The sequence below is a fragment of the Amblyomma mixtum genome, chromosome 9 (genome assembly GCF_055824585.1).
Source record: "Amblyomma mixtum isolate Tamu chromosome 9, ASM5582458v1, whole genome shotgun sequence".
In the NCBI taxonomy this organism is placed as follows: domain Eukaryota; kingdom Metazoa; phylum Arthropoda; class Arachnida; order Ixodida; family Ixodidae; genus Amblyomma; species Amblyomma mixtum.
In genome coordinates, this window is record NC_143020.1 from 58,659,576 (window position 1) to 58,731,664 (window position 72,089).

The window sequence follows — 72,089 nt, forward strand, 5'->3', positions numbered from 1 at the left end:
TCCAGATACTGACAGGCACTTGTGATAACACCTAACCCCTATGACCAGTGTAGGAAGCGGCCCTGTGAATTCATTTGTCTATGAAGCTCAACGTAGTGGAAGGTTATAGATTAATTTCGATCACCTCGGGTTTTTTAATGACCACTGCTGCTTGATGTCAGCGTGCATCAAAGAACTCATTCGTCGAAATTAAGCTACAGCCATCCACTACAATGCTTATCGTAGTCCACGTGCCACTTCTTGACATTAAATCCCAAACATAAGGTGACATCATATACCCTGGCATCTATAACTAATGCATGTTGATTCCACATGAGTTGGCTTACTGTACTGCTGTTCTCTGCTTGCTTACTTTGGCAAAGACTGAAATTATTAAGATTGCAATTATTAGGCAGATTGCTTTTCCAATGACATTTCAGTGCACTCGGAAATAGTCTAAGCAGCAATTCTTCTTGATCTAGGGTTCAAGAAATGGCCGAGAAATATGCAGTTCCTCAAATTGTAATGAAAAATAAATTGCGCTATTCATGTAAGGCTAACCACGTAACGTATGATAAGTGTACCGTTAAGAGATCGGAAGCGGGCGGAGTGGGTGAGGGAACAAACGCGGGTTAAGGACATCCTAGTAAATATCAAGAGTAAGAAATGGGCTTGAGCAGGGCAAGTAATGCGAAGGCAAGATAACCGCTGGTCCTTAAGGGTAACGGAGTGGATTCCAGGAGAAAGCAAGCGAAGCAGGGGGCGGCAGAAAGTTAGGTTGGCGGATGAGATTAACATATTAGCGGGAATACGGTGGCCGCAACTGGCGAAGGACAGGGTTAATTGGAGAGACATGGGAGAGGCTGTTGCCCTGCAGTGGGCATAGTCAGGCTGATGATGACGATGATGATGAACCTCGTTATAACATGGGATGGGCTTCTGCATGGTCAGCTCATCTTCTCTGCAATTGGTTTCCAGCCCTAGCAAAATTCTTGCACATGCCAATCTCGGTATGTACAAACCTTGGGTTTATTGGCGAAGGTCAGAAGATTACATCAGGCGTTGCTCTAAGAAACACGCTTCTAGGGCCCCCTACGTTAGTGCAAGCAGTTCCGGGGGTCTCACGTGCACACATAAGTTACACGAGGGAAGTGTTCCAAAAGTCACACAAAGTATGCGGCCAACTGCGCCATCTTATCCTTGGGCTTGCCCCTGCGTCGACCACGGCCCCGGCCCCTACCGCCGCCACCCGCTCCAGCAGGCCGGCGGTAATTGTTCTTGGGCTTCAGCGCCTGATGTCGCTCCACGAGGCCCGACAGTGTCGGGTCGCAGAAGATGCAGCCGACGGCTTCCGTCTGCGCTCCTGGCAGCTTCGTTTTCTCCTGCGCACATACAAGCAATGATGTGAAGCCAACGGGTGCTGTGCAGACTTGAAAATTACTGCACTGCCTGTACTGCACATAACATGCTGCATCAAAACAGAGGCCCTCTAAAATCCAGCAACACTTGACCGCAAAAGCGTTTGGCGGCTTCAAGTGCATCTCATTTTGCAGTTGAACGCGCAGTGCAATCCCACAATGCACTGCACCCGACCCGCACTGGCTGCATCAATTACAAGCGATACCTCATCGTCTCTCCTTTCCTTCTATATCCGAGAAGCTTTAATTGTACGATGTCAGTGCACATTAAAGAACCCCAGGTGGACGAAATTTCTGGAGCCCTTCGCTACGGCGTCCCTCACAGCCTCTGACGCTTTGGGACGTTAAACCCCCGTAAACCAGCTTTGTAATGTTTGTTTTTTAGTGCCCCTAGTTCAAAGCCGTCGTCAGACATCCTTATTACTTTCTGCGTCGCAAAAGAGGCAACCAGATATCTCTGAAATGACTGCGACCGCACGCAAATGTTTCTACGACATTTCTGACTGTTGTAGGTATACACAGGTGCCTAATCTCGAAGGTTTGTCGTCACTTTAAGTTCAGCACGATCAAGAGTAATGACCATTCAGATCGTCGACAGCCATGTGCCCTTGCTGCCATTGCTGCCGCTGAGTTGTTTTAGGTCTGTGAGCACACTTTTGCCCACTGAACAGTTTCAGCTCAGTGCCATTCTGATCGTCTTTCTACTGCCACATCTGCCACCACATCTACGCGATACTATCATTAAGGACGAAGAAGACAGGACAGGCCCCACCAATACCATAGCTTGAGACCACTGCCAGCTATGGAATTTAGTTGCTACGGCAGGAGCGGCTGCAGAGCCCCCTGGTGGTAGCTTCGAAGAGAACGAAAGAGGGGGTCGTAAAAAGGTGATGTGAGCCTGCCCAGGGTAGTAGCACTGCAGTTCTGGAAGCTATCCTATCCGGACACTCTCACCAACAGCTAGAAACACTGTTACAGTTGCTGTGGAGGAGTAGTTGAACATTTGGCTTCACAAGAAATGACGTCACAGCCTCTCGTACCCCTTTTTCATGTCTTCTATCAACAGCAGACAAAGAGTTTCCACAAGGCGTTTTAGACGTAATGGCAGAACGTTTAGGACTTTCTGCACATGCACCTTGGGAAACCAAAGATTGGTTTGGTTTATGGGGTTTAACGTCCCAAAGCGACTAAGGCTACGAGAGACGCCGTAGTGAAGGGCTCCGGAAATTTCGACCACCTGGGGTTCTTTAACATGCACTGACATCGCACAGTACACGGGCCTCTAGAATTTCTCCTCCAAAGAAATTCCAGCCGCCGCGGCCGGGATCGAACCCGTGTCTTTTGGGACAGCAGCCGAGCACCATAGCCACTGAGCCACAGCGGCGGCGGAAACCAAAGAGTCAAGTTGGCTGGCTTCTAGAGGGAGCTAAGGTTCAGTAGGTGCGGTGCTGTCAACCTGATGTGTCAAACCTTGGCAATTGCTCTCCTGCAAGCTGAGAACTTTGCAGTACGCATGCGTCTCAACAGATGCTTACATTCAAAAGCTGCGGTCAAGCTGTCAATATGCATGGGGAAGTGCTAAAGGTTAAATTAAAACCAGTTCTGAATCTTCAATATGCATCAAGGCGCCATTATCCGAGTACCCTCGCGTTCTACTTCCACCGCAATGCAGGTGAGTCAGCTGGAAATAAAACTTATAAAACTGCAGTACATAACAGCCTGCGGTCGTTATTGCACTGCTACGTACCGCACTGCAAAAATTATTAAAAATCGAATTTACAGCCAGAACTCTGTCTTTCTCATACTTGATAAAGGACAGGCTCCAACTAAAAAGTGATCTTTTATTAAATGCTTCTGGAAGAGGCATAATTAGCAACGAGAAGAACGAGAGAACGCTAGCAACGAGAAGAAAAGACCTGCGCTTGTCGCTATTTTACAATATTCTTAACACTAGAACAGGTATTGATAAAGATAAATATCTAAAAAAACCAACTTATGTATCTGCACGAACGGACCATTCCCGAAAAGTGCGTGAATATGCTTGTCGAATAAACTTATTTAAGAACAGCTTCTTCCCTAAAACAGTACACGAGTGGAATGGTTTGCCTGTCGAGATTGTTTCCGGGACCCCTTCGTCTTTTAACCAGGATCTCAAAAATATTCTTTTTAATGGGTTTCAGCATTTCTTTTAACTCCTCATACCTGTGTTTCCATTACCACAATACAGTGTGATTAAGGGATGCAAATAGTGATGTTTCATGCTTTTCAATTTGCTACTGAATTATATCATCTGTGCACTTATATTCTTTTTTCTTTCCCCCCTACACTAATGCCCGCAAGGGCGCTGTAGGTATGTAAACAAACAAATAAACAAATAAATAAAACTTTCTTGCATAACTATGGTATAGTGTGGTAACTATGCTATATGCAGTGCCGTACTCCGGGACCTCTTGCTCTATTACATTTTTTTTTCATTAAATTTTTGTATTACGTTTCTTTTAATGAATAAAATGAAATGAAAATCTATACATAGACCAAAAATATGAGAGATAAAGATCTATCTTAACAGCATGTTGAACTCGCAGCCCTGCTGCTGCTTCTTTCTGAGTACGAATTGTTGAAACCGGGAGTGCAAGACTTCAGGACCGTGAGAGCACCGATTTTTCACGAGGTGCGGGGAGGGCGACTCACCAGCTTGTACTCCACGCTGACCAGCTGACTGCCGCATTCCTCACACTGCTCGTCTTCGACGCACACCTTGCGGGCGTCTTCACAGAGCTGCACTATCACATCACACCTGATGGCGCCAGAGAAGAGAACGGGAAGGGCGAGAGGTGTAAATAAATGTTAACAAAGAAACATTCACGCAATGTTATTCATTCACACCACGCAAGATGAACGTGCTTACCTGCTACATGTTAGAGGGCAAAACGTCTTAAAGGGACAGTGAGAAGAGCTCTATTAATATTTTTTTTAAAAGCGAAATCCGATAGTTCGGCATTTCATAGCTTTGTTGCCACTTGGCCGGCAGCGAAAGATGCATTTATTTCTAAGAAATTTAGATTTGAAGTTGAAAAAGTTTTTCCCGCCGCTCTGATTCAAACTTGGAACTCTCTTATGACGACACAGGACTAAGTGACGTGAAACATGACGTGCATGACGTAATGCAGACTCCGTGATTTCTGGCAGCCAGCAGTGCGGCCTAGCAGCAGCCGAAAAGAAAGCTACATCTGGTCGCACATTGAAGGCATCTATCGGCTATTGCGGCCATCGCTACCGTCGCTTCATTTATGTTTGCACTGGCGTTTTGCCAGCGTTACGGTAGATCCCGTTCTTGAAGTCGTCAACGAAGTTCTCGCAAATAGACACCTTTAGCATACCGTGTACCCTGTTACCGTTAGCGAAATACCGGGAGCCCGCCTACCGCCGGTGAGCAGGCGCTGATTGGTCCCGATGCTGCAGGCACGCGCGTAGCTGCCGGGCACGTGGCACCATCTGGCAACGTCAAGGAGATTTGCGCATGCACGGGCTGCGCCTCAGTGATTCGTGTCTTCTCATGTCCTAGTGTTGCTAGAACCAACACTGTTTCGTCCTATGACGTCATCACGCTTGTACTTGCGAGTTTGGCCTGTGGCGGCGATACCTGTATTTTGGTTCTTGCTCTTTTCTAAGTTACAAGAGCTTTGTTGTCAGTATGAGTGGCGTTTTTGTAATCAGGAGCTGGTATTCTGTCGATACAAGCCAACTTCAATTTCTCCTCAGTGTCCCTTTAAAGGCGCAATAAAGAGGAATCTGAACTCGACTATTTATTGCGGGAACTAAATCTAGCACCCTTAGAAACTTCGAATTGTTGTTCTGTGCGGCCGATTTCCCTAATTTAAATCCCATTAGAAGTCCCGGCTCCCTCCTTTTTTTAACTCACCGTTCATGGTAGGAGGAGTCAACCAACCTTTCAGCTAGTCCCGTGGCAGCTTGCCGCTCTGCCATCGGCGGAGTGATACATAGCGACCGGCAAAAGCAAAGAATCCATTTGCATTTTTACTTCCATGGGCCTAATTTACAGCTATGTTGTCTCTGATTAGATCAATTTATTCATGAAAACCTAAAAAACAAAATAAAAGCAAAATAAAAGCAAAAGCGAAGCTGCCACGCAACTGCCTGAAAAGCACTCCACTCACGGGTGCCTGAAAGGCACTCGTGAAAGGCAGTGATGTTCTCGTTTAGTTCACTACAACAGGGGTTCTCAAAACTTTTTTGCCCCAAAGAACCCAAACAGACTTCAACTCGAGCCAAGGAACCCCCTCTCTGCAATATTAGGTCATCATAAGCATCACAATCGGTCGGTGTTGCTTGTGAATGGACCCTTCGTGCTTTCTTTCACTGTTTCACTAACTTTTGTATGCATCTGTTTTTCTTACCTTCAGCAATCAGTTTATTCTTCAATGCCCATCTCTCACTCATGCTTGGACCTCTTGCTCCAAGACAAGAACGCACAAAAACTACGTCACAAGACAACGTTCCCCCGCATTCGCGCACCCAACTGGCTGGGTTTACACGTTTACATGCACAACCATGTGCTGCCTAGTCCAGCTTTCATTCACTACTTATCTGCCCGCTCCCCGCTTTGGCACTAGCGCGGCATTGGTGTCTCTTTTCGAATTTTGACCGATACTGGCTTTCCGGTGCGAATGGGCTGGCCGGCTTCAAAACCTCGTACCAGCGCCGCCAGCGCCATCTGGTTGGCTCGGCAGTGCGGCCCACACTACCAGTCGCCACGCGCACGATTGCGCATGATTAATATGTGTCGCCTTGTGTGCCATACCTTCTCCACACCACTTTGCCGATGTTCTACACATACATGAACTGGCACAGCGGTGTCTTAGCATGCTGCATGGTTCTCTGGGTGAGCCATTTCCGCTGGAACTCCCATCAAAACATCAACATGCGGAGTCGTTACTGGTGTGCTTCCAATTATCCCCTGTCGTGGTGCTCGGCTCTCCAAAGTGGATGGCTTTAGAAAGGAGCCTGCGCCTTCAAATCCCGACACTCTGAGCTTAAACAGGCACTCCTAAAGCAAAGAGGCCATAAGTGGACTTTACCGCATGAGGCGGATTTATCTTGTTTGATGGCGGAATGAATCACTGGATCATCAATGTAACGGCTCAGTCCGAGACCCTTTTCCCAAGCATTTCACCCCAGAAGAGCAGAGTACCAGGCCAGGGGAGATCTTGTGCTCGTTGGAAAACCGGTCGGGTTCGAGCCTAGAGGGATCAAACCCAGCACCTCTCAAATGTGAGGCAGATGCTCTGCCACAAGGACACCACTTCAGGGGGGACACTGGTCTTAGACCTATTTTCATTATTTTTACCTGAATCCTAATGAAACTGTACCACCTTGCTCAGTTTTTTATACTGATTTCAACGATGGAGTTACCCTTCTCATAAATTAGCCGATTCCCAAGAAAATTAAATTTAATTAGTCCTTCATTAGTACTGCGGTGAAAAAAAAACTGCTCAATAAAAAATCATTTTTAATCCATGGCTACATAGTATGGTGAGTAAAGAGTGCAATAATCAAAACCATTTTTTCATTTTACCCTCATTAGTAATTCTACAGCACTTCGAATATGAATATTTAAGGTGTGAATGTAATGCATCGATAAACTTCGCGAAATTATAAATTCTTGAAGTGCAATTGAACAAATCTGCTTTGATTATTGCACACATTGTGCCTCCAGTTTCCTTTAGCAAACAATATGACATCTCTATCTGTCCTAGACGTTGAGATATCGACATGCTGAGACAGCCAGATATCCAAAATTTTCATGACATTAAATTGTCCGCTCCTGCATAAAATTAAGCCACACAATGATCTGAATTTAATATTATGGTCAAAATGCTGATTTTTGAAGGAAAAAATTGGTACAGTTGGAAAATAATGGCTGTAGATTCTACAAATGCCACTTTCTGAAAATCAATTTTTTGGTCATTTTTTGGTCTCAAAGACCAGTGTCCCCCCTTCAGTTGCCCCTCTGATAACCGACCGTTGGTGCGACTCCTCCAGACAGGAGATATCCTCATGGCTGCCTTATAATTGCCATGTTCCATGACAGCCTTCAGTAAGATTCTTGGTCGTGAGCTTTAAGGGGACTCTTAGGTCCATTCCATGCAATTGTTGTTCCGAGCAAAACTTGCGAATTGATTCTCTCGCTATTTCTCGGAATGTTGACATTTGTCCTGCAGCAAAAAGATGCACTTATTGCTGTGCAAACTGGGATTTAAAAATTTCCCCGATGGCCGATTTAAGCTCGTGACATCCTTACCGAAAAGGATGACAACAGCCACACGCCGAACGCAACAGCACATTAATCAAGCCGCCAATGCACATGCACGATCCATGTAGCGCGTCGAAAAACCAACCATGAAATTTCTGGAAACAGGCGGCGGCGTTGAGTAAGGGAGTAGGCGTCTCAGCTCGAGTTAAGCTGCGTCTACCTCCCCTCGAGTTCTTCAGAGGGCTCGAACCATAGGTCCACTGCACTGCTTTCCCAGGTTGCAGGGAAACGAGTACCAGGGACATGCTAGAGGGAGTCCGAACTTTCTAGCGCGCTCCGGCACAATCTTTTCCTAATTTTCTTTTTCTGCTGCAGGTCGGCGCCGCATGACCTGCCTTCACGCTGCCGCTTTCTTCCTCGCGCTCTCTTCCCTACCGTCTTTCGTCCGCCCTTGCGCTCTGCGTTCACTCCCTTTTATCCTCTGATGTCTTCATTCACTCAGTCACGCTGAGGCCAGCACTAAGGCACGCTGCTCAATGCAGGAACAGGTGTCTAAGAGCTGCGCTCTAGAGCACCCTAGTTCTCTAGGCCACGATACAACACTGCATTGTCCATGTAGCACACAGCAACTAGAATCCAGCATGTATCCGCTGCAAACACTGAAGTAAAACTATGCATTGCAATGCTGTAGTGCTCACTGCATTATTGTGCATTGCCTCACACTGAGCCACCCAGTAGTGATACCAGCACATGGAACATGCACATCCCTCATACTTGTAGGCATTTCAGATAGTCGGCTATTGTCACTGCATCGCAATAAATTTTCTTTTCCCGCACATTGTCGCAATGTAAGCTTCTTCATGCTGACGGCACCACAGTCCAAGAATCCGACGAGATGTTACAGAGAGATCTCGTTAACTTGCCTATTTCAAAATTCTATTCTTATTCAAAGGAATGACCTTCACCAATGTCACGTCATGCTCGTACTGCAGGAGGTAATTCACGTTCAATGAATGAAGCTGGGTTAATACGTACGCAGCAGGCCACATTCCAGCAGCGCAGAGCATTATTAGGGACAGCTGCATTACGCATGCCTCTTGAGAGGTATGTGCTAATTCAGTATCTACCGAATTAGCACATACCTTTCAAGAGGCATAAGTAATGCAGCTGTGCCTAATTTAATTCAACTTTTGCATAAGTTAAACAAATTTATAGCCCGCTGTGACTTTAAACGCTGATTCGGTACCACACCAGAGGAAACAACAGGATTCAACTTCTCCTCAAATCGTCACAGTAAACAGTGCGTTGCCAGTACCAAAGGAATGACCTTCACCAATGTCGCGTCATGTTCGTACTGCAGGAAGTAATTCACGTTCAATGAATGAAGCTGGGTTAATAAGTATGTAGCAGGCCACATACCAGTAGCGCAGAGCGTTATTAGGGACAGCTGCATTACATATGCCTCTTGAGAGGTATGTGCTAATTCAGTATCTACCGAATTAGCACATACCTTTCAAGAGGCATAAGTAATGCAGCTGTGCCTAATCTAATTGAACTTTTGCATAATTTAAACAAATTTTTAGCCAACTGTGGCTTCAAACTTTGATTTTAATGTACCTGCTTAACGCATCTGAATGTACTATCAGCAACGAATGAAACGCGAACAAGAAAACTGGGATGGCAACATAAAAACACCAGCGTATTAGCTCCTGGTGAGCAAATACAACTGAGGTTGATTAACACTTCTAAACAAGAGTGTTCACACTTTCGAAGTGAAATTGGCATCCGCTAGTATACAGCTTCCCCTGGCTGAGAACTTCTTAGTTTGCTGTTCTTGCCTCGCTTGTCTCTGTTCGCATTTCATTTCTTGCTGATAGTACCTGCTTTACGCACCTGCTTTCATCAAGACTAGGCTCTCGTGGTCCAACACGAAAGAAAACAATTAACAGGACTCAGCTTTTCCTAGAACCGTCGCAGTAAACGGTGCGTAGCCAGTAGCGCCAAGGGAACCCACCTGTTGCACCCAATCTTCCACTTGGGTGAGGAGGCCGGGTCGAGCACCAGCACCCCGGAGGTGCACTCGGGGCAGACCGAGATGCCGTTAGACATCATGGAGTGTGGGCAGGTGGGGTGCGTGCAGGAGTTGCAGCCAATCTGGCGACCAGTGTCTCGGAAGGGCGGGTGGTTGTAGCAGTAGGGGCAGAAGATGAAGCTCTGAAGGGGGGGGGGGGGGGGGGGGGGGGGGACAGAGACAGAAGAGCAGAAGCTGCAGCTCAGGCTAGGCAAGCAAGAGGCGGCAAGTTATGTGCAGTCAAGCGCCTGTTTAAAACACTGTTTCATGCGGCGTGCACAACCTCCATCGAAAGTAAGGAGCCCAAGGGGTTGGCTTTGGGGACTTGCCGTATGGCTTGTCATACATCATCATCATCAGCCTGACTACACCCACTGCAGGGCAAAGGCCTCTCCCATGTCTCTCTAGTTAACCCTATCCTTTGTCAGTTGCCGCCACTGTATCCCCGCAAACTTGTCAGCGATGGGTATGCAGCGATGGCGTAGAGGTAGAGCATCCGCCTCGCATGCAAGAGGACCGGGGTTCGAATCCCGGTGCCACGCAATTCTCCACCGGATTAAAAAAAAAAAAATCCGCGTGTCGATGGAATTGCATAACCAGGCTTGGAGTGCGGCCTGATTTCGGTGACCAGAACTGACAACGCACTTCCTCACCAGAAGAGGATTTGGCCACCCTGGTGTAGTATTTGGCCACAACCTTCTATGAACAAACCAATTAACCCTCGGCCCTCAGTCCCCAGCGGCTGCGGAGCAACTGACCAAGGCGGCGGTCAGATCTGTGACGCAGCGGAGGGTGCTAAGAATCTCTGCCATACATCACAAGAGTTTAAATTTCTCGAACATGCCTCTCTAGAAGATTAAACTTGCGGAAGGTCAAACTTCCAGAAGATCGAACTTCTGGAAGATTGAAGACCAAACTTCCGAAAAACCAAACTTTGAAAGCTCAAACTTCCCCAAATGCTACAAGAGCCAAGTTAATGGATTAGAGCCAAACCCCATGGACTCTTTACTCATGACCAAGGCTGTACACAACTGTGTACATAGCGAATTCCGCACTTTTTCTGAGACTATGCTACAGCTAGCAGCGATTTCTCAGTTTCGGGCAAATCTACTACAACCTCTGATATTACAAAGGCAGTGCTTTTAATCAACAAGCCATGTTTGCGCGGAATCACCGTGGTCCTCCCAAAACAAATTCCAACTGCTAGCCTCCACGGGCTACTCGACCAACCCTGTCAAAGTGAAGCTAGAGGAAGTGCCAGAGGCCAATAGACCGTCTAAAATTGCAAGCATAAACTCTAAAATCATTCTACATCCTTCTTTGCTACAAAACAAAACCCTTCTTTGCTTATAACCCCTTCAGTCATGGTGTCTACAAGTGTGCAAGTAACTTGTTCAGTATCAGTTTCGTCACTGCTGGGATGTGCACTGCCTTAATGGCTCGAGCTTATATTCGAAAAACTCTCTCGCTATGAGAAGCCACACTGAACCATATCCTAGGCATGCAAAATGAAAGCCGAAAGTTGTTTTCATGACGGACACATTCACATTTTACAGTAGCTCTGCTACAGCTCCAGTCAGTGCGCATTTTCTTTTCTAGTTTTGCAAAGCATAGGCAGTTGTAAGGGGCCACAAAAGAGTACTGATTTGTTTACATAATAGCTTTTTTTTGATAAGAATGATCCAAGAGAAGTGTAAATAAGACCCTGAAAGAGGCTTTAGGCCATAATGCGGTACTATGAAGGCCTAACATAACAAATTGCATAATTAGTCTTATCAGATGATATATAATATATATATATATATATATATATATATATATACATTAAGCGGACAAGTGAAGGGGATATGAGGGGCTCGTGATACATTTTTAAGAGAAGCCAACAGCCACAGAAACCAAAGAACACTGGGGATTTCATTTATATTTATTTATGTGTGGTGCTGATCAATGGAGAATTTTACTGAACATGTTATCGCTTAAAGATAATTGATTAGAGAAGCAGAAGAAAAAACAACCACATGCCGCCGGTGGGAACCGAACCCACGGCCTCCGAATTACGCATCCGGTGCTCTACCTCTGAGCTATGGCGACGGCTGTCAGATCTTCTGCTTTCGGGGGTATTTATGTTTACAAGTAACCTAACCTTGAGAGTGTTCATCAGCGCCACCCACGTTTGTAAGCGGCGGACGTAGTACGTCCTGAGTTACCGCTGGTGGGACGTGGAATTTTTTCCTTTCTGAGCAACCTTCGTACACGTTCTCCACAAAAGTTTGAAAATTTTCTCAAAATTGATAACAGCCTCTGACTGGAGGGGTCAAAGCAAAACTATAAAATCAAGTACCAGAGGTGACGAAACAAGCTTAAAGGGACACTGAGGAGAGCACTATTAATATTTTTATTATAGTAAAATCCGATAGTTCGGCATCTCATGGCTTTGTTGCCACTTGGCGGGCAGCGAAAGATGCATTTATTTCTAAGAAATTTGGATTCGAAGTTGAAAAAGTTTTTCCCGCCGCTCTGATTCAAACTTGGGATTCTCCCATGACGACACAGGACTAAGTGACGTGAAACATGACGTGCGCATGACGTACCGCAGACTCCGTGATTTCTGGCAGACAGCAGTGCGGCCTAGCAGCAGCCGAAAAGAAAGCGACATCTGGCTGCACGTTGAAGGCATCTATCGGCTATTGCGGCCGTCGCTACAGTCGCTTCGATTACGTTTGCACTGGCGTTTTGCCAGCGTTACGATGGATCTCGTTCTTGAAGTCGTCAACGAAGTTCTCGCGAATAGACACCTTTAGCATACCATGTACCTTGTTACCGTTAGCGGAATACCGGGAGCCCGCCTTCCGTCGGTGAGCAGGCGCTTATTGGTCCCGATGCTTCAGGAGCGCGCATAGCTGCCGGGCACGTGGCGCCATCTGGCGACGTCCAGGAGATTTGCGCATGCATTGGCTGCGCCTCAGTGATTCGTGGCTTCTCGGTTCCTGGTGTTGCTAGAACCATTCGTTCAAGCAACACTGTTTTGTCCTATGACCTCACAACGCTTGTACTTGCGAGTTTGGCCTGTGGCGGCGATACCTGTATTTTGGTTCTTGCTCTTTTCTATGTTACAAGAGCTTTGTTGTCAGTATGAGTGGTGTTTTTGTAATCAGGAGCTGGTATTCTGTCGATACAAGCCAACTTCAATTTCTCCTCAGTGTCCCTTTAAGGAACATTTCAGGGAACTCAAGGGAATAGCCCTGCATGCTAACAAGGACAAGGAAACCCCACCAACCTTTCCTTTAGTGCCGCCGTACCACTGCAGGAGCTCGAAATCATCGAGGGGGCACTTGAGTTCGCGGAACGTGCGGACGCTACCGTTCTGAGGTATGCTGTGGGTGTCATTGCACTGCACGCAATGCAGTCGGCTGGGCTTACTCGCCACCAGCTTTAAGTACCGCCGGCACTTGCCACATCTACGGTGAAACAGGAGGAGGAAATTATGCACTCTGGTGCTCTCTGCCCGGTCCCAAACTATACCTTCCCTACTGGTGAAGAAAGTGCCGAACGGAGCGTTACCGGCCATTTAAGACCACCTACACAGCTGCCTTCTCTGTGAGGACTGCCCGCTCATTTTTGATCACATTACAAACAGATGGGGCAGTTCGTAACAGGACCTTTCAGCTAAACGAGTAAATGAGTGCTTGAAAATAGAATCAGAATTTGCCACTCTAATAAGTAACCACTAGGAAACCTTACAATTGCATTAAGATTCCAGTTTGTTCAAAGAGCCTTTGGTACTGCTACAGCAAACAGTTACAGCACAGATCAACACATTATCAAGAACAAACATGCCACAGTCTATGGCGGCATGAGGTTTAACAGTATTTCAGAGCATAGCTAACACTGTGTCATGTGCTATCAGGTAGGTCAGATGCCTGCCACCTTCCAGATCCGTTCTTCTAAAAGCTGTTTCCCCCTCTATGCAACAGATGCCACTACCGCTCTGTGCCCAATAAAATTGTATGCTTGCATTGATGCCTAGTTATGGACATAGCTCTACTTATGTTAGAAAAAGTACACTAACGACCTCACTAATCATATTCCTAGGCACTAACAACCCCAAAATTGCACATCTGTGCGAAGTATAAGCATACGCTATCTGGTTTTAAAGTCAAGAGAAGCACTTGTGCCCGTTTTGAATAGAGACGCAACACCCTGTATAAAAGCAACTGATAAAATATGCAATGCTCTAAGACTCCCTGAGGAACAAAAGTGCTGTGTTCACCGTAATGTGCTTGAAGAGATGATGACAACAGTGGGGGCAGCGACAAGACGTTAAGTATAGTCGAACTTCGACATAACAAACTTCAGACAAATGAAACTCACAAAGTAATACATTTTTTTCTTTCCGAATCTCTGTTTTGATGACAGCAATACATTTTTTTTTCACGATTTAACTAAGTAAATTTATACTGCAGTTTCGATTTAACGAGGTCCTTGTGCACCCTATGTACAGGGTCGGTCAAAGGGTCCCAGGCCACAGGGCCTACTTTTGAGCAGTATAGTCGGGCGGTTACGACATCCCCGAAGACATTTAACAGATTTTCAACTGCAAGTATGACTTTGTTACATCGAGGTTTGACTGTGCAAGAAACACAAAAGCAGACATGTTAAGAGTAGTTAGAGATTGCATTCACTGCACCAGAGATCTAGGAGCAAACACAGCACAAGCCGTCTATGCTTTCAAACACAACCATGCAAAAAAGTGTGCTACAAAGCGGGGAACGTGACGGCAGTAAGTGAAGGAAAAAACAGGAGGTCAAAAGTCCCCGAACACCCAGGAGTCATGAATCCGGGTTACAGAGGTGCGCTGCTCTTGTGCGGTGCAATTTCCCGCACTAAAGTCGGCCTCTGTTGACACGGTCCTGTGTTCTAACCACAAAGGAACTACTCTCGCCAAAAACAGGGCTGTTATAAGCTAAAAAAGACCAAAAAACAAAATACAGGTGTCGCCACTCTCAGCCGATTCTGCGAGTAAAATGCGTGAGTTGACACCGATTTTTTGGACACGGATTCGAGAGGCTACACAACAAAGTCATTTGCTTTAAATGGTGCCACCGCAGCCAATTGGTAAGGATGTCAAAAGTTTGAATAGACTGGCAGGAAGATTTTTAAATCCGATTTTTGTGGCAGTAAATGTGTCTTTTTGCTGTAGCACAAACGCGAACATGTACCGAGAAACTAGCAATGAATCAATATTTCTGAAAGGACTAATTGCACAAAGTTGTGTCCAGTGTTCCTATAAAATTTCTAGCTTTCTTGATGCACTTACATGAACTTTATGGAGTACATTAGAAACAATTTTATGACTACTTTAAGAAAATTTCACTGTTATATATCCAGAACATTTTTTTCTAATATATATATTTCTTCTCTGAATCTTGTGAAAAAGCTGCAGAGTCCCTAGCCCGACCAGTCTTCGCATACGCATTTCCTTTCACTACGGACCCAAACCTTGCGAGTCCTTCAGCATGCTACAGTATCCTAGGTGGCTTGCTTGACATCAGGTGGAGGCGGTGCAGTGTCATCTGATTTCACCCGGCGTGCTTGCCAAAAAGACGGCAACCAAAACTGCGATGGAGCAGTTCCAGTGGAGTTCTCCACAACCCGAGAACTTTTGTGCGTTCCTTAGCGGGTGTCCTCTTTAGTGCATCAGAATTCAAGGGTTTTTAAATGATCCCACAAAAATTCCCCGACTCTCAAGGCCCTTGGAAACACTTCTGTATAAAAAAATTTTCGAGGTTTTAGAGGACCCGCACAAACCCTGCTAATCTTAACACTTGGCTTTTGCATCACGAAGAAAAGGGAAAAAAAAAAACCAAGTGGGAGAAAAATTTCGATGTCTTCACTTACACAGACAATTATCAAAATTAGGGGGACGCTTGAGCTTCACTTTAAGTGTTGATGCGACAGCATCTTCCCTCTTTTTATTCTTTTTCTTTATCTTTTCTCACCAAGTGCCAATCTGCAATCACATTACCGATCAAGGTCATCAGTTACAATGACAATCAATGCTGATTAACTATCACCAATCACCATCTACGTTACACTGCATGATATACCATGCCTCTACATACTCATACACACCATTTGTTTCAGTACAATGCACCCCCATAACACTGCCTTTTCATTCCTCACAATTTCTGACGCCAAGTTAGCAGCATGTTAATATTTGGTTTTATGTTTTCTAGTCCCCACAACACATTTACAAGTGCCCGTCTAACATTCTTGACAGAACCACCCTTTGTGGCTTATGCGTTGCGGCAAGCAGAGGGCCTAGGTTTGAACCCCAGTGACAGCTATTTCATTTTTTTAAATACATTAAAGCGGAAGCCTTTAATGCCTCATCGTTGTAAGCAGCAGTTGTCGACAGAAAATGTCACGCTTTTCAATTGGTCGAAATGGTCGTGACGTCACAGTGCGCAAATTTCAAACGGGGCCAATTGTACTTTAGCTAGTAACCACGCAATCAATTAAAGGGATGGTAAACTGATGCTCCAAGTTGAATAAATAAATAAAACCAAGTAGGAAATTGGTCGAGCTGGAGAATCGAACCAGGGTCTCAGGAGTGCGAGACGAGCACGCTAACCACTACGCCATGCCAGCTCGATGGTTCTGAATGACCAAAGGCACGTCTAGTGAATACGGTGTCTTTGTTCACTCCCATCATTCTCCTTAAAAGCCAATTTACCGACGAGCAAGATGTAGTGCCGAACAGGCGATGGTATTCTCTGGACTCCCTGGCAGCGTTGCAAGACGCTGTCGTGTTACACTCTTAGAAGCGAAGCTTAACAACATCTTAACAGCACACCAGTGACACAAGCAGCAACACCGCGCTTAAGGCTTTCGCCTCACCGCACTTTAGGTCAGCAAAGTGCCCCCCCTCCACTTTTCCGATTTCAGGGATTCTGGGATCTTGTATGACTGACGAAGGACGGCGGACGACGACACCGGGTATTCAGCAGACTAAGCTTCTTACACTATTGCGTAAAAATCTAAAAAACACAAATAACAAAAGCAAGCGAGAAGGAGGAGCCAGGAGCGCTGACCTGGAGAGGGGCTTGCCGCTGTCCGAGAGCGGTGTGAAGGTGACCTCGAAGAGCTCGTCCATCTGCAGGATGCTGGTGACAAAGTAGCAGAACTTCAGCTGGAACACGGTCAGGGTGTGGTTGAGCACCGCGTCATAGTCCTGCTTGCCCAGGGCAATCAGGTTCAGCTGCTGCTCGACAGCTGCTCGCATCGTTGGCAGGATCAGATCCTGGTCAATCTGGGCGGGAAGGATAAAGGTCAGTGCTAGGGTTTTGCGAATATTCGAGCGCTTCGAATATTAGGGCGAAAGCTTTTAATGGCTCATACTGGCAGCCATGAATCTGTCCGTCCGTCCGTTACATCTGAAGTGAGTCATAGCTAGTGATTACTAGTCACAAGCCATGACTAACTAGTCGTTAATTAACAAGTCATCAACTAATTAGTCAAGTCTAACTAGTCATTAACAAGTCAATTAACAATGACTAACACGTAATCAATTAATTAGTCATAACTAATTAGCCATGACTAGTTAATCATTAACCAATCATGACTAGTTGGCCACATGCATGGCTGAGTCATGATTGGTTATTCACTAACTAGTTGTAACTAATTAGCTGATGACCTGTTAATTAATGGCTAGTTAGTCATGGCTTGTGACTAGTAATGACTTTCACTTCAGATGTTACGGACAAATGGAGCCATGGCTGCGAGTATGAGCCATTAAAGGCTTTTCCTTCAATATTAATTCAATTAGTCATGTCTCAATTAATTTGCCGTGACTAACTAGTCATCAACTAATTATTCACGACTAGTTAGTCATTAACCAATCATGACTAGTTAGTCATGGGTCATGAGTAATTAGTCATGACTAGCCAATCCAAGTTGCCTTGTAGCCGCCTCGGTGTGCCTATGGCAGTCGCCTCGTTAGTGGCAAGGCTTTCGCCTCGCGTGCTTTAGATCATCAAAGTGCCCCCTAAATTTTTGAAGCAATAATGCGGTATTGGAGTCGAGCTTCGAAGCGAATAGCACTATATGAAAAACTTGAACATTCTCGAAGTATTCTGTAGCTCGACAATTCAGGAATGTAACTTGACGAAAGATAGCAGTTGATGGTCGAGTGAATACACAGTGGCTGTGTCTACAAACTCCGTCTTCAACGGCTGCCCCATTCGGCACGCCGCTGAGGACAGCACGTGATGGGATTACCATCAGATGCGAAAGTGAACAGGCCGCAGAGTAAGTTGAGCTCTGCCCACAGCAGAGAGGGCTTGAAAGACTTAAGATGGCAAAAAGAATGCAGAACAACTAACGTGACTGAGGTGAGCACTTCATCGGCGTTGGCTTTCGTAGCTACAGCATTGCCGGAAACCAACTTTGAAGCCAACAATACCTTATATTATACTTGAGTAAGGTGTTATACTTATATTTCCCGTAAAAAAAAAATTCTCACTACATTCACGTAAATACGGGTATGCCAATCAGATAAAGTGAAAGCAAGCAAGAATTGCGAGAAAAACCTTCTGGTATCCGTGGACAAGAACGATGCCCAAGTTGGTCGGGATGAGTCGCCTTCCCGAACCAACGGTGACGTAGTTTCGCTGACAGATGTTGTTAATGTGCACTGGAATGGAGGCGTCCGTTCCAATTCCGTGCTTGTCCATCAGCGAGATCAGCTCCGACTCAGTCAAGTAGTCTGGCGGGTTTGTCTTCTGCTCGGCGAGTTTTGTCTGAAATAAATAAAGGGTCGCAAATAAATGAGAGCTTTGGGAATCCTTCCCTGTACATCGCCACAGTGAGCAGTGCTGTCAGCACTCGTCGCACGGGGCCCATGACAATGCTACTTCGTTGTCATGGAAGCACAGGACCATTCTCACTCATGCCCATGCTTTATATTCTGGGCTGAGCTTCAACTGCTTTCACAGATTTATGACCTTTTCCATAAATGATACATTCCCTTGTTAATTCTTTTTATTTAATTTTCATACTCATGGCTTCAATGAAGGCTCAGTATGCAATAAATAAATTTTCAATTAAAAAAAAATTAGGGGTGATGAATTGGACCGATGACAAGGAAATGTGACGGCATTTTTCTTTTGTTCACCAATTAATTCTGATTCCAATTCTCATCCTATTCTCAACACATTTGCAATCGCAATCCCTTCTTCTATTGAATACTTTTGCTGAGTCATTCTTTGTCCAGCCTCTCCCTCCTCTCCCCTACAGGTGGAGAGGGGCACCTACCAGCTGTGGCCGGTGAGGAGAAAGAAATTCTACCCATCACCACCTGCCAGCTATCGTCGGCGTCTGTGAGAAACCTTCACCTGCCAGGTACGGCAGGTCAAGGTTTCTCACAGACGCTGACGGTGGACAGTTTTGCCTCCTTCCTAATACTATCGCGTTATAATAAGGTACATAGTACCGTGTAAACCGAATGCAGGTCGAGTGGGAATACAGATCGAACCTCTTTCCTTGAAGTGAAAAAAAAGAGAAAGCCCTGCCGCAAAGTCCTGCCACATTTCGTTCCGAAATCACCATTTCTGGGTTTTGTAAGTGCGAAATATATAGATGCTTTAGTAGTTGGAGGTCAAATTAAGACCTTGAAACTTTTTAGGCAGGAACTTTAGAGTGTATTTATCCTGAATCTACCATTACTATGATACAGAAATTTTCGCGTTTTTTTCATAATTTCAAGACCTGTGTCTACCCTTGAGCCATACGCTTTGTTGCGTCACAACATGCAGAAGGCATAGGTTTGAACCGCAGTGATGGCTATTTTATTTTTCTGAAAATACCGTATTTACTCGCATAATAGGCGCACTTTTTTTCCAGAAAATCCGGCTCAAAGTTCGGGGTGCGCCTATTATGCGGGGTAAAATTTCCGGAAATTTTTCGACTCGCAAAATTGAACACACCGCGTAAACGCACTCGTGTACGGGCCGCTCCCCGTTTTCGCGAAGAAAATGTTAAAAAAAAAAGGTCCGTGTATCGGCCGCACCGAAACTTTCGGAATGCACGCGCCGAGGCCTCCGCGATCGGCTCCAGCTGCGCGCAACGGGCGCTTGATCGCGGAGGCCACACACGCGCACAGGAGCTTCCAGACGCCGCCCACGGAGGACGCCCAAGGCCACGGTCATCATCATCATCATCGTTTTCCTCCGCCGCGAGCTTTCGCTATCTATATCGCCATCAGCATCTCCAGCTCGTTTTTTTTAGTTGTTGTTGTTGCTGTCAAGTGCCGGGATTTGCGGTAGCGCGATAGTTATCGTGGTTTATGGCTTTGCCGCGGAGCTTTGATGTTTTAGCTCGACGGGCAAGCACCTTAACAGCTACACGGCTGGGAGTTTGCTCTCCAACGCGGCAAGCGTGCGGCAGGTCGGAAAATACGACGTGGCCGAGAAGTGCGGCAGTTGCGACTGCGGTGTCCCTAAATTTTCGTACACGACTCCAAGCGCCGAGGTTTTCGCGGGCCTAAGTCGGGAACGTTTCCGGCTGGAGATGAAGCTTTCCAAACAGACGTTTAAAGTGAGCATCCCTGAAAACTGTGCGCGGCTGTTCTACGCGATGTCGTTGTACGTGCTGTGGGTCCGCAGCAGCTGCTGCTAAATAAAGATTGGGAAGCGGGGGGTGGTGAGGCGTCGGCTTGCAATCGTGTAAATACAGTATTGATCACAGTGCCAAGTTCGGGGTGCGCCTATTATGCGCAGAAATAAAAAAATCTGATTTTTCGCGCCCTAACTAGGGGTGCGCCTATTATGCGAGTGCGCCTATTACGCGAGTAAATACGGTATTCTGATTTCAGGGATTCCGGGATTTTTTTCTGACTGACGCAGGATGACGACACCAGGTTTTCAGCAGAATGAGCTCCTTATGCTACCTTATGCTACCGCATACAGGTTAAGTGGGAATACACATAGACCCCCCTGCGTTGAAGTGAAAAAAAAAAGAGAAAGCCCTGCCATGAAGTACCGCCACATTTCGCTCTGGAATCCCCATTCGTAGGCTTCGTAGGTGGGAAATATATAGATATATTTTAGTAGTTGGAGGTCATATTCATACCTTGAAATTTTTGAGGCAGGAACTTCAGAGTGTCTTGATCACAAATATACCATTTTTGCGAGAAAGAAAATTTCGCGTCTTTTCATCATTTCAAGATCCGCGTCTCCCCTTCAGTCATAAACCGTATCATTTCTATCAGCTCGGCGATCTTCTTTTTTGACCTACCTGCACGATGGGACAGGTAGTGCCAGCTCTCAGCTGTGGCAGGGCCTCCTCCGGAGCAACTGCGTGCCACGACATGAACTTCGTGAATCCCGGACTGATGACACTCTTGCCCGTGAGGCTGAAGAGCTCCTCGCCGACCGTGAAGGACGCCGTGGTCTGGAGGTACTTCATGTCCTCGCTCACCTGAGGACGGCGTAGGCAAAAAATTCAGGGGAGCACTTTGTTGGCCTAACATGTGGTGAGGCGAAAGCCTTTAGCGGAGTTGCGCTGCTTGTGTCACTGATATGTCATTAAGATGTTAACTAAGTACACAATTGTTTGTGAATCTTAAATGCCGGAGACACTGGAGGGCGTTTGGGAGGCATCCGTCTGATTCGATGCCTTTCTGAAAACACTCTCCAGCGTCCTAGACAAGGAGAACCACACATGTGTTGGCAGGAAGTAGCGTAGCATTAGCACACTCGGCCACGGAACGGAAGGATGGGGGTTCGAATCTCATCGTGCACAAAGATTTTTTTTTTCTGGGCTGACTAGAAAAGCTTGACACCCCTGCTGACAGCCTTCTGTCCACAACGATAAAGCATTAAAGGCTTTCGCCTTAAAACCAGCGCAATCATGTCAGCTAAAGCAATGTACCACTACTGTACTCAGTAAACTGCTTGGAGATTGTCCACAAATGGAGAAGGATTAGAGTTAAAGGTGAGCCCAACCACTAACTCTCACACAAAAGCTCTTATAATGTGCCAAAAAAAAAAATGCCCTATAAAAGCCTTTCTTTGCTACACTGTCAGTGTGCATGTGCATGAAAAAACATTTATTTAGAAAGAGAAGAAAAGAAAAACATTCTGCAGCACAGGTGCCCTAACAAAGTGACTGCTGCATATTCACTGCCATTTTGTAGCCTAGTGTTTTACACTAGGCCAGCAGAAGCGCATTTCGCGGAGCCTGGCACAGGCCACTACTGCGCATGTGCCGTTACCATGGCAACCATGCGCCGCTCAGACAGTCAATCATAAGAAAAGAAAAGAAAGTTGGGGTCTAGGTGGGTATCGAACCCGGGCCACCGGCGTGCGAGATGAGGACGCTGCCGTTCTGTCACGACACTTAGACGTTTGAAACTGAATAAAGGCGCGTCTAGTGAATGCACAGTTCTGAAAAACATATCTTCGAGATATGCATTAAGGCCTGCATGAGTAATTATGAGCATGTTAATTACAGATGTCGTTGCAATCAAGCAGTACCAATTTTCTTGCATTTCTGGTAAATTCCCTCCATGCTTGGCGTGTAGTAGAAGCACCATCATGCGGCACCCACTGAAAACCCCTCTCGCAATGTACGGCGCTGGCCCAGCAGATGGCGCAGATGGCAGACCTCGCACAGCTTCCACGCCGCATGAAAACGAGGTGAGAAAGGCTAAGGGGCGGTTGAGACGCCCGACGAACGAGAGGAACGTCTCGCAAAGAGACGCCGCCAAGCTACTGAACGACAACGAAGGCCTGCTGCTACTGAAATGCCAGCAGACGAAACTGCTTACACTACGTACATCCTGCCCTAGCTGAGCTAAGCCACTGCAAATTTTTGCATGCAGCAAGCTTCAGCATTCTAGCTGCAATCAAAGCATAAATGCTCTTCCTAGATCAACCAATGGCTTTACTCCCAAACTCAAATTTACCGCAGAAGGTGAACATGGTTGTGAGTTTTGTTTCTCACAACATTTAGCAGGGGCGGTGCTTGCCCATGTCAGCCAGCATCGATCAAAAGCACATGCTTGCTGCAGCAATACCGGCCCAAAGAAAAAATTTCCTAGAGTGGCTGGAGCAGTGACATCATGTGTCAATATGAGACAGAAATGATGTCTCGTACAGCATGGAATAAGTTTTCCACATAAGTCAACAGATGGTGCATGTTCTACAGCCACTGTGGAGGATTATCACTCTGATCCCAAACTGCTGTACGCAACAAGCTCACCTTGCCTAAGAGAGGCAAGCGTGTCTTCCAAACATAGCGATAAACAAACTGCACCATCCAATTACACCTCCGTGTAGAACCTGACCACAAAGAGCCAGCAAATGCATCCACACCAGTCCTCCTGTCTAATGTACCAGTCAGCACTTACACTGCGTGCTTAGTATCTTTCAGAAAGCACACTGTGTTCTGTTCACATACCGTACTTACCCAATTCCAACGCGCCCCCGATTCCAATGCGCACCCAATTTACGGCACCAAAAAAAAATTTCAAGCCCCGATTCTAACACGCGCCCGATATTGGTAATGAAAAAAAAAACTACAAGCCCCGCTTCTAACGTGCATGTGACTTCCACGAATGAAAATAATTTGCAACCGTTTTTATATTTTAAGGAGAGATGCAGGTGAAAAAACCGCTATATTTTTCGATAAAGTCGATTTTGTATTTTCTTGCGTTTTGTATTCTCCCAAGCCTCTTCTTTTATGTATAAAAAAATCATAGCCGATAATCAATGGGAAGTTAGTAAAAAATGCAATTAAAGCACTCGCGGTGGCTCGCGAAAGTGCGAATTTGACCGAATTTCAGGAACGCGGCATTTCGCTCCATGGCGTCGCCTGCTCTTGAATTTTCGCGGGGAAGTAGGCCTACCCATCTTCTACCAGAAGCCACTTCGGCAGCGGCGCATTCTTGATAAAAATACAAAAAAAAGATCGTTTCCCGCCCAAGTCGAGCGTCACGACTGGCCCTTCAAATCACATGGTACGATCGGAGCCCTTCCATTGGCTACGAGCATTCCACCGCACGGTCGGACACAGACGCTCTTTCTTCGTTCTGCCACCACTGAGACGTGAACCAACGCTTCTGCCCGGGTTTTTCTCCTTTCTCCGCTATGGATGTGACTGAGAAACGAGATTTTCATTCACGCAAGTTCCTGACAAAGCATCAGTATAAAGGAAGACGCCCCAAGCGCAAGCGGGGAGCTCCGGTGACGGGAGGTTCGTCTGCTGCTAGGCGTAACTGCGGCAACGGCGATGCACCATTTGGATCCTTCAAGCTTCTTGCGGAGCATCCATGACTTCGTCAGTGCATCTCAGCGAAAGATAGAGATCTTCGACGGCCAAGACAAGTGCAAAAACGAGCGCGGAAGCGCTGTTATCTGTGCGATCGGCATGATGCACGACCTCGTCAGTGGCGTGGCGTGCCCCGCCTTCGGACGATGTAATCTCTGTCAGAGAATCAGCCGCAAAACAGAAAGGACTCTCATCGTTTTTGGAGACGCGTTTCCGACAACCGTTGTTTCATCAACATATTCTTCGAGCCGTGTATCTCGATCGTGCAACGGCAGTGATGAGGCGTCCGCCCGCGGCAGTGCATGGGATATCGTCGCCGTGAACGTGGTCCGTGGTCGCTGAGCACGCGACCAATGACAAGCGCCACACCGGTTGAAAACGGCTCCTGCGACGCAGAAAACGATGAGAAAACGTGCTCCCACGTTTGCCAGCAGTTAGTGAGCTCCCACATCGTATAATGGCGATGACGATGGGCAGCTATGGGGCAGTTTCAGTTTGCACTCGAATCCAACGCGCATGCGATTTTGAGACGTATTTTCCCTGAAAAAAGGTGCGCGTTGGAATTGGGCAAATACGGTACATACTACAGTAAAAGCTCGTTAATTCGAAATCGCTTAATTCGAACTGATGCCCGGGTCCCTGCAAAGCCCTATGTATATCAATGGGCCAGAACGCCCGATAATTCGAACGTACCAGTACTCACGTCGGTTAATTCGAACTAGGAGCCGGCAGCCGACATTGCTTCTCGTAAATAGAAGTCGCCTCGTAACGAGTACAATGCATTGAAATGTTTTTGTTTTTTTTAATATGAACAGCGATGAGAATAAATAAGCCAGCGCGCATTTTTGCACGCACGAGGCGAGCCGCCAATTTCCTTGCTGGAGCCTCCGGCGTTGTTGTTGTTGCGACTGAGGGAAGGATGAAAAGCAAAGTGCACGGGCCTGCCGATTGGCTCAGGCCGAGCGATCACCGCTGCCGCGTGCAGATAGAGGAGAGTTCAAAGATAAGAGGAAAGAAAGAAAAGAAAAGATGCACGTACGCCGCAGCGGACGCTGGCTGAAAAAACAGATAAGCGGCCGAAGCCGCGCTTGCTCATCGCTTGCGGCACACCACTCTCCGGCGCATGCCATAGCAGGTTTTTTTTGACGCGCGGGCGCTGCCGCCGCCGATGCTCCGGAGCAAGCCGTTTCAGGTTTTCGTTGCGCTGCGGCGGCTGCAATCGGTGAAATGCACGAGTAGTCTTTTCTTGTCGCATTTTGCATGAGCTTGCTCGTTTGTGTGGTGTCTCGCCGCTGACGTCTCATCGACTGTGCCGATCATGGCGAGCCGTGGAAAGTACTCGGCAAAGGATTTAAAGACCAAATTTGAAATATTGCAGGCGGTCAAACGTGGTCTCTTAACGAAGACAGCGATTGCCGAGAAGTATGGCATCAAAAAAAGCACGTTGTCTACCTACATCAAGAACAAGGACTCTATCATCGATGCTTACCAAAAGGAGATTGAGCCCTCGCGGAAAAGACTACGGACGTCGGCTCACCTCGAGATGGAGACTGCTGTCATTACGTGGATAAAGGATGTTCGCAGCAGGAATATTCCATTAAGTGGACCCATAATTGCTGCGAAGGCAGCGGACTTCGCCGACCAAATGGGCATCAGCGACTTCAATGCATCGGAAGGCTGGCCGTCTCGTTTTAAGGCCCGCCACGGGCTGACGTTTAAGAACGTCTGCGGAGAGGCAGCCGCAGTCGACAAAGAAACCTGCGAAAATTGGGTCTCAGGTGAATTGAAGGAGTACCTTGCCGATTACCCGCTCAGCGATGTTTTCAATGCTGATGAAACCGCACTTTATTTTAAGTTGCTCCCAAACAAGACTGTGAGCTATAAAGGTGATACGTGCTCGGGCGGAAAGCGAAGCAAGGAAAGAGTTACCATGCTAGTGTGCGTGAATGTGACGGGCACGGAACGGTGCCGCTTGCTCGTGATAGGCAAAGCAGCGAAGCCTCGTTGCTTTAAAGGCGTGAAGACTCTCCCTGTTGAGTACACTTCGAACAAGAAGTCGTGGATGACGCGAGCAATATTCACGGACTGGTTGCGCACACTAGACAGAAAGTTCGCGGCACAGAATAGAAATATTCTTTTGTTCGTCGACAACTGTTCGGCGCATTGTGACATCAATGGACTAAAGGCGATTCATCTGGCATTTTTGCCAAAAAACACTACTGCTGTGCTGCAGCCTATGGACCTCGGGATTATTAAAAATCTAAAGACTCTGTACAGGCGCCACCTCCTAGAGCGGATTCTTGTATGCATGGAAAGCGGGAAGCCGTATGATGTCAACCTGCTCGGAGCTTGCCACATGCTGGCAACATCGTGGAACGCCGTCAAGGCAGACACTATCGCTAACTGTTTCCGCAAGTGTGGCTTCAGTGAAACCACAGAAGCCTGCTGTGTCACAGCCAACTTGGATGTTCAAGTGAATCAAGGTGATGGCTCCATCGTGCTGGACCCTGCCTACTCTGTTTTATCGGAGGGTGTGGACTTCGAGAGCTTTGTCGACGTAGACAACGGCGTGGAGACAACGGGGCCTTTAACTGACGCCGAGATTATCGAGGCTGCGTCCAGTCAGCAGCACGACTCACGCGCGGCGAGCACGCCTGACAGCGACGACGAGTCCGACAAAGAGGACGATCCGTTGTCTCCTCCGAGCGCATGTGAAGCAGCATCGGGACTCGATCTGGCTGCGCGCTATTTCTCCACCGATGAGAATTCGGATGCTGCGCTGGAGATGTTGGGCAAGTTGCAGACAATGCTTCTCGAGTCGCGGCGAAGAAAGCGCAAACAAATGCAAATCACCGATTATTTTTCATGTTGATATGCTTCGATCATTATTCTTTTGTTAATAAACATGTTTTTGAAGCATAAATAGTGTCATATTTCATCATTAAGCCTGACGCTCACGTGGGTACATTTATCATTAGTTCCAGGCGCATAAATTGATTGGATATCTTTATTTCCTTTGGTGTTTGGACTCGCATGATTTTAATACCCGCAATCGCCGACCTCAAAGAGTAGTAGTGCGTATTCCTCGATAACGATCCCAGATATGGCTATTTTGGCTTCGGCCCTAGCAGCCAAATGCAATGGCCATTTTTTTTTTTGCCGCCCGCTCGTTAATTCAAACTCCGCTTAATTCGAACAATTTTTCAGTCCCCCACGAGTTCGAATTAACGAGCTTTTACTGTACATTGTACAAAACAGTTGTTTCTTGTACAACCCACTCCCATTAGCATATTAAACATAACACTGGCAGCGCTGAATAGATGAATCAATAATTATTAAATGAAGCTATTTAACAATAAACACAATTACATTCTCATCATATATATAAAAAAAAAGGGACGAGAAAGCAAGAAGGGAACCAATTGGGAAACAACTCTCTATAAACACATCTTCAATATGCAAAGAAAGAAAGAAACAAATGAACAAACAAACGTCACTGACCGTGGCCACAAAGTGCCTGGCAATGTAGTCGTACAGCTTCCAAGCATCGCCATCCAGCTCGCTCCTGGACGCGTCTCTGGTGGGCGTGATGGGAGGGTGGTCGCCAGCGTCATGACCCTTCCTGTGCCACACACGTGGGCAGAGTGAGCAAACATGCAACTCAAAAATTAAAAAGACAAGAGAGAGCTCAAGAACTGCAAAGGCGACATGAAATTAATGCCAGCACGAAAGTAATTAGAAACATTAAATACACCAATCACTTTTCTACCTCCGAATGTAAAACAGGAAGTTATAAAAACTCTTTTTTCAAACTACACGTTAAGATAACAAAGTAATGAAAGTCCCCATCAGCTCCACCACCATTCTTTTATCCGCGTACATACAAGCCATAGCTTCTGAAACTGAAGGCAGTATATTCTAACGTGAACTGTTGTAGCAAACTTATGTGAACAGGATTCACTTTGGGCTGCTTTCAAGCTGTGCACGAACTACGCTGGCACTGGAAACCAACAAATGAAAGCAAAATTTTATAGCAAATTCACTGGTGCTATTCAGGAAGATGAGAGATTATCTCTTCGTGAAAACAAGCATGAAGGAGACACAGCAATCAGTGCCTGCTCATTGATAAGATGTCTAAACGTAAGCAACGTTTCTAGATAAAGACAGTTGGGAAACTTCGCCGGCGAGCCATGGAGCAGAGCGGCCCCACGCGATCGCCGTCTAGGCGGTGGCGCTGCGGTCGCTTTAGGATGAGCGCGTCGTCTGCTACTCCCAGTTCAACGTTTTTAGATAATATAATCAACATAAACTACGAGGAGGCAATCGGTACGTCATGTTTCTCTAAACCGCGGAAAGAAGGGCTTCCAATTTTTTCCGATATTTACAGCCAAAAGCTCAACCTCGAGCATCCTTACCTCACGTACCCCAGACGTAGAGCGCAATGGGCGCAATGCAATGAGCCAATGGGCGCCGCGGCGGTGAAGAGAAATCGTGGCCTCTGAGATCAAGCGCGATGTTAAAGTACCGATGCTTGAGGTGGTCACGGAGGCCATGGAAAACAAACGCGGTACTCCCACCACCCAAGAGATGGCGCTCGCATCTCTTTGAGATGAAATCGGCGACAGAAAGGGGCCGCATACCCGGACAGAGTTTTCCAACTGTCTTTATCTAGAAACGTTGACGTAAGTACAAAGAGAAACCTTTTGCTCACCCAGTAGAGAGGCCATTACTTCACAGTATATACCACTGAAACGTGGAGGCTAACAAAGAGGGTTCAGCTTAAGTTAAGAACAACGCAGTGAGCTATGGAAATAAAAATGATAGGTGTAGCATTAAGAGATCAGAAGCGGGCAGAGTGGGTGAGGGAACAAACGCGGGTTAATGACATCCTAGTCGAAATCAAGAGGAAGGGATGGGCTGGGACAGGGCATGTAATGCGAAGCCAAGACAACCGCTGGTCCTTAACTCTTTCGCTACCGCAGAAAAATGGACGATTTGGAGTGTACGGAAAGAAAAATTTTTTTCACAAGAACTAATACACCCCGCACATATTGCAATGCATGAAATTGTAGCTTATTAGTTACACTTCTGAATGAAACAAACAGAACAGTTGTGTGTGCAAAAGTAAATGAACATTTTTTTGTGAAATTTGCTAAAAACACAAAAAGCATATAGCAAAAACAAAAATTACCGGCTACACTAAGCCAGAACTTGATTAGAGGAAAACTGGAATATACAAACTGTTGCACATGTTTATAGCTGTCATTATTCACAGTTTCAGCTATGAGAAAAATTTACTGCACTTTCCATGGCCTGTCAAGTCAGGGGTCATGACTGTGGTGCCACTGTAAAGAGCAATCAGGGGTGAAGATGTGAAGCAGAGGTAGACTGACAGGTGCTTCACATAAGGTTTTATCTTTGTTCCTCCCTTGTTCTCTGATAGCCGAGCTTGCAGTTTCTTCTTTTTTTAATTTTTTTCGGTTGGTGTTGAATGTATTCTATGGGAGGATTGGGGGCGTGGACTTCATTTCCCTCATCATACCCGAAGATTTCTTGAATGAGCTGCTCCCTGAAAGCCAGCTGATAAAATTTGGCATTTTAGGCAAGCTATAAAACAGAATCAATGAAATAAGTTTTAATGAAATAAGTTTTAGCGATGTGGTTCGAAAGCCAGGACACTTTCCAAGTCTTGCCAATAGATGCTGCCGCCACTGAATAATCCGGGTCCGTTACGTGCAAAAAAACAAACAAAAAAAGCAAAAACCAATTTTGAGAAATGATTTTTGATGGCAGAGGGCCAGAATATATTATTCTGGTATTTCAGTAGAAATAAAGTCGCGGCAGGTCAACCATTCCGATGTATATGATGATTCCAATGAACATCAGCATCTCCAACAGATTCACGTCTTCCCATGAGCCGTCATGCCGAACTTGCTGAAAATCTTCATCCATGCATACTTATTAGTGTTTCCGCACACAGTCTTCATCATTTCCGCCGTGAAGAGCATCAAAAACAAGTCGTGAAGTCGAGCTAATCTCCGAGCGCCGCTCCGCAGCGATGTGCCGATATGGACACCTAGCTGTCGTCTTGGTTGAAAAACGCGACGCGACCTTGAGCATTTGGCAAACTGCCTTCGCCATAGGTTGTCAAGACCCTGAAGCACAAAAATAAACCACTCTCATCAATTACAAACCGTATGAACCGCAGAAAACCCACAGCGAACGAAAACAGACCTTACATGCAAGTACGTGCTGACGTTCCAGGCTCCCGAGACGAAGTCTCGCTGCCGAAACCAAAATCGAACGTTTGTACATTGTTGCCCGACTAATAACCGCTGCTTTCGTCGCAAAAAACGAAACCGAAACCGGCCGACGTGTTCAGTGTCAGCTTTCGTTTTCGAGGAGCGTGCGGCGACGCGGACGCCATTTTCTCCGGCTGACGCCGCTGCGGACGTTCAAAGTTTTATTTTTCACGGCGCCCCCTCCTGTCAAAACACTGAAACCAAGGCTGCAATCGAAAGAGCAGTTGTTGAGCTCGCTAGCTAGATGGCGGAGCACGTACACGACTCTCCAAAATGAGCTTTTTTGCGCGGGCGATTTAAATCGATCATATGCGATCGATAGCCTATGGCGCGGTAGCGAAAGAGTTAAGGGTAACGCAGTGGATTCCAAGAGAAGGCAAGCGTAGCTGGGGGCGGCAGAAAGTTAGGTGGGCGGATGAGATCAAGAAATCTGCGGGGATACGGTGGCCGCAACCGGCGAAGGACAGGGTTAATTGGAGAGATATGGGGGAGGCTTTTGCCCTGCAGTGGGCATATTCAGGCTGATGATGATGATGACAATGAACTCTGAACACCCGAGTTTACTCCCTAATTAATCATGAAGTCCTGTTTGAATAGACCTTGGATCTACAGTAGAACCCCGCTGTTACGTTCCTCACTGCTGCGTTTTCCCGGCTGTTACGTCGTTTTCTTCGGGTCCCGGCATAGCTTCCATAGGATCCAATGTATTGGGAACCCCGCTGTTACGTCGTAGCCGAGGAAACGATCCCGCACGATACGTCGCAACCGGGCTCCCCGAACCCGCCCGGGCAATGCGCGCCAACCGGCATTTTGATTTTTGACGAGTCTTGGCCAGGCTTGGCTACGGAACTGGCTGCAAGAAGCCGCACGCGAGTTGGAGAGGCCGCCACTAGATGGCTATCTGCCTCGCACGCCGAACGCCGCGATCTTTATCGTGGGAGGTGGTGAGGAGGAGGCGCACGGCTGCGGTCGCTTATCAGCGCGTCTTTTCTTTTACTCTTTCTTTTTATCTTTTAACTCTCCTCTATCTGCAAGTGACAGCGGTGGTGGCTCGGCTGGAGCCAGTCGGCAGGGCTGGTGCAATTTCCTTTTCATCCTTCTCAGTCGCAACAACATCTTTATTGTGCTTTGATGGCATGATAGCGTTGAGTAAGCGGAAGGGGCTTTCCCTTGAGGAAAAGCTGGACGTACTAAACGCAGTCGACAGGCAGCCAGGGCGGCTTACGCGGAGCAGCGCGCGAGCAGCCTACGAACATTTCAGTGCTTGACGCTGTGCACAACGTCGCTTCAGCGTGGACTGCAGTGAGCGCGTGAACTGCACAGCACTGCTGCGTGCGTGCGGTGTGGCCGCACCGCAAAGTGACGCTGACAGCAATGCGGCCTTTGCTATTGAGAAACGCGTTGTTCTTTCCAGCGAGCGAAAGAAACTGCAATCCACCACTCTCGATTTTTTAAAGTCCTAGGGTCAATTTGCGGAAATAAATTGTTTCAAGTCAAAGCTGCACTGTTTTCATTAATTTTCGGTGCTTTCCTCACTGTTGCGTTTTCCCGGCTGTTACGTTTTTTTTCCCCGGTCCGGTGAAAAACGTATGAACGGGGTTCTACTGTATTCAGTAAAGGCCCAACATGAATCTGTGCCCACGAAAGGACTGCTCACTTTGGCTTGTTGATCCCCTTGGAGAGGAGGTCCTGGACGTCAGCACTCAGGTCGGGAACCCTCTGGAGCTGGTGGAGAGTCCCCCTGATTGCAGAAAAAAATATAAACAACACATGAAACGCCTTGCATTTCTAGAACGCAATGTTTGCACTTCAAATCTGACACCGTAACAGGTCACTGAGTCCTGCCTTTGCAAGGAGTACATTAAGGACCTTTAACGGTCTGATTCTTACACTGCACTGGGTGAAAGGCACTCCACGCGTTAGTCGACTCCACCCACCATACGGGGAGAATTAAAAGAAAGGCGGGAGCCAGACGTTAATTCGATTTAATTAGGGAAATCGGCCACACAGGGCAATAAATCGAAGTTTCTAAGAATGCTCGGAACGTGTAGATTGAGTTCTCGCGGCAAAAAGACGAGTTCAGATTCCTCTTCACTGCACCTTTAAGGGTAACGGAGTGGATTCCAAGAGAAGGCAACCGTAGCAGGGGGCGACAGAAAGGTAGGTGGGCGGATGAGATGAAGAAGTTTGTGGGGACCGCAACTGGCAAAGGGCAGGTTTCATTGGAGAGACATAGAAGAGGTCTCTGTCCTGCAGTGGGCGTAGTCAGGCTGATGATGGAAAGCGCTCCTTCTTACCTGAGGTCGAAGTTCTCGGGGTACTGGGTGGTCTCCGTTCGTGGGTAGCTAATGTAGCCCTGTGTGTAGAGGCGCTCCGCAATCTGCATGGCATGGTGGGGGCCCATGCCGAGACCCGAACTGGCGATGCGCATGAGCTCCACCGTGTTGAGCGCGACTGGCCGGGGCTTGCTCTTCTCCTTCTGACTCACATCCGTTATGCTTTACGAGGAAAAAGAAGAAAAAAGAAGACGAGTAGGTTAAGGTATGCTAAACATAAAGTGAAAGCACAGCCAGCAACATGAACTGGAGCAGGTTAGCTAGGTCCCATTTCGCTTCGTTTAAAACACAGCTACTGCGGCCTTGTGTGGCACGCTGGTGGAGTGCACGACTAGAAAGTATTGTGCGCGACGAGAGATGCACGCCTGATTTACAGCGTTGTTTGGCCTTGACTGCCCCTTTCAATCCTTGCTTCCAGCACAGATCAATGCCCACTTGCGCGAAGAAAATTAGCCAGCCTAGTTGCCAGTACAGCCTTATTCGCAGTATACCACGGTGCTAGAAGTGGTCCAGACCCTCCACTAAATTGGAAGAAAGGAAAGGAACATGGTAAAAGAGTTTTTGGGCAAGTTGGTGACTTTCTTTTGACATAACTGCAGCGTGAAAACCACAAACACATAAGAAAGGAACATCTACAGGCACGGACAATTGATGCGACAAATGATGCGCTCACAAGTGATTTATTGTACCAAGTGTAGATGAATTAGCGCATGCACGCAGAATGCAGGAAGTAAGACATATGTTGACATGTTGAAAGGTACATCTGTTCTAGTGGCAAAAGAAAACTGATGTACTCAGAACCATACAGAAATATCGCAGGAATGCTTATCCAGTTCTCGCCACATTTTTTCATATGGTAGGCTTCCAGAAGTTCACGTGCGTTGTGATCTTTGCTTCTGCCTAGTATTCTTGCACTGTCAAAATGCGGCGACCATTGATTCAAGTCCTACAATGCTCAACCAAGCGCACATTTCAACCGTGCTCTGTTAACCAGTCGTTGACGCATATGCCAGTTTGACCGACATAAGCTTTTCCGCATGACAAAGGCGCCTCGTAAACCACTCCTCACTGGCACTCTTCAGGTCCTTGGCATTCCTCCATGATTGGCATTCAAGGCCCAATGTGCAGTGCCAATCAGGAGTGGTTTACAAGGTACCTTTGTCGTGTAGAAAAGTGTATGTTGGCCATACTGGCAGATGCATCAATGACTGGCTACGGGAGCACGGACGAAATTTACAGAACGACGAGGACGTGCGCTTGGCTGAGCATTGCAGGACCTGAACTCAATGTTCGACGCATTTTGACAGTGCAAAGATACTAGGCGAAAGCAAATATTAGACAAGTAAGCTAAACTGGGCTAGTCGGAGCAAATGCATCTTTGAAAAACATAGCGCGAAAAACAAGACACAGAAAAGGCGAAGATAATAGAAAGGTGAAGCGCTCGTGTCCTATCTTCACCTTATCTGTGTCTTGTTTTTCGCGCTACGTTTTTCAAAGATGCAAAGATCAGACCCCATGCGAACTTCTGGAAGCCTACCGTATTACAAAGAGGGGTGAGAACTGCGCAAGTGTTGCTTCGATATTCCTGTATAGCTCTGAGTACAACCTTTTTTCTGCCACCAGATGTACCTTTCAATGAGTCGTTGGTATGTGTCTTTCTTTCTGTATTCTGCACCCATACGCTATGCAGCCTTTATGTTTGTGGTTTTCGTGCAACATTTATGTCTCAAGAAAGGCACATAAATGGTTCATTTTGCTGGTGGACACCTCAACCCATCCTTGAAAGAGAACTCACAGTACAATTGAGGTGTCCACTGCAAAATGAGCCAGTTATACATCTTTACCTCAAAACCAGCAGAGGGCCTAGACTGCAAATAAAGCTAAGCTGGGAACTAGAATGTCTGATCTTACTCACTGTCAAAACACACTTTGTTCTGAGGAAAGCAAAGGCATGCTAACTGGCTTGCTTTGTTGGTGGACACCTCAACCACTCAAGACAAAAACATGAGCCTTTGAGATGTCCAGCACAAAAGGAGTCAGTTATACATATTTCTTTGCCTCAAAAAAAGCAGAGGGCCTAGACTGTGAATAAAGCTAAGCTGGGAACATCTGATCTCATTCACTGTCTAAACACTCTGTTTCAAGGAAAGAAAACACATAACTGGCTCACTTTGTAGGTGGACACCTCAACCACTGTCAAAACACTCTTTGTTTCGAGGAAAGCAAATGCATACATAACTGGCTTGCTTTGTTGGTGGACACCTCAACCACTCAAGACAAAAACATGAACCTTTGAGGTGTCCAGCACAAAATGAGTCAGTTATACATATTTCTTTACCTCAAAAACAGCAGAGGGCCTAGACTGCCAATAAAGCTAAGCTAGGAACATCTGATCTCATTCACTGTCTAAACACTGTTTCAAGGAAAGGAAAAACATAACTGGCTCACTTTGTAGGTGGACACCTCAACCACTGTCAAAACACTCTTTGTTTTGAGGAAAGCAAATGCATACATAACTGGCTTGCTTTGTTGGTGGACACCTCAACCACTCAAGACAAAAACATGAGCCTTTGAGGTGTCCAGCACAAAATGAGTCAGTTATACATATTTCTTTACCTCAAAAACAGCAGAGGGCCTAGACTGCCAATAAAGCTAAGCTGGGAACATCTGATCTCATTCGCTGTCTAAACACTCTGTTTCAAGGAAAGGAAATATAACTGGCTCACTTTGTAGGTGGACACCTCAACCACACAGTGAGAAAAAAGCTTTCCTCCTCTCCAATGCTATCACCAGCTAGACTGCATTACATATGTGATGCTGATGCGTTTCATGGCTCCTGTTGTACCTCAACTTGCGTTTCACTTGAGCTAAGCTACTGCAGCGTTCGCTGTAAAACACTGCAGGTGACAGTATAAGTGTTAGATACTGGCACTATAACTGGCGCATCAGAACATGCATGGCACTCGCAGAAAGGATATGTGTGGAGCAACATAAAATGCTTTGCGTTCAGTTCAAACTCACTTATGTCTTTACCTGTTCTGCACAAACTGTATTATATTAATGATAATAGAATAGGAAATATAAAGCTAATGCAATGGATAAATTTAAAGAAGCTAGTCTTGAGAGGGGACACTACCCTGAAGAATTGACTTTTTAGCCGCTTGCTCGATTTCACTGAAACCTGTAGGCTATTGCACTGCAGGAACCAGCTCTGCCAAATTTCATTATTCTGCTAGGAAATTTTTTCTCGAACACTGGTTTGGTTTATAGTTTATGAGGGTTTAACGGCCCAAAGCGACTCAGGCTATGAGGCACACCGTAGTGAAGGGCTGCGGAAATTTCGACCGCCTGGGGTTCTTTAACGTGCACTGACATCGCACAGTACACGGGCCTCTAGAATTTCGCCTCCATCGAAATTCGACTGCCGCGGCTGGAATCGAACTCGTGTCTTTCGGGTCAGCAGCCGAGCACCATAACGACATAGCCACTGTGGCGACCAGTAATCTAGAAAAGTCTGGAGGCAATTGAGGATAATTTATCAGATTCTGTAAGAACATAGAACCGGTTTCTTCTGGATGCGATCAATCGTGACAAATCTGGTCGCGTCTTGCATCACAAAGAAAGCGATAAAGCAGCGTGCCGGCAGCTTTGAAGAATGAACAAACACTACAAAGATTTACGGCAATATGCAAGAAAGCTACAATGCACTAGATGCGCCACTTGCAATAACAAATAGATACACCAGCCTATCCAGAACAGTAGGCACGAAAAAGAGAGTTTGGTGTCTCGTAGAACACTGCTCCACAATAGGGCTGTAGCGGATACTTCACCACTTACGTAGCTTCTTTGAAGTTGGACGTCTGCGACAGAAACACCATGGCGACCTCCTTGTCGAATATTCTGCCCCGCTCCCAGTCCAACGTCATGGTTTGCTCGTTAGTCACTTTCACCTGGATAAGGGAAAACATTGAGGATACTACTAGCATGATGAAATAACAGCGCAAGGAACGGGACGAAAACACGAAGGAAGAAGACACAGACACGGGCGCTGACTAACAACTGAAATTTTATTTCGAAGCAGGACACATATATAAAGTACAAAGAGGGGGGTGTGTCCAAGGCGATCCTGCACATTCACCGAAACAGTGTAGTCACGTCCAAGGGTAAAAACGATAAAAAGGTGAAAAAGCCGAAAGAAAGACAAAAAGCGATAAAACCACGGTGTAAGAGGCCGGGACGGAAGTAAAAGCGATGAAAACGATGAAAACGGATATGCACATAGCCAAAAGGCAAAAAACAGCGTTAAACTAACGGTGAAAAACGGAACTAAAATCGCGCACGAGGTGATTAACAAAAAACACAGAGAGGGCCATTTAAGAACAGAATTAAACATTTACCCTGCCCCTAAGAAAGTCCAATTCTTTTTGCGACAGGCACAGGGAGGGTGCACTCACACATTGTTCTTTTGCGTTGTGGATTTCGAATGCTTCTACGATTTCCCTGGATATCCTATCCCGTCCTCTGGCAAGAATTGTGCAGCGATTGAAATCTGGGTAACAGGTTTCGTCCGGATCATTACGTTTGCACTTTTTGCAGTGCTTGGCAAGGTGCCCAGAAATTGCAATATTGTCTACATTATTCCTGTGCTCTTGAAGCCTAATGTTGAGGCACCTGCCTGTTTGGCCAATGTATCTCTTCCCACAGGATACGGGCAGAGAGTAGACGACGCCGGTTTTGCAGGGGACGAGTTGTTCCGAATGAGTCTGCCCACACCCACGGGCGATCAGAGGTTTGTTCACCTTCGGGCATAGGGCGGAAAGCTTGTTTGGCGCTGAAAAGACAACGTCAACCCCTGAACGTTTCGCGACCTTTTTGAGGCGGTGGCTGACCTCATGAATGTAGGGCATTACGACCACTCTTCTATTCTCCCTGTTGGACGCCTCCTGCGCGTCATGTCGTCCTTGTTTCTTGGCGACGGACCCGGCCACGGACACCAGAACGTTCAGGGGATATCCGGCGGTTGACAGGCGCTCGACCTGGTTGCTGAAACTATCCTGGAAATGATGTTCACAGGACTTCTGAAGCGCATTTTGAAAGCAAAGTCTTACTATCCCTCTCTTAACGAGTTTTGTATGGGCAGACATAAAAGGCAGAATAGGTTTTTTACCCCTGGGCTGATAGGACCAGCAGGTATGCTGGTTAGAGAAATGCAGTCGCAGGTCCAGAAATCTGATTGAGCATTCATGCGGTGTTTCATGCGTCAAAGCCAGAGGAGCCATGCGCCAAACAAGCGCCAAACAAGCGCCAAACAAGAGCCATGCGCCAAACAAGCTTTCCGCCCTATGCCCGAAGGTGAACAAACCTCTGATCGCCCGTGGGTGTGGGCAGACTCATTCGGAACAACTCGTCCCCTGCAAAACCGGCGTCGTCTACTCTCTGCCCGTATCCTGTGGGAAGAGATACATTGGCCAAACAGGCAGGTGCCTCAACATTAGGCTTCAAGAGCACAGGAATAATGTAGACAATATTGCAATTTCTGGGCACCTTGCCAAGCACTGCAAAAAGTGCAAACGTAATGATCCGGACGAAACCTGTTACCCAGATTTCAATCGCTGCACAATTCTTGCCAGAGGACGGGATAGGATATCCAGGGAAATCGTAGAAGCATTCGAAATCCACAACGCAAAAGAACAATGTGTGAGTGCACCCTCCCTGTGCCTGTCGCAAAAAGAATTGGACTTTCTTAGGGGCAGGGTAAATGTTTAATTCTGTTCTTAAATGCCCCTCTCTGTGTTTTTTGTTAATCACCTCATGCGCGATTTTAGTTCCGTTTTTCACCGTTAGTTTAACGCTGTTTTTTGCCTTTTGGCTATGTGCATATCCGTTTTCATCGTTTTCATCGCTTTTACTTCCGTCCCGGCCTCTTACACCGTGGTTTTATCGCTTTTTGTCTTTCTTTCGGCTTTTTCACCTTTTTATCGTTTTTACCCTTGGACGTGACTACACTGTTTCGGTGATTGTGCAGGATCGCCTTGGACACACCCCCCTCTTTGTACTTTATATATGTGTCCTGCTTCGAAATAAAATTTCAGTTGTTAGTCAGCGCCCGTGTCTGTGTCTTCTTCCTTCGTGTTTTCGTCCCGTTCCTTGCGCTGTTATTTCATCATGGATTACCAACTAGCCCGGCATCTTGCACTTCTGTACTACTAGCACCCAACTGCTCCCACCATAACTTCGGTGTGCAAGAAAATGCAGAGTGATGGCACCACAGTTGCTCTTTTCCTCTAACTAAAAGTGCCTAAATGCTCATTACTAGCAGTACTATTAATTAGTATTCATTACTATTCATTGGTGAAGTCCACCAGAGCATCTCTCTCATTTGTGGAGCCCCTGTGTAGCAATGTGAGGCACATTTGCTTCGCTTCATGGTGGGGTGTTATTGCCCTACTCGTCAATCAGGTGTGGAACTGCATTCATTAATTAGGTTTGGTTTGGTTTATGGGGTTTAACGTCCCAAAGCAACTCGGGCTATGACAGTTGCCACAGTTGCTCTTTTCCTCTAACTAAAAGTGCCTAAATGCTCATTACTAGCAGTACTATTAATTAGTATTCATTACTATTCATTGGTGAAGTCCACCAGAGCATCTCTCTCATTTGTGGAGCCCCTGTGTAGCAATGTGAGGCACATTTGCTTCGCTTCATGGTGGGGTGTTATTGCCCTACTCGTCAATCAGGTGTGGAACTGCATTCATTAATTAGGTTTGGTTTGGTTTATGGGGTTTAACGTCCCAAAGCAACTCGGGCTATGAGAGACGCCGTAGGGGAGGGCTCCGGGAATTTCGACCACCTGGGGTTCTTTACCGTGCACTGACATCGCACAGTACACGGGCCTCTAGAATTTCGCCTCCATCGTTATTCGGCTGCCAATGAAGGCGAAATTCTAGATTTGGACACATATATGCAGCAAAGTTCGCCCAAGTGGCGTGGCAAATGGGGCCTGCCTGTCCCCTGATGGCCATTGCTTCAGGATTACATATTGCCACCTAGCATTGCCAGGTGGCGCATAGCTGCTGACGACGACGAAGAAGGGTTCGCGCGGTGTGGAATCTGTCGCCCTTGCTGCCCCAGCTTGCGTGGCCTTGTCTGTCTTCGCACTTGTTATTAAAGCCCCCTTCGTCAACAAGTACGTTACAGTTTGGTGGAGGTGCGGGGTACCCGTGAGCCCATGCAAGAGACCCCTCCAGGCAGCCGTCGCGCCAGCCCTGTACCACTCGACACCCCGGTACACCGCTTCAGTCGGAGGATCCAGGGACTGCCTTCGGAGGTAGGACTAGTAGAGAGCGGCGCCATGGCGACAGCCGCTCCTTCTCCTCTGCAAACTGCCGCTGCCGCGCCATCTCACTACACCCTGCAGACTCCGCGGATTCCCAAGACGTTCCGTGGGGAACTTCTTGAGGATGTGGAGGACTGGCTCCTTCATTTTGAGCGCGTAGCTGCGTTTAACCAATGGGACCACGCAGCCAAACTCCGGAACGTTTACTTCAGCCTCGAGGATGGTGCTCGCACCTGGTTTGAGAACCGAGAGGACGTTTTAATCTCGTGGCATGAGTTCCGTCGTCGGCTGCTGGAGGCCTACACAAGCGCTGATCGTCGTGAACGAGCTGAGCGTGCACTACAATCTCGCATCCAGCTGCCGAACGAAAGTGTCCAGATGTACGTCGAGGACATGACGCGCCTTTTCAGAAGAGCTGACCCGGCCATGCCGGAAGACAAGAAACTCCGGCATTTGATGCGTGGCGTCAAAGAGCAGCTTTTCGCAGGCCTCGTGCGCAGCCCACCATCAACCGTTGCTGCATTCCTTACAGAGGCCACAACGATGGAAAAGGTGCTGCAACAACGTTCTGCGACCTACGACCGGCCCGTGCATGCTGCTGCTGTCACCGCATCGTTTGCTACCTCCGGGAGCCACCCTGACGATCTGCGTGAACTTATTCGCACCATCGTGCGTGAAGAGGTCCTGAAATTTTGCAGCCCTTCGCAGCCAGCGCTAGGTTCGATTTCTGCTCTTGTTCGCGAGGAAGTGCAACAGGCGTTCAGGGCTCCTGCTGTCGAAACACCTCCCCTACCAGGAGAATGCCACCGCCCCACCTATGCTGAAATTGCGAGGCGCCCGGCTGCGGTTTCGCCACCACCGTTTCCGGTAACGCCTCCTGAGCCGCGGTCCTCAGTGCCACCAGTGCAGTATTTCGACGATCGCCGAGCGCCCTTGCGGAAGGCCGATGTCTGGCGCACACCTGATAACCGGCCACTGTGCTTTCACTGCGGAGAACCAGGACATCTCTACCGTAACTGCTCTTATCGACGTCTCGGTCTGCAGGGCTTTCGAGCCGATTCACCCAGACCCCGGTTTGGCCATCGGCCCCCTGCCAGTGAAGATTTCCTAGCGGAACAGCGAATTTCAGCCCGCACGCCGCATCAGCCGCGCTCATCGTCTCCGAGGCGCTCTTCCCCGAACCCCCACAGCTCCTCGCGAGCGCCACAGGGTCGCTCGCCCAGCCCTCGTCGGGAAAACTGAGACCGGCGACCTTCGGGGGCGAGGTCGCTGGGAGTCGCTGCGCTGAAGACCTCCCGTCGCCGCCGCTACGTTCCGACCGTGAACAGATGGCACCGTCATCCGACCTAGACAGCCCCGTTTCTTTGGACATACCTGTTCTTCTCGACGGTCACAGAGTCAGTGCATTAGTGGACACCGGGGCCGACTATTCAATTATCAGTGATAAATTGGCGACTCTTCTAAAAAAAGTGCTTACTCCATGTTCTGTGGTGCATCTTCGTACAGCCGGTGGTCATCTCGTTACCCCAAAGGGCATTTGCACGGCTCGCGTTCAGATTCATGGATCTACGTTCGTCATCAGTTGTGTAGTTCTGTGCAATTGCTCCCGCGATCTCATTATCGGCATTGACTTTCTGCGGGAGTATGGTGCTGTGATCGACCTCCGCCACCGAATCATCAGCTTTTCGACCAGTCAAGCCACCCACCTCGCCGACTCTTGCCACCGCAGTGCCGCCCTTCGAGTTTCTGCTGACAGTGTCACGTTGCCGCCACGGAGCAGTGTTTTGGTTGAAGTCGCCTGCAACGACTTGCATGACGCAGAAGCAGTCGCCGAGGCTAACTGTTCACTCCTGCTTACTCAAGGCATCTGTGCCGCTCGCAGTCTACTAACGCTTCGTAGTGGCCGATCTGCGGTGCTGGTCACAAATTTTTCTAATGAATACCGACATCTTTTTGCAGGAACCGCTATTGCTTCTGCCGAACCTTTTATCGATACTCCTGTTTGTTTTGCTTCCGCGGCAGCCGGCACTGACGAGCCCTCCCTTGAAAACGTCGACATAAACTGTCACCTGCCTCGGGAACAACGACTGGCTTTGGAGCTTCTGCTGAAGGAATACAAGCCGTGCTTCGCTTCTTCCTCGAAGGTTTGTCAAACACCCATCACGCGGCACCGCATCATCACCTATGACGACGCTCGCCCTATACGACAGCAGCCTTACCGTGTTTCTGCTAAAGAACGGACAGTTATTCAAACCCAGGTTCAGGAAATGCTTGATGATGGCGTTGTTCAACCTTCCCAAAGCCCGTGGTCTTCGCCTGTCGTCCTCGTTCGGAAGAAGGACGGCACTCTCCGGTTTTGTGTCGACTATCGCAAACTGAACAGTGTGACCAAAAAGGACGTCTACCCGTTGCCGCGCATTGACGATTCGCTGGATAGATTACGGCGCGCTAAGTACTTCTCATCTATTGACTTGAAGAGCGGCTATTGGCAAATTGAAGTAGATGAACGGGACCGCGAAAAAACCACTTTTGTGACTCCAGATGGCCTCTATGAATTCAAAGTGCTTCCTTTCGGTTTGTGCTCCGCCCCGGCTACGTTTCAAAGGATGATGGACACCGTCCTCACAGGCCTCAAATGGCAAAGCTGTCTTGTCTACTTGGACGACGTCGTCGTTTTTTCGGAAACGTTTGATCAACATCTCCAGCGCCTACGGGCTGTCCTCGACGCTCTCCGCTCGGCTGACCTTACCCTGAAGCCCCAGAAGTGTCATTTCGGTTACGAAGAGCTCAAATTTCTGGGTCACGTTGTGAGCGCTGAGGGAGTGCGGCCGGACCCCGAAAAGACTGCCGCCGTCGCGCGCTTTCCCGTTCCAACCGACAAGAAAGCTGTCCAGCGCTTCCTGGGTCTCTGTGCGTACTATCGGCGCTTTATTGCGGACTTTTCCACGATTGCCGAGCCGTTGACGCGTCTCACCAGGAATACCACCTCCTTTGTCTGGACCTCTGAGCAACAGACCGCTTTCTCTACGCTCCGCCAGCGCCTTCAAACATCTCCCGTTCTTGCGCACTTCGACGAAGATGCCGATACCGAGGTTCACACCGACGCCAGTAACATCGGTCTTGGAGCTGTCCTTGTTCAACACCAAGAGGGCCTTGAGAGGGTTATCGCCTATGCTAGCCGTACTCTCTCCCGCGCCGAGAGCAATTACTCCACGTCTGAAAAAGAATGTCTTGCGGTCGTGTGGGCCGCCATGAAGTTTCGCCCTTATCTATACGGCCGCCCATTCAAAGTCGTAACCGATCACCACTGCCTATGCTGGCTGGCAAATTTGTGAGACCCATCTGGACGCCTGGCACGCTGGAGCTTACGGCTCCAGGAATTTGACATCACTATTGTCTACAAGTCCGGCCGCAGACACGAAGATGCCGACACACTGTCGCGTGCACCAGTTGATCCTGGCGACGCAGCGCCCGATGACGACAGCGGATTCCTTGGTACGCTCACCGCCTCCGACCTGCTGACCCGGCAGAGGGCAGACTCGGAACTTCGCCCTCTCATTGACGGCCTTGAAGGTAGCGATACGGCTATACCTCGCCACTTCTCTCGACGTCTTGGCTCCTTCTGTTTGCGGCAAGGCCTCTTGTACAAGAAGAACTCGAGAGGCAACGATAGACCTTACCTTCTGGTCATTCCAGCCGATCTCCGAGGTGACGTTCTTTTCGCCTGCCACGATGAGCCCACATCTGGCCACTTGGGTTTTTCACGTACGCTCGCCAGAGTGCGGAACATGTACTACTGGCCTGGACTTTCTGATGATGTCAAACGCTAAGTTAAAAGCTGCCGAGAATGCCAGCGCCGGAAAACGCCACCACTTAAGCCGGCGGGTTTTCTCAAGCCCGTTACAGCCCCTCGCGCTCCGTTCGACCAGATCGGTATGGATTTCCTCGGCCCTTTCCCTTTGTCGCAGGCCGGCAATAAGTGGATCATAGTTGCTACCGACTATTTGACTCGCTACGCCGAGACCAAGGCGATCCCTCGTGGCACAGCTTCCGAAGTCGCGGAGTTTTTCATGCACAACATCGTCTTGCGACACGGCGCCCCATCGCACGTCATTACAGACAGGGGGACGGCGTTTACAGCGCAGCTAATCGACCACATCTTTCGGCTGAGCTGCACAACGCACCGCAAGACCACAGCCTACCATCCGCAGAGCAATGGCTTGACCGAAAGATTGAACAGGACCCTTTCGGACATGTTGTCCATGTACTTAGATGTCCAGCACAAAACTTGGGATGAGGTCCTGCCGTATGTCACCTTCGCCTATAACACCGCCCTGCAGGAAACTACGCGCTTTACACCGTTCCGCCTTGTGTACGGACGTGAAGTTCAGAGCATGCTTGATGCCATGCTCCCGTGCCCAGAGGATGACCAACTCGACCCAGACGCCCAACAATTTGCCCAACGTGCTGAAGAAGCCCGTCAGCTGGCCCGCGTGCACATCGGGCAACAGCAGAGCACCGACGCGCGCCGTTACAACCTTCGCCACCGACAGGTTGACTACAAACCCGGTGACCAAGTCTGGGTATGGACTCCTGTCCGTCGCCAAGGCTTGTGCGAGAAACTGCTCTGCCGCTATTTTGGCCCTTACAGAGTGATCCGGCGTGTGAGTGACGTAAACTATGAAGTGGTTCCGGACGGTGTTGCGCAACCCCGACGCCGACAGCCCAGCTCTGACATTGTGCACGTTGTACGGCTTAAACCGTACTATACTCGGTGACGCAGACGTGTTGATGTCTTGGAACGGTTCACTTGCGGAACTTTGCTCGTTTTTTGTTTATTTTTTTTTGTTACGTCGTCAGCGCTCTTTTTTCATAAGGGGGGGAATAATGCCACCTAGCATTGCCAGGTGGCGCATAGCTGCTGACGACGACGAAGAAGGGCTCGCGCGGTGTGGAATCTGTCGCCCTTGCTGCCCCAGCTTGCGTGGCCTTGTCTGTCTTCGCACTTGTTATTAAAGCCCCCTTCGTCAACAAGTACGTTACAATATTATGACGGAACATTAGTACTCTACAAACATTATACACATCACATAGTTAATACGCAGACATTAAATTTGAGCACTCACAGACAGGCAGGGCAATTTCATGCCTGAAAAAATGAATTACTCTTCAAAAACAAGAAAAAAAATGGAGGATGCTTAAGCTTCAAATTTTAGAGTAGAATATGATATCAGTTTAGAGTAGAATATGGTTATGTATCAGGCCACTGCCACGGATCGGCAGCCCCTCTATCAGCAGCCTTGCATGGGGGGGGGGGGGGGGGGGTTGTCATTAACTCTTTCCTGTCCGCGCCTATTCCCATCGATAGCCCGCTATCGATGGTTTCAAGTTCGTATTTTCCCGCTTTTTGAAGCGTTCCTGGACAACTAGCGCTAACCAGTGTGAAATAAAGGAACTCTTCTTTCAGTTTCGCTTTTGGTTTGACTTTTTCCGCCAAGCGGTGATTTTTGAAGCCCCTCCGGAGTCAGCTGACCGGCGCTCCTTGTTTCCACCATGGCGTCGACGTCGCGCGCTGCTGCTGCGCCGAAACCGCGCGTTTCCACAGAAATTGATGCTCATGAGAGTTCGTTTTTCGACGAGAACAGCAGCAGTGAGGATTCAGAAGACGACTTCGGCTCTTCAGACTTCAGCACCGACAGCGAAACTGCCTCAGACCGACCCGGAACGTCGACAGCCATGCCTCGGAAAGTTTCGCTTTCTCCCCGAAATGTTCCGCTTTTGCTGCGCGCTTATCGGAAAAGATCAGAGTGTTCTGAAGGTCATAACTCTTATTTGCAGGGTGTCAACGTCTTTCGGGCGGGATTACTTGCCACCGGCAGTGCAGAGAGTCGTGTTTTCGGCTCAAAGACAGCCAGGGGTCGACCTCGGCGTTGCGCGCCGGAGTGTCGCACGGCGCTCGGCGGCGCGGTCAACAGCTTCATACTTTTTGACGCGCATCGCCAGGAGCATCCCGAAGCGCCAGAATTGTCGAGTACATCAAGATTTGATCAGTTCGCGTTCAGACTTGAATTGGTCGAGCAACTCCTCGGATTTGATGAGCCACATCCCGAGGACCCCAATGTTCGCTCTCTGTTTCCGCCTCGTGATTCACCTCAGGGGCTGCAGTACAAGCCGCAGAAAATTCAAAGTACCGGAACTGCAAATTGTGCTACGAAGAAAAAAAGGTGGAGCAAAAAACAAATGTTTTCTGTAAGACATGTGCGGCCAACCTCTGCTTCACGGCAACAAGGAACTGTTTCGCGCGGTGGCACGATAGTCACTAGGACTACTGTTTCCTTTCCTAGCCCAGCTAATACTGCTCACAGCAAACTAAAATTTGCTGCAATGTTGCATCGATCTCTGTTGTAAAAAATGTATATTCTGAAATTTTTTTGTTTTGTTTTTGCGACGAAACTTTGATATTTTTGTGTGTTTTTTCTTTGTAACTACAATTTTCTTTCCGATAATTTTTTTTTTCATCTCTTACTCAATAAACATGTTGACTGTGACTAATAACAATGTGAAGAGAATTTCCTCCTCTACAATTCGGTACCATACACTCCTGTACCAAGCAAGTTTTGTTGAAGAAAAAAAATATTAATGATATCACCTGAAAACCACCATTTTCCCCGCGGACAGGAAAGAGTTAAAGGGGCTGTGAAACACTGCTTGGGGGGATACCGGCTATACTTCAGGTGGGTTGTTTATGTCACACAGATGCTGACTTAAAAAGAATTACAGGAATCGATGCACAGGAACGGGAGTTATTCAATGAAGAAATTTCAAAATACAAGCAAACAAAATGCTGCCCTCAACTCGATTTTGGCGGGGCTTCCCACTCCTACTTCACTCTCCCAATGACGGCACCTGGCGCAACCAATCAAAACAGCCTGCCAGAGCACGTCGCGTAAGTTTGCACTCCATGGTTGCCTGCTCTCTGTAACTCGTTCTTGCTGAGACTGGCAGCGTCATTTCCATGCCAGAGCACCTGGTGGTGTATTTTTATTTTACTTGCTTTGCAGGGCTTTTATCTAAGACAAACAAGTTGTTTTTGTTGATCTAATAGAAAAAGCAGACAGGTGACAAAGTGTGTCTCTATTTATTCACACAATTTGCAGTATATTTACTGTTTGTCCAATCATCAAGCTCGCGCCAGGTGATGTCATATCCGCTGCTGAAACCCGCTACTGTGTGGGGACACCATCAGAGCCATGAATTTGTTTTTGGGAGGACATGAAAATATTAAAAAACGGAATATACGCGGTATTAACAACGCTAATAGCACCATTGTAACTCACTGTATGCGATCAACAGGCGAAACAGTCAACAAAGGTTGTGTTTCTGGGCCCCTTTAAGATATCATGATCTATTGACACAGGCTAACTTTAATTTGTCCTCATCGACCCTTCAAGGATTCAGGCTGCTCCTCAGGATCAACCATTAGAATCTATCACCGTGCCTGCTTAATCAGTATGTTTGATTGGACACAGCAAATACGATCAAAGAGAGGATGCAAATGCATTATTAAGGTTTGTCGCTGCCACATCAAAGCAGACGTTTGGAGGAAAAGCTGTGCACGTTGTGACACTAATTAGGATTGGTCGAGAAGGTTGTGACGTCACACATTGAACAGTGGAATGAAAATGATTAAAACTCGGGTTATATTGTGAGTATATGGGCGTAGCATGACTTGAATGTCACTATGACATACAAGGATGTAAATTAAATTAATTTCACTGAAAAGAAAATTAGGTAACTAGTAGGAGAATCTAACCCATGAATCTAACCCATCTAACCCTTGGGTTGCGAGTGAGACATGTTACCCTTAGGCTATTGCGGTGCGTTCGTTCGACATAGTTACTGGGAGAGCTTGTGTGTGCATCATGTGGTCTAGTATGCCTACTGATGCATGCTAATTAGTGCATATAATTAAAAGAGGTACTAATTAAGAAAGAAAGCAGCAAAAAACCATTAACACTGTGGGAATCCTGGCTTTCCGCCGTTGCCTTTGCGCGGCTGTGCCGGCTTCCTGCGTTGTTTCTCCTCTTTCCCTTGCTCCCGCCTCAGGCGGTGGAGAGGTGGCTGGGTGACTAATCACTGTCATTTGGCCACAGCTCCGCTCCGGCTCCCCAACGGCCTTTGCCATTGGCGCCTTTTGGCGGGAAATCGGGACCCGCTACGGGCGGCCGCGCACGGCGCGACCGTCCGAGCGGGGCCCAGAGGGAGAGGTCCCTCCGAGACAGCGTAAGGTGCGTACGCTACTGTTTCTCCGTGCCGGCCTTTGCCGTTCGGACCAGTGCTTACTCGAGCTCGCCCGCACGTGTCCTCTGACCTGCAGCGGCTCGAGCCTGTCCAGCGGGGTCCAGCGACCTCCGACAGGCGTACCTTGCGTTGATTGCCCACTCTCTCTCGCAACCGGCCCAACGGTCGACACAAGAGAGAGATCACAGCACTGCCGCGGGGACATTCTCCTGCAGCGGCGTGCTAGCGGCGCACATTGCTCGAGTCGCTTCGTGCGCGCAGCGGAGCCTTGCTCCTCGCGCGCCCCCGGGACGGGGTGACGATTGAGTGTGTGTGTGTATCAGCTGGAGGACGACGTGAATAAACGTCTCCTTTGTGAACTTGGAGGCCTATTTCTTTGAGGCGAATTGCTCTCCTCCCAGCGGAGGTTGAGTGCGCTGCAGCGGTGTCCCAGTGTGTGTGTGGTGACGGCTGATCGGGGCCCTTGGCTCGCGCAAAGCTCGAACCCGCGGTGGGTGGTGGCCTGTGTCCACGTAGAAACCCACAACACCAATGCGTCACATCCTTAAGGAAAAGCTCAAGTGTCCTTCTAATAGTGTCCGGAAGCGACTTTTCCCTACCTGCACGCTGAGGACCCAGTAAGGCTCAGGCTTGAAGGACTGTATCTTGTCATGCCGGTCCACACAAAAGCCCAGCGTTGGCGTCTGGCACGGGCCAAACGAGATGCACGCACTGTCCAGGTTCCCATACTTTCCCTGCAGTTTGAAAGCAAAACCGAAATGAGACTTCATGAAAAGACCCTGCTTTAAAATATTCTCAAGGCAAAACTCCAGAACAGAGGCACAGAGCAAACATTCTATTTCAGTATAACTGCAGCAAGCATTATCCAAGCTAATGCCTTGCTCCATAGCTGTTGCAAATTTCAAATGGTTGGTACGAAGTGTAAGCAATGTTTTCGCAGTGTACAAAGGCAGGCAGGTCTAGTAGGGACGTGGAAGTGGCACATCGTGAATGCTAATGCGCACGAAAAAATAACTGTAAAAATTTTTAAAAATCTCCCACTTGGCAAATAACATACTTAATTGTGCAATTTGCACACCCCTTACCTTATTACCCGAGTTTATAAAAAAACATTTTAGTCGCATATCTTGCATTCACTGCTGCACCAGACTATCATCATCATCATCAGCCTGACTACGCCCACTGCAGGGCAAAGGCCTCTCCCATGTCTCTCCAATTAACCCTGTCCTTTGCCAATTGCGGCCACCGTATCCCCGCAAACTTCCTAATCTCATCCGCCCACCTAACTTCCTGCCGCCCCCTGCTACGCTTGCCTTCTCTTGGAATCCACTCCGTTACCCTTAAGGAGAAGCAGTTGCTTCGCCTTTGCATTACATGCCTTTCCCAAGCCCGCTTCTTCCTCTCGATTTCGACTAGACTCATTAATCTGTGTTTCTTCCCTCACCCGCTCCACCCGCTTCCGATCTCTTAACGTTACCCCTAGCATTTTTCTTACCGTAGCTCGCTGCGTTGTCCTTAACTTAAGCTGAACCCTCTTTGTTAGTTTCCACGTTTTTGCCCCATAGGTGAGTACCGGTAAGATTCACGTAGGCGCATGCACGGCAGGCTTGGGAAGATCAGCATGGCTGCATTGCCATGTGTGGCTGTGAAAGGTGTGAGCGCTGAGGGGACGAATTGTGCGCCATTTGCCCGGCTGGCTCACACTGGTGTTGGCTTTTGTGGATGAACAGCTGTGAGAACAAACCTCCGCTAACTTCCGGCATGTGCCGGAATCCAAAACTACTGATCCTTGTTTGCTGTCCGGTGTGCTGCTAGTCAACCGGGTCATACACAAGGGTGCCACTTTATTGATTTTTGTCTTCATTCGCTTCTGATTGTTGGCTTCACGACTGTGTCGTTGCGTATTTATTGCCCTGTGTTCTCTTTATTGTGTATAGTGCCATTTCTGTAGGGGGTAAAGACCCTGTCAAGTCGAACTTATTTGGCTTTTTGTTTGTACTCCCGTCATCTGTACATGTATAGATGCAAATAAACTTGGATTGAGCTATGCACGTGTGGTCATGCCATCCTGCGGGAACTACATAACGTGGATCGGAGCGGTGGGGTTTGCGTCATATATTTTGAGCCAACTTTTTTTTTCCGCCACGAAGGATGCAAGTTGATGCGGTAGACGTTTAAGTTGCAATACTATACAATGTACATCGAACGTTACAACCTCTGCAGTTTTTTAGAACGTATTTGCAAAATCTCCGCATAATTTGCGCAATCTTTTTATGAAGCCTCAATTTAAAGAAAAAAATGCACAAATTATGGGAACAAATATGGCGGTCCCCTTGGTGCAAACTTTAATTTTCGGACTGTTTATCAAAATTATGAGCAAAACTTTTGAGCATTTTATGTCTCGCACAGAAACAGGCGTTACAGCAGTCACCCTTGCCGGCAAAGTAAACCCGAAAAGCACCCAAATTATGGGATGTTTTCTTGAATAACCAAATTTTTATCCGAATCTCAGGTAAAGAAAATCCCACCCAAATTTTGTGGCTTCATTTTATAGCAAAATAAAAAACTGAAAATGATGGGTCCATGTATGCATAGTACAAAGAAAAAATTTAAATTTTTAACTAAAAATTGGTTTTTGAGGTAAGGATATGGCCCAGTATCTGTCTTTCATACCTCGGTAGACACCTGACACTTACACTAATTACAAATCATAAGGATCGAATCGAATACCCAATACTTTACAGTTAGAATACCGAATACTTTACTGTTGTGTCAGTGGACACTGTGGACACCGTGCTGTAAGGGAAGGCAGGAAGGTGGGAGTGAAAGAAGAAAGAGAGAAAGAGGTGCCGTTGTGGAGGTCTCCGGATAATAATTTCGACCACCTGGGGATCCTTGACGTGCACTGACATCGCACAGCACACGGGCGCCTCTTGCGTTTCGATCACCGTGGCTGGGTTCAAGCCTGGGAACTCAAGCTCAGTAGCTCGCTGTAACCACTGAGCCACCGTGGCAGGTATAGTACGAAGATGCCAAAAACTGTTTTGATGCTTGTTTGTACGAACATGTTAATAAACTTCTTACCTGAAAGTACTTTGTCTGAAAGCGGGTGAATGCACAGCCAATGCGGAGGTCCAGCTCCTGCCTCGCATCAACAGACCTAGCTTCGTTTTCATTCGGCTCAACAAGCTGATTCATGGCCGCTTTGATGTCCTTCTCGGTGATGGCACTGAACCGCGCCCGAAATATATACTGCAGGAAAAGAAAGCATGGAAGAAAAACAAATGAGTGAACTCAATTATATCAGATGTCCACTGACTAGACATCAACTGGGAAACACTGAAATCACAGTAAAAGGTATGTAAGGTTTGGTTTTATGGAATTTAACATCCCAAAGCGACTCAGGCTATGAGGGACGCTGTAGCGGAGGACTCATGGATAGTTTTCGACCTCCCGGGAAGCTTTAAACTGCGCTGACATTGCACAGTACACGGGCCTCTAGAATTTCACCTCCATCGAAATTCCACTGCCGCGTCCAGGATCGAATCCCCGTCTTTCAGGTCAGAAGCCAAGCGCCGTAACCACTGCGGCGGCTAAAGGCATGTAAGCCCTAAAGCTTCTTGCTTAAAGGTGCAGTGAAGAGGAATCTGAACTCGTCTTTTTGCCGTGGGAACTCAATCTGCACGTTCCGAGCATTCTTAGAAACTTCGATTTATTGCCGTGTGGCCGATTTCCCTAATTAAATCGAATTAACGTCCTGCTCCCCGCCTTTTTTTTAAATTCTCCCTCGTACGGTGGGCGGAGTCGACCAACGCGTGGAGTGCCTTTCACCCAGTCCCTTGGCAGCTTGCCGCTCTGCCGTCGGCGGAGTAATGCGTAGTAGTCCGTAGAAGCAATAGTCCGCGCAATTTTTATTTTTGCGGGCTTATTCTGCGGCTATATTATCTGCGAATGAAACTATTTATTCACGGAAATCTAAAAAACAAAATAAAGCGAAAGCAAAGCCTCCACGGAGCTGGCTGAAAGGCACTCCCCACGTTGGTCGACTCCGCCCACCGTACAGGGGAGAATAGACGATATGCGAAATTGCTTGGCGGTCTGGCAACACCGCGCCCACAACTTCCGGTTTCCATCTTGGCGCGGTCGAGCTCGTCGAGCTGGTGCATCGTTTGCTATGCGTACTTTCTTCTTGCGAGTGGAATTTCAACAGGCAAGCTTCAGCTGCTGCGTTGTTTTCACAGCTGATCTTTGACTAAATGTAGGTGCTTTCAATAAGCGCCAGCTTACTCCTACCGTGTCCTCAGCTTCGCTTGAAGTCTGGCGCTGATGATCGCAATAATCGGCACTCGAAAGTGGGTTGGAAAGTCGAACCGTGACCGTGTGCTGTTGTTTTAATGCTCGCATTAAAGCACCAGTTCAAGCATCACGCATTATCATGGCTATTTTATTCCCAGGTGGACGTGAATTCATCTGGTAGGGTAGCGAGCGGTTGTTTTGCGGTGAGTGCGCACGTGTGTTGACAAACTTCTGTGATAGTGCGAACTTTCGTTCGCGCCGACGCCAGGAGCTTCGTGCATTGCAGTATAATCACACAAGACCCTCGACCAGCTGCGTAATTCGATTCCTTTACTGTAATGTGCAATGCGCATCTGCGGTTTTCAACGTCACCGTTTCAGAGCCCGGCGTCGGTTGATTTTCGCCGCAATTCGTTGAAACCGCGTCTTGCTTAACTCTTTCGCTACCGCGCCATAGGCGATCGTTCGCATATGATCGATTCAAATCGCCCGTGCAAAAAAGCTAATTTTGGAGCGTTGTGGACGTGCTCCGCCATCTAGTTAGCGAGCTCAACAACTTCTCTTTCGATTGCAGCCTTGGTTTCAGTGTTTTGACATGAGGGGGCGCCGTGAAAAATAAAACTTTGAACGGCCGCAGCACCGTCAGCCGGAGAAAATGGCGTCCGCGTCGCCGCGCGCTCCTCGGAAGCGAAAGCTGACACCGAGCACGTCGGCCGGTTTCGGTTTCGTTTTTTGCGACAAAAGCAGCGGTTATTAGTCGGGCAACAATGTACAAACGTTGGATTTCGGTTTCGGCAGCGAGACTTCGCCTCGGGAGCCTGGAACGTCAGCGCGTACTTGCATGTAAACTATGTTTTCGTTCGCTGTGTGTTTTCTGCGGTGCATACGGTTTGTAATTGATGACAGTGGTTTATTTTTGTGCTTCAGGGTCTTGACAACGTATAGCGAAGACAGTTTGCCAAATGCTCAAGGTCGCGTCGCGTTTTTCAACCAAGACGACAGCTAGGTGTCCATATCGGCACATCGCTGCAGAGCGGCGCTCGGAGATTCGCTCGAGTTCTCGACTTTTTTTTGATGCTCTTCACGGCGGAAATGATGAAGATCGTGTGCGGAAACACTAATAAGTATGCATGGATGAAGATTTTCAGCAAATTCGGCGTGACGGCTCATGGGAAGACGTGAATCTGTTGGAGATTCTGATGTTCATTGGAATCATCATATACATTGTAATTGTTGACCTGCCACGACTGTATCTCTACTGAAATACCAGAATAATCTATTCTGGCCCTCTGCCATCAAAAATCATTTCTCAAAATTGGTTTTTCGCTTTGTTTGTTTTTGTTTTTTTGCACGTAACGGACCCGGATGATTCAGTGGCGGCAGCTTCTATTGGCAACACTTGAAAAGTGTCCTGGCTTTTGAACCACATCAATAAAACTTATTTCATCGATCCTGATGTTTTAGAGCTTGCCTAAAATGCCAAATTTTATCAGCTGGCTTTCAGGGAGCAGCTCATTCAAGAAATTTTCGGGTATGATGAGGGAAAAGAAGTCCACGCCCCCAATCCTCTCATAGAATCCATTCAACACCAACCGAAAAGAATGAAAAAAAGAAGAAACTACAAGCTCGGCTATCAGAGAACAAGGGAGGAACAAAGATAAAACCTTATGTGAAGCACTTGTCAGTCTACCTCTACTTCACATCTTCACCTCTGACTGCTCTTCACAGTGGCACCACAGTCATGACCCCTGACTTGACAAGCCATGGAAAGTGCAGTAAATTTTTCTCATAGCTGAAACTGTGAATAACGACAGCCATAAACATGTGCAACAGTTTGTACATTCCAGTTTTCCTCTAATCAAGTTCGGGCTTAGTGCAGCCGGTAATTTTTGTTTTTGCTATTTACTTTTTTTGTGTTTTTAGCAAATTTCACAAATAAATGTTCATTTACTTTTGCACACACAACTCTGGTGTTTGTTTCATTCAGAAGTGTAACTAATAAGCTACAATTTCATGCATTGCAATATGTGCTGGGTGTATTAGTTCTTGAGAAAAAAAATTTTCTTTCAGTACGCTCCAAATCGTGCATTTTTCCGCGGTAGCGAAAGAGTTAAGACGCAGTTGAAGCGAGTATTGCGATGTTGTCAATCGATATTACCAAGAGGAAAGTGGGCATATATAATTCAAAATGTAAGCAAAGACGCAGTTTTTTTTTTTCAAATAAGCACTGAGCTACCGCGGCGGCTTGATTAGAGAAAGAGCGTACAGATGTAGGTGCCTGCACGGACTCGATACGCTGGTCAAGTTGTGTGTGCAGGGGCGAAATTAGCATGTTCGGTTGCTTCCGAAACTTAATTAGCTTACTCCCAAACTTGGACAAATGGCTTTGTTGCGAAGTAAGCTGTTGAAGCTTGCCACAACGATAATAAAATCTGATGGCCTGAAGCGTTTTCAGAACACTGTTGCACGAACTTTCTAGCTTAGAAATGCGTCCCTCCTTCATAATAAAGTAGCTATATTATTCGCTTCTTTTTTAGATTTTCGTCGCCGCAGATAAGGAAGGTATAGGAATCCTCAAGAAATAAAGCATTCGCACCTCAGTTTTTATACGTAGGGTGTATTGCTTCACAAAGACTCCTTAACGTGCATAACATATGCGTATGGTCCAGAGAGTTTGCTCGCCCTTCTAAAACTAATTGAACGCGGGAAAAACTTGACTGAACACGTAGCAAACTAAGCAGTAATCGGCATATGGTTCTTCGAGTGAACTTATTTCACCACGGCCCGAGCGATTGGCCCGCTCAAAAAAATTACCTTCTCTATTACGTTGTTCAAGTATGCGTCTATATATATTCACGCCCGACCGGGGAGTTGATAAATGCACGAAATCGGCTTCTAATTTTGATCAGAGACAACAAAGGCTGTAGTCCTTATCTTAATTTAAACGCAAATCACCTCGAGAGATTTGTCAAAAATCAGCGCAGAAAGCGAAAGCTGCGTACTGATCCGCGTGCTGACACATGATACCTCGCATGGCATTTTGTGTTACTAAAACGTTGGGACGGAGTAAAAAAATAGAAAAGCTGGAACGCACCTAGTTCTGGCGCGCATCGTAGTGTCTTTTCACAGTGGAGAGGGTAGCGCAACACTGCATCGGCATTTTACTTTTCAAACGAAGCGCAGCCGTTTTAACCCAACGCTGGGCAGCGGTTTCGTTTTCTGTACCGTGCCAACATGGAGGACTTAGTTCTCGGAGCGTCGAGAGATGGCGCTGCGCATTTTGCATATCGTCTATTCGAAAAAAAAAGGCGGGAGCCGGACGTTAATTCGATTTAATTAGGGAAATCAGCCACACAGGGGCATAAATCAAAGTTTCTAAGAATGCTCAGAACGTGTAGATCGAGTTCCCGCGGCAAAAAGACGAGTTCAGATTCCTCTTCACTGCACCTTTAAGGGGGGATGCAGATTTGAGATCTCTAGAAGTAGATAAAAAAATTCATTTTTTAAAATTGTATCCGTTTGCATGCCTTGTTTATTTCTGCTGTCTAGAAGTACTCTAAAAAATTGTTTCGCAAACCACGGCAGATCTACATCTCAGGAAAATTCTCCAACAATGGATGTTTTACACTGTTACATTTTTCTGCTTAGCAACCCTCCTTGCACAGCAGATTTCTTCATGACTGTTTTATCTAGTTTAACCCTGTTTGATTTTTTGCAGTCCTAGTGCCACAGGACAGGTCAAGACAATTTTTGTTTTTCAATTTTCAAATTTGTGAATTTTGAATTTCTGGTATGAAATTTTCTTCTCGTTCTAGATATGTCAACGGAAACTTCGTCGGAAAAATTCAAAGCCAAAATTAGTGCTTTGCAAAAAACAAAATTCTAAGGATGGCTTGACCTGTGGCACACCAGTGGGAACACAATGAATGCTGAACCACCTTTCTGCCATATTTTCTTCACTCTGCAGCACTTTTGCAAGATTCAGAGTAAAATATATATTAGAAAACAATTTTCTGCAGATATAACAGTGACATTTTGGGAGAATAGCCATAAAATTATTTGTAATACAGCAAAAAATTTTCATCTGAATACATCAAGAAATAAATATTATTTTGCTGAACACCCCATCCCTCCTTAAGAACCACTTCATCTAGACACCCCCTCTTTCTCGTTCTTTTTTGCGACAACTTACAAACATTCTAACACAAAAAAGAAAAACAATATACCTACAAACAATACAAGACTACACTTTAGAGTACAAAACAGGTAACCATAGACGCTACTTCCACAGGCTACTTTGTCATTTGTGGGTCTTCTAGAGCAAACACATTTAACCAACATTTACTAGCTAGCACCAACAAGCCGATTACTGTAAATCAAATGTGATCCTGTCCCTTCTGAGCCATCTATGAAAAGCACATAGACTACACAATGAGCCATGAAAAATGCAGACAACTTCCTCTGGCTACATACCTGTTGATTGTACGATGCTGGCCGCCTCAGTACTGGCTTGACAATGTTGATGACTTCGAAGCAGATGTTCTCACCCTCCTTGTCACAGTCGAGCCACAACACAAGATAATCACAGCCCTGACCCTGAAAACAGAAGTTAGAGCAATGGCATGCAGTCATTCCTGCAAAGCTAATTACCCCATTCCACTGCAGCAGCAACACAAAATGACAATAATAATAACAAAAACATTAATACTTAATTCGGCACTCTTACCTCCTTCTCGAGAAATCTCGGCAGCTGAAGCTTTGGGTTTGCTTCTTTCTTCTCCGTCGGTGCATGGAACAACTCCGCCTGTGCAAAAGATTAAGCAACATTATGCTGCATCAATGTTGTCTTTCAATTCCCTGTTCACCTGTGCATACAGAACCTCTTTTAACCTCCTAACGGACAGATGTTTTTTCAAAAATGGTGCCAAAATTTTCATTTAGTACTCGTGCTGCAATCTAATGGCAAAGCAAAAAAAAAATGCTCTGGACGAGTTCTATTTACTTTAAACAGGACATACAGTGTTAGAAAGCACATGACAAGCTGGGCTCGTCATGAGCTAGAAATGAATGTCAGCTTACGAGCCTGGCACATCCAAGTTTGCAGGGGGGTTAAATGATCTTGGGACACTAATCTCTCAGTATAGCTAGATTTTGAATTCCTCATTGGCTACTGCTTGAATACTTTCACGTCAGCCTGCACACCACTAATGGTTGGTTACCGGACCGTCTCTGGGGTCTTCCTTACATCTTATTCTTCCTTCCATTAGGGTTCATGCTTGTGGTTTTACGGTTTGGCTTGGTTTAGTTTATTGGGGTTTAACGTCCAAAAGCAACTCAGGCTATGAGGGACGCCGTAGTGAAGGGCTCCGGAAATTTCGACCACCTGGGGTTCTTTAACGTGCACTGACATCGCACAGCACACGGGCCTCTAGAATTTCGCCTATGATCATCATGTGTTATCCGAAAAAGCGTGCTTTGCATGCGGGCACATTGGCCCTCGTTAATACTTCTTGTATTTTTCTTCATAATGGTATTTTTTTCGCTAAATATTCACGTGTTAAGAGACTGGGTAAATGCTAATCGAAGGACGTGAGGATTACCGGCACAAGGTCCTACGAACGAGAATGGCACGTGAGCGTTTTGGAGCGGGGTTTCTGGTTCGGGGCTTTTGGCACGCGGGGATTACGGCACGGGGCAAATGCTTACGGGGCTTTTGCGACACGGTGCCAAAGGCGCGGGATTCTTGCGACGGGGGTTCCGCACTGAAGGAGATCGTGCTGCAAGCGCTGAAGACTGGTTCCTTTTATAAGAATTACTGCATTTAATCTGCCCAAACCTGCACTGTGGGTTACAAAAAGTGGCGTAGAGCTAGGCTGAAAGTCACTTGCGAGCTTGCAGGTTTCTTTTACTTTTTAACAGCGGACCGAAATCGCAACGCATGGCCGCCTTTGCATTTCGCCTACGTTGAAATGTGGCCGTTACATAAAGCAAAGCTGTTACAGCCTGGTGTTTAAATTTAAATGCTCTTAACACACGCCGAAGGTATCCACGGTAACAGGGACTTTTCGATAGCCTGGAAAAATTACAACTCACGAATCTCTCCTTATTATCGTCTCGCTGTATCGGAACCAACCAAGTGGGTGATTTTAATGAGGTGGCAAGAAAGTTTTTTCACGCAAGCTGCACATGCACATTCATGTTTTATCGATCTGCCTAAGTAGCGGACGTTCACACAAAACACAACTCGGTCAAATCGCAACAGGTATACGATATCTCTACCTGTCAGAATGCTAACAACGTGAATCATTCACAACCCCGAAGAAGCTACGGCTCACAATAGGCGATACTTTGACGGCGTGATGTACTCACAGGGTCCACCCTGTCCCAACTGTTGTACTTGCTGAGGAAATCGGTGGTCATAACGTGACCGCACACCGATGTCATCTTGAAGCGTGCCGGCTCGTTGTAGAACTTGCCGACATACTCGTAAACGGTGCAGGCGCTGCTCAAACCCTTCCGCGGCTTCATGCTGCCGTTCGAGAGAATGGCCGCCAGCGACTGAGCCAGGGCCGGCTTCTCCGCCACCATAAGAACGTTCTTCATGGTGGATACTTAGCGAGCTTCTCTCGCTAACCAAGCCTTCGCGACAGCGACATGTTGGATTTGATGCGGATGGAGGCGCATTGCTGAGACGCGCCGCCAGATGGCCGCGATGTTGCTAGGAAACAACTGGACAGCTGAATGCAGTTGTTGAACTAGATATATGTATTATTACTCAATTTTGGGAGACTTTGAAGCATTGAGGCTACGGTTGCCAAAGTACTACCTCCTTGCCAAAATATCCCCAGCGCCAAATGAAAAGTGAACAGAAAAACTAATATATAAAAAGCAAAACACAAAAAAGGATCTGGCGGCTTCATTAACACTTGCAAAGAAAGGACATCAAAGTGAAATTCAGTGTCCCTCAACTAAGATCTGCAGACAAAGGAAATGAGATGGAGAGGAAACTTCTATATATCAGTTCGTGTCCGAGCCTATAAAAAAAGGTTAATCTCTTAAAAATAGTTAGTCGCTTGGCAGAGCGGTCCACCGGTCCCATGTGAGGTTACAGGAGAGAAGCACGATGTGTAAGGGAGGCACAGTGGGGGAGTTAGAGGCGCGGGGGCATAAGTATGAATGTTTGAGGGATGCTTACCACACACGAGACGAGATAGGCGGGGTTATCAGATTTGTGAAGGATATATTGGAAATACAGTTCACAGGGAATGGAGTTTGTGCCTGTTGAATGAGAGTGGCGTCGGCACGGCAAAAGAAATTACCAAGTCAGCGGCATTCAAGGCTCCGAAAGATCTCCGAAACAACAATGTTCTACAAGGCCTTCAACACTCTACCGAAACCTCGGAAAGCGTAGGTAGGAGAACGTTTTTATGATTTTTTTTAATTTGTGCTGCTGATCAATGGAGAATTTGCAGTGTAATCATTTTATGGCTCATATTTGAATAGAAAATAGAAGAAAAACAACCACACGCCATCAGTGGAAACCGAACCTACGACCTTCGTATGTCGCGTACGTTGCATTACGAACTGAGCTATGGCGGCGGTTGTCCAGTCTTTGTTTTTTAGTTTATTTATGTTGACTAACCATAGGCAGCCGGGGTGGGGGGGGGCGTAGAATTAGTGGCGTCACTAGGAAGGTGCGGTCCGCACTGGGTGTAGCTGAAACGAGGGGACGCGGGGGGGTCTGGGTTGTCCCTCGAGCTGTAATAGTATATTCATTCATGTTTCAAATGTTGCAGATAGCGACAAAAACAAACGCGTATTTCACTCTCGCACTGTTCGCAAGGAGGACGTTGCTACGCACGCCGATGAACACGCTTTTGCAAGCTGTGAATGTTCGTATTCGGTGCCGATTTATTCGCCTGGTTTGCTTATGGGACTGGCGACCGAGTTTCGATGGAGGCGAAATATAAAAAAAAGGATGTGTGATATGTGATGTGTTATATGTGCGATAGAAACCTAGGTGGTTACTACGTTGTCTCTCGTAGCCCATATGTTACTGTGGTATGTTAGTACTTTTATCAGTCCAGACATTCATACATGTCACAAAACGTTCTCAATGTCTCTGTCTTTACTAGTACTGCTTAAAAAAACATAAGGCGCTTGTTTCTCTGCTTCTTCTTACAGGAATAAATGTTCAAATGCTGTTACGACGATAGGCGCGATTTCATCTTTGGATATCCGCTCCGGTTACTGGCAGACCGTCGTGGATGACATGGACCGCTCACGCCGCCATTCGTTATGCCTTATGGCTTTTATGATCTATGTGATACTCCGACCACTTTCAAATGGATAACGGACTCTCCTCGATGAGGCTGGTGTCTTCCCGTCTACGTTTTTTATACACTTGGGATACTTTGGTACTATTCTTTCCATTGTTCTGAAGCCGCCGCCAGCTCACAATACTCACCCAGCAGGTCGGTTCACTTAGAGCACGACCTGACCCTGTAAAGTCCATGACGTCTTCCAGTCTTCCATTTGATCTTGGGTGTCGCCAAGGAAACCTTCTAGCATGTGATGTTTTTGTGTCGTGGCCTCTAAATAACCACTATTTATATCCTCCCTGACCACCATAATCAGCGTTGTCTTTTCCATGGATGAGGTGGGGAACATGGCCGCCATCCGCTATATACAGGGTGTCCCAGCTAAAAGTAACCAAGCTTTTAAAAAAGGCGAAGTGTCCTAGCCCTGTGAGACCAACTGAGGTTTGTTGCCAGCCGCGTGTCCTAGTCTGCGGTATTTTTTTTTATTGTGCAAACGTCATTAATTAGCAGAGACTGATTAGCTAACTTTTTAATTATTGCCTTTAGGAAGAAAGTGTCAATGCACGAGTTGTAGATCCCATAGAAAAATAACCGGTTGCGGTGTTTCCAACCAAGTACCACTGATACAGCTTCTTTCATTTGCCTCAAAAGAAAGCCCGCGAAATACAAAAAGAACCACGTGATAGGGAAGCAGTTTCAGCGCTCCCAGACGACCGATCAAACAACGACATTCGCTTATCTTTGCAACGCTGTCCCGAACGGGGTTCGGCGTTTTGCGATGGTTGCGAGATATACGCCAGCAACTCTCGCATGGGCGCTAGGGCGACCGCTCCTTTAGCGCATGACGGTGCAAGTTCGGCGGCACGGCCACATGCCTATCACTCGAGGCGAGGTTTTGCGTGAAAAAGCGCTCCATGCGAGCCGCGCTTCACTTCCTTGAAAAGCAGCGCCCGCTTACTTTTCATGACGCATATCTCGCCACCACCTCAAAACGCCGAACCCTGTTCGGGGCAGCGTTGCAAACATAAGCAGATGTCGTTGCTTGACCGGTCGTTTGGGAGCGCTGAAACTGCTTCCTTATCACGTGGTTCTTTTTGTATTTCGCGGGCTTTCTTTTAAGGCAAATAAAAGAAGCTGTATCAGTGGTACTTGGTTGGAAACACCGCAACCGGTTTTTTTTCTATGGGATCTACAACTCGTGCATTGACACTTTCTTCCTAAAGGCAATAATTAAAAAGTTAGCTAATCAGTCTCTGCTAATTAATGACGTTTGCACAATAAAAAAAATACCGCAGACTAGGACACGCGACTGGCAACAAACCTCAGTTGGTCTCACAGGGCTAGGACACTTCGCCTTTTTTAAAAGCTTGGTTACTTTTAGCTGGGACACCCTGTATAATGATGCCTACCTGTATATCCACAAGGAAGATTGGCCATGACCAGGTGTTGACATACAAATTCTGCATGTTGTGCGTTCAGAAATTCTACTTACTAAAACCCAGACCAGGACGTTTTGCCCCTGAGAAGAAGGGCGCAGGTGCAATTTAATTGCTCGTTTTAAATACAAAATCTAAGGAGTTTAATTAAAAGGACTTTGCAAGTTGCACTTGCGCAAAAGGCTAAGCGCCTAGCCTTGACGTCCTCATATATGAGAGCATGTAGAGAGCTTTCAACTACATTTATTATTGCTACCAGGGCAAAAAGATTTTAGTTGAATTAGTGTGTCCAAAAAAGTTCAGAAATTTTAAAAATGAACAGAACTCCTCAGACAGAAGTTAAAAGAGTATAGACACAACTTTTGGGTGAGAGTTTTCCTCCTTTTAAGGGTGCTTAAAGCAACATTATATATGAATTACCACGTTGTATTCTCTTACGGCCACTTAATAATTTATAATCAAATCTCATTCTCGTGTTGTTTCGATTTCGGTTTCAACAGGCGAATTATGACTGTGATGTCAAAGAAAAGTTATAGGTCACGTGAGGCGTGAAAAAAGAAATGTAATCGCCGTTTCTGCATCATTGTCATTCCAGCTTTTGAAGGAGGCTGGTTCCAGCTAGCACTGTAGTGAATTAAAACGATGAAGCAGCGATTATGTCGGAGTTTTTCCATGCCTCACGTGACATATAACCAAACTTTGACGTCACAGCCATCGCTCGGCTGTTGAAACCGAAACCGCAACATCATCACAGAAAAATTCTAATATAAAGTATTCACTAATCGTAGGCGTATACCACTTAATGATGCATGCATAATAGTGTCTCCCGCATCACCGTCGAGAAAAAAAAACATGCCACTAAAATTTGGTGTCTTTACTCCTTTAGGAATTGAGAATCTCAGAACATGTACTGTCGCGATCGAAAGTTAACACGAGGCCTTTCCTCAGAAAAACGCGTTTACTGCATCTCTGCCTCGCCACCTGCAGTCGCGTAAACTTCTGATCGTGACAGAATATCCTATATGATGTTCTTGATTTCTGTTGTTCACCATTTTCCTCGCCGTTTTCAACCGTAGAGAAGAACATGAAAGAGCGAAAGGTTCGTCCTATATTAGTAATCGAACCTCTCTTTTCACTTTTGGTGTGACTATCCTCAATAGAAGGCTTCAAAACATATTGTTTGTCCTAACAAGAGGTCAGCACGGTCGGAAGGGTTAAGGCAGTGTGATGAGCCTTAGATACTCCTCCGAAACATTATTATTACATTCTGTGGTTGTTACAGTTGTTGCAAAGCAGACGAATAATTTTATACGTAAAACGTATTTCGAATACTAGCCGAAAATATTGTCCGCAATTTTTCTTTCAGCGCAAATGACAGCCAGCGGGTCAGTACTGTTCAGTGTTCTGCTGGCTGATCTTGTACAAAGCGCTTCATAAAGCGTAAGTTCTCGACAGGCCAGCCCTCCTGGGACTATTTGTTAACGGCCAGCGGCGTCCCGACTTTAGAATTTTGCGCTCCACTTGGTGCAGATTCTCGTTGTGCGCCACCTTGTGCTGCATCGTGTGCTGCAAGTAGAGCTTCAACTTGTGCTGTAAGTTGCGCTGCAACGTGTGTTGCAATTCGTGCTGCATCTTGTTCGGAATCCACTCTCCCAACTTGCGCTCCAGTTTTCGCTTCAGCCGGTGCTGTACCTTGTGCCCTTGCTTGTGCTGCAGCTTCAGCAATAGCGTGTACTGCAAATTGTTGCGCGAACTGTACTGCAATTTTCGCAGCGGCTTGAACAGCAGCTTGCGCCGCGGCCTGTGCTGCAGCTTGTCCTTGAGAATGCGCTGCAGCTTGCACTGAAGCTTGGGCTGCAGCTTTCAGAGCAGCTTGTGCCGAAGCTTGTACAGCAGCTTGCACAGCGGCTTGTACAGCAGCCTGTAAAGCAGCTTGTGTTTGAGCCTGGGCTTGGGATTGAGCTTGACCTTGTGCTGCGGCTTGCGCTTCAGCTGGTGTCGCAGCTTTTGTTGCAGCTTGTAATACAGCTTGTGCTACCGCTTGTGCGACAGTTTGTGCTACGGCTTGTCCTGGAGCTTGTGCTGAAGCTTGTGCAGGAACTTGTGCTGTAGTTAGGGTCGGAGCTTGTGCAAGAGCTTGTGCTGGAGCTTGTGCCGCAGCTTGTGTTGCTACCACCGCAGCGACTGGCGCAGCAGCTTCTGAGGCGTTCTGTTGCATCTTATTCGCGACCTCGTGTTTGAGATACCGCAGTCGTGTGAGCAGCGTTTCGAACTGGAACGTAGCAACTAGCGAAGGGCTGTAAGCGTCCTTCATTTCTGCACCCGTCATGTGTAGCTGGGCCTTAATGGCGTCTTCGTACTTCCCATACGACTGGAGGAAAGAGTGCAGGATCAACTTCCTGAAGGCCGGCGGGCACTGAGGGTCGTCCTTCAGGGCGGCTTCCACCTGGTTACACACGGCCACTCTCAACGTCTCGTGGCGGACGAACAGGTCGTACCTGTCGGAGTCATCCGATTTTTCTCGTCCGTAGTGACCGTTGAGGTAGGGGTGTCTGCCCATGAGCGCCTGGACGGATGCCAACACACTGGACAGGCTCTGAGCGGGGCTCCAACCCGATCCATCTGCTGTTCCGAGGGCGCTTACGCAGACCTTGCCGTTGTTGTAGAGGCTGGCGCTGAAGCGAACGCGGCCGGCATCGGTGGTCATGTGACGCATGCGAGGCGGGCTGAGCGGATAGTCCGGGGGGAAACGCAGCAGGAAATGGAAGAATCCGCCCTCGTACGGCGTTCCGGCAGCGCCCACGATGAGCACATTCATACTGGTTATGTCGCTGTTCTCGGGTGAGATGAAGATCCCCTCTGGTGGATTGGCATGGAACTCGGCGATATCTCTCTGGATTCGCAACAAGCACTGCCGCGATGGCTGCTCCGTCTCACACTTGAGTGGGTCCCAGGAGTTGAGGTCCCGCAGATTTGCTTGCATCGTTGGGAATTTTAGACGTGATCGGTTGGACGGCAATTTTGAAAAGCGAGGAACCCTGTGTCCTCGAAAGCTCCGAATGCTAGCCACGCGTGCCGTCCTCGTCCTCTTCAACTCCTGTCACGCTGCTCCTTTTTTTTTTCTTTTCATACTCGTACAACACGCAGTGCTCAAATTTTATTCGCTTGGACCGCCGCGTTAGCTCAGTGGCTTTGGCGTTCGGCTACTGATCCGAAGGTCACAGGAAGTAATTCTGGTCGCGGCGGACGCACTCCGAATCAGGAAAAATGTGAAAACAATCAAGGGTAGGGATTTTCCAGCGCACGTTGTTATTGTTGCCCTTGAAGCGATGGCACTTACCCACGGTGGGGGATCGGCAAGGGTTTTGTGCAGATCCAAACCGGGAAAAAACTCATCGAAGTTTATCTCAAGCGGCTCTTAAATATAAGCAGAGGAATGTGGGAAAACGAAAAACGTTAAAGTACCTCATGTGGTCTAAATTGATCCGGTGCAGTCTTCTGCGGCGCCCCTGACAACAAATGTGTCGCTTCGGTGCATTAAAAGTCACATACCTCTACACACTGTTCGCCTCGTGCTTGCACTATCGCTATACTCATGAAGAAAAGTGAATGTTTAATAGGACACGCATTAGGGACGAACATTTTCCCCCAAAACTGTAAGCCAACGAAGGAAAAGAAAGAAGACAACGTAGGAACATGTCGCTTCAAATCGCCATTGTCGCACTTTAAGCGCCAGTTGGCAACCAAGATGCGTTCCAACAGTCACATGTGTTCTTCCTGTTCAGAGAAGAAACAGACAGACTCAAACAAAATTCTTCCTCTGATTGTCTTTAACGCATTAACAAAAGAACGTTTGGCATTTTTGCTTTAAGGGCTCATGGAGAGACAAAATACGGAGTGCCATTTCTGGGGGTTATGAGTTGGTCGTCCTTTTAAATAAGGAAAACACAGGCAAAGTCTTCAGGTACTTGTACAGTAAAAATATGGACACGCGGATGAGAAAAAAGTTCAAGAAGGCTTGCGATATACTGCATGGTAAACAAGTGGTGAAATAGGTTACCATCATGAACATCAAAAAGGCTGTCCGCGATAGCTAGACTGCCAAACGGAGGCTAAAAATGTCATCAAAAGAATTACTGCATGAACACAGAACTATAGGAAGCGCCCGCGGTGGTGGCTCAGTGGCTTTGGCGTTCGGCTGCTTGTGCAGAGGTCACGGGTTCGATCCCAACCTTGCCAGGCGTATTTCGACGGATTCGAAATACAAAAACGTCCTTGTGCTGTGCATTGCAAGCGCACGTTAAAGAACCACTGGTGGTCTTAAAGATGTCCACGCATCTGTCTCTTGGGGACGTTAAACTCGACAATATTAAATAAACGGAAAGAGCGAATAAGGAAGAAAATTTAAAGCTGTGGTGTAATTCAAGGGGCAGTTCTTTCCTACTTCGGTCCAGATCAGAGGGTCTCAAAACAAGCGATTGTTACGCGGCGATGAACGCACTCCGATAGGTAGGAGGACAGCAGGGAGCTTTCGAAGGAAGTTATTTATTTGGAGAACCTGTGTCCACAAACAGAAACAACTAGTCGATGGCGAACGCAGCAAATGTGCTCGGCAATCGTGGAAGGACAGAGGGGCCATCACTTTCGGCCGTGCTGAACTGAAAGGCGCCAACGAAGCTTTGAGAAAAGGCGTCTACATCATCTACAGTGAATACAGCAGCAAAAGTTGCGCGGGGTAACAGTAATTCGAGGAAAATGTCGTCGCATCTGCTGTGATCATGGTATAAGATACATACGTGGGGACAGAACGCATGACACACGGTGCACACCAGCGGCCAGATAAAGCGCCCCTTTGGCATCTCCAAACTGGACCTGTGACCTCAGCGTCATCTCTCGGCCAAGCTGTTCAACTTCACCGGCAGAAAGGAAAACAAACGAACAGCTGTGATGCTGTGACATGGAGTATTTTCCTTGGCTTCTGGCCAGCCGGTCACCCTTCAACGAAACCACGTCATCCACGTAGTGCAACTGCTTTTTTTTGCTTGCTGAAACGCGGGAACTAAACAGAGTGAGTAGTGACGAGTGCCAGGGGCGGCGATGAATGAACAAGCCAATCATCGAGTGAACAAAAAAAAGTGAAAAAGCCAGACGATGGTTACTGCTTTGTTAAACAAGGTGCAGTTTCTTAACCGTGCAACATGCTAAATAAGGGTCCAGAATGGTCCACTTAGCGAAGCGTCATCTCGTGGCACTTAGAGGAACTAAAGGGACTTTATCTACCAACGGCGCGGGTCAGTGCATCCCTTCCTATACACCTTACGCCATAGCCACGGCATACAAAATGATAAGGCGCGAGCCAGTGACCTTGAACAAGGAACATAAAAAAAAAACATAATAAAGGTTTACGACCAGAAGTGAGAGCGAGCAGTGAGGCAATATTTTTTGTAGCCTGCGGTAGCGGCACAGAGAAGAATAAACATGTTTTCATGCACTGCAAATGTATACAGATCTTAAAGGCGCGCTGAGCCGTCCTGAAGCTCCGGATTTGTTATTACACGTAAGCAGCAAAAAAGAGGGGCAAGGGAAGGCTAGATTACTGGTGGCGTAAGTGCATGGTGCAAAGATTACACGAAGCGTTCCAGAAACCCCCCCCCCCCCACACACACACACACACAAAAAAAAAAAACATAGCTTAGAGCAGAGGAAGATGGTTGGTTTGGTTTATGGGGTTTAACGTCCCAAAGCGACTAAGGCTATGAGAGACGCCGTAGTGGAGGGCTCCTGAAATTTCGACCACCTGGGGTTCTTTAACGTGCACTGACATCGCACAGTACACGGGCCTCGAATTTCTCCTCCAAAGAAATTCAACCGCCGCGGCCGGGATCGAACCCGCGTCTTTCGGGCCAGCAGCCGAGCACCATAGACACTGAGCCACTGCGGCGGCGGAGCAGAGGGAGAGAAGCTTGCGCGAGCATATGATCAGGTTAAGATGGAAAAAAGAAGGAATAAAGATCGGAAAATACAAAAGATCGGAAAGTACTCTGAACTGCACCACGAATAGCCTATGATGAGATAAAACTGAGTACGCCGCTTTTCTGGACGCACTGATTAGTTAGGAAAAGTTGGATGTCATACGAGGATTTATCTTTTGTAACGACGTAGTTATTATGGTTAGAAATCCTGTCATGTTTCATGCTGCACTAACGCGGGAAAACCATCGCCGCGGTTCAAAGTGGTTGTGGTTGCTGTGAAATCCATCCACCCGTTCAAGACCTCCTGGTCAGCATCTGAAGTGGTGCCTCCTGCCTCCCCGGCCTAATGCCAAGGGGGGGGGGATGAATTTGTTGGACAATAAAAGTTCTTTCCTCCTCCTCTTACTCCTCTAAGAATCCTGGACTTCTCCTCGCCCCGGGGAGCTGTGCATGCAGCCAATAGCCTTCCAAGCGTGCTAGAATCCGTACGATGAACTTCCGCATACTATAAGCACGGTAACTTTCGCGCGTGAAATGAATAATTCGATGCAGTCAGAGGTGGAAGCTCTTCCAAATTCTAACAAAAAAAAAAAAGATGCCCAGGCTTAGCTTGGTTAAGCCAAGAATGTGTTGCATATTGCGCGGTCTTTTTGCGCGAGGTATTGCTTGGCGGCACTCGATTTTCTCAGCAGCTTTTCCTCCGTGACATATGGATGGATGGATGGATGGATGGATGGATGGATAGGAGCGCCCCCTTTGAAACGGGGCGGTGGCAACCACCACCATTCTCAGCCGTTCTTTTTTTTTTCCTTTTTTTTTCTTGTTTACTGTGTTTGCAATTCTCACCATTAATCGCCATCATCTTTACCTACGGTTTTTCCTCCGGCTGTCGTGACGTCACGTCACGTGGTTTGGTGGCTTCCCGGCCGCGCCCAAGGGCTGAACTGAGCGGAACTGAGTGATTGCAATATGCTACGCATAAAAAACTTACAATGCCGCGTCAACAAAACCCCTTGTAAATATTCGACGCCACTTGTTGCTCTTTTATTCCTTCAACATAATGCATCTTGGGAAAAAAATTCAGGGGGCACTTTGGCGATCTGAAGTGCGCGAGGCGAAAGCCTTTCCACGAAACTTTGGCCGAACGGCCGTAGGCACTCACGAGGCGGCTATGGGGCGACTTGGATTGGCTAGTCGTGATTAATTAGTTATGACCCATGACTAAGTAGTCGTGATTAAATAGTCATGATTGGTTAATTATTAACTAGTAATGACTAATTAGTTGACAACTGGTTAATTATTAGTTAGTCATGACTAAGCAATTGATGACTATAACTAGCCATATTGTTTAATGACTGGCTAGTCATGACTGGTTAAGGACTAAGTAGTCATGACTGGCTAATGAATAACTTGTCATGACTGGTTAATGACTAACTAGTCATGACTTGTGACTAGTAATTACTAGTTACGACTTTCAATTCAAATGTAACGGATGGACGGGCAGAGCCGTGGCCGCGAGTATGAGCGCTTAAAGGCTTTAATACGACGAATTTGCGCACACAAGCTGGAACGCTATTCTCTCTTATAAGCATGATGGTTTCACTGGCACACTGCTGCGGAATGCGCTCAGTCAATTAGCTCGCAAGTCGCTGCGGAGCCGCGCCACGCTCGCCTACCACAGCTGATGGCAACAGAAAATGCTCTGCACGGGACACTCGAGGTCAGATAAAGTCCAACGAACAGGAAGCTGATACCACATGTAATTCCATGGCCAGCGAGAGGCAACTTTAGATTAGTGAACAACCTTATCATTCGCTGATAGCCTCGCGGACCATTACTGAGGAAGCAACGCGTGTCCGGAAGCAATCAACCCAAGATAGGCAGGCGAAAACCAAAAAGTTTGGTGGTTATTGTGTTACTGTTTGCATACTGTTCCAAGAAAGATAAAAACCATGCCAACATCTGGTCGCTTTGAACCGATTACAAAGTTATCGTGATCATCACGGCGGTCAGAAGAGGGAAGGAAAAAAACTGAGATAACTGTGGCTACCCGCACTGAAGCAGTGAGAAAGCAAAACGTCCACATACTATATCGACGTCCGTGACTGTTCTGACGTCCATGCGCTGTATATCGACATCTATGGCTATTTTGACGTCTGAGTATATTTTTTCGAGTTTAATTAAATAATTCATTACACCTCATCAACCAAATTTTACCCACGGTAGCATTTTATCGCACACTATCTGTCACAATCACACTTCCACACATTTATCTTCAGAGAACGACATAATCGTGCGGACAAATCTGCGGAAGCTTCTTGCTGAGCCATATAATGCTATCGCAATGCTAACAAATTACGTGGTTCGCACTGACATCCGAGACACGCATTTCGTACACTGCCGAGTCGCACCGAGCGTAGGGCGGTGATCGATGGCTCCTACGGGAACGTTGTACACGCTTGCCGGCTTTTCAACGGTGCTGGACTGGCAGCCTCTGCATTTCGTGGAGCCCCTTCCTTCGAGCAAGATATGCAGTGCCTGCGGACTTGTACGCATTACGAATGCTCAATTTCCATGCGAGCACACGCTGTGCGAGTCCTGTTACGAGCAGTCCGCCGATGGCCAAGGTGGACGCGTTTGCCCCTTGGATGACCACCAGTGCGAGGACGATGACGTAGACTTTCAAGACACCGACGACGAGGAGCTGCTGTCACGTACGGTAAGCGCCGACGTAACTTTGAATGTCTCTGCATTCGTACGAGGTGTCTTCCGCGAGCACCGCAAGTTACAGGACTCTGACCGTCTTTCAAAGCAGCGCCTACGGCGTGTTGTCTTTGATTTGTTTTCAACTGTTGCAGAAAGGGCCTTGAACAACCCTATATATACTGTGGCTCAGTGGTTAAGGCACTTGGCTGCTGACCCGAAAGATGCGGGTTCGATCCCGGTCACGCCGGTCGAATTCTGAGAAGCTCTGAGAAGTTTAATATGTCAGGTATGGATTTGGCCTAATGAAATGAGCTGAATAGAATACTGGCTTTCTCTTTTGGTACATTCGAAGCCGCCGTGGTGGCTCAGTGGTTATGGCGCTCGGCTGCTGACCCGAAAGATTCGGGTTCGATCCCGGCTGCGGCGCTCGACTTACGATTAAGGCGACATTCTAGACGCCCGTCAGTGCACTTTAAAGAACCCCAGGTGGTCGAAATTTCCGGAGCCCTTCACTACGGCGCCCCTCGTAGCCTGAGTCACTTTGGAACGTTAAATTTCCCCATCAACTAACAAACCTATACTGCATAATGAATGGGTGCGTAAACAGTTAAGTTTTCAGGAATGCATATAGAGATGAACGGGTGTCTTGGACCAAAGTCTCGAAGCGTCCAGGCTCGGTGGCTCCTGTTACCCATTCGGGAGTGCAATTCCTTCAATTCCTTCAATTTAACCTTAGGGTAGTGTGCCGAGCCCACGGCGTTCGGTAATTGCTTAGCGCTAGGAGGTCGATGGTCTCATATTGAACTGGTTGTCTTGTGGGAAGTAATGAACGAACATTTGGAAGACACTCGGACGTACTTTCATGCAACGAGAGGTACAGAGAGGTGCGCCGAAAGGTGCAGCTGAGGTTTTAAACTTGAACTTCGCCGCTCATTCCTATGTGACTATGTGCCTGTGGCGTAACCAACATCACTTGATTCCCTTTATCCTTTTCCGTGTCGGGTGTAGGCAATC

General features: G+C 47.3%; 1 protein-coding gene and 1 pseudogene across 2 annotated transcripts; both read right to left on the bottom strand.

The window, feature by feature from the left end:
* Nucleotides 1–968: 968 nt before the first annotated feature.
* Top3beta (DNA topoisomerase 3-beta) lies at nt 969–59,335 on the bottom strand. 2 transcript variants are annotated; one of them, XM_089560138.1, is made up of 16 exons: nt 59,010–59,334; nt 57,367–57,444; nt 57,114–57,236; nt 51,430–51,597; nt 48,945–49,079; nt 36,549–36,661; nt 32,673–32,873; nt 32,033–32,116; nt 27,575–27,695; nt 21,038–21,220; nt 18,334–18,543; nt 16,837–17,054; nt 13,020–13,200; nt 9,686–9,885; nt 4,089–4,194; nt 969–1,361 (listed from the first exon to the last, which is right to left on the bottom strand). In XM_089560138.1, the coding sequence occupies exons 1-16, from the start codon at nt 59,241–59,243 to the stop codon at nt 1,143–1,145; spliced, it is 2,574 nt and encodes an 857-aa protein (XP_089416264.1). In that variant the 5' UTR covers nt 59,244–59,334; the 3' UTR covers nt 969–1,142. The 2 variants fall into 2 exon arrangements, with proteins under 2 accessions (XP_089416264.1, XP_089416265.1); XM_089560139.1 differs by lacking the exons at nt 9,686–9,885; nt 13,020–13,200 and having other exon boundaries at nt 59,010–59,335.
* A 4,493-nt stretch (nt 59,336–63,828) lies between these two features.
* Nucleotides 63,829–65,380, bottom strand: LOC149329198 (ubiquitin-conjugating enzyme E2 Z pseudogene; annotated as a pseudogene).
* Between the last annotated feature and the right edge of the window lie 6,709 nt (nt 65,381–72,089).

What these genes read in the sequence shown, in the direction of transcription:
- Top3beta (XM_089560138.1), bottom strand. Translation starts at nt 59,243, where the DNA reads ATGAAGAACGTTCTTATGGTGGCGGAGAAGCCGGCCCTGGCTCAGTCG. An exon ending in CGAGATTTCTCGAGAAGGAG is followed by an intron (nt 57,237 to 57,366) that starts GTAAGAGTGCCG and finishes TTCTGTTTTCAG; the next exon opens with GGTCAGGGCTGTGATTATCT. An exon ending in TGGAAGATTGGGTGCAACAG is followed by an intron (nt 4,195 to 9,685) that starts GTGGGTTCCCTT and finishes TGGCGCCATCAG; the next exon opens with GTGTGATGTGATAGTGCAGC.